Raw genomic sequence first — 68,988 nt, 5'->3', positions numbered from 1 at the left:
GGGCTGCCATCGATCCCTGGTCCACAGCTGCTACTTCCTCTCTTCTGAGCCATGTCCGAAAACCCCAATGCCTTGTGCCCTGGTCTACGCTAGCACTCCTGCTGCCAGCAGAGCTGCACGGGAGTTAGGCAAAGAGGAGAAAACTAGTATAGACCCAGCCTTAGACCGCAAGGATCTGGTATTTTTCACTCAGCTGTAAATCAGCCCCTATTCCCACCCCCTGCCACACCTATAAGTATGAGGCTGTTTCAAATAGAACATCGCTGTGTTGGAGAGAATTCTTCCCCTGCTGCGCGGCTTTGGGAGGTGAGGTCACTAAAACCACATGCCGAAGGAGCTCAGAGCAGGGAACTGACCAGTAATTAAACACACAGGTGAGTCAGAAGGAAAACCCAGTCAGCAGCCCCACAGGATCAAATACTCTGCGCTTGCAGAGGCACCTCCAACTCATCACTCGCCTCTGTTCTTCGGGACCGAGGATGTGTCATGAAACAAGACACACATAATAAACAAGTGCAAAGAAGGGAGAGGGTCCTAAGGGGCAGCGTGAGACTCTCTGAGTGTGCTGGGGAGTCGGTATTCCCAAGTGAGGGGCAGGGGTGATAGAACTGCTCTGTGACTGGCTGTATAGGTTCCCGTCTAGGATACGGGAGAATGGATGGTAGAGAGAAGGCTATTTGGGGACTCCTGTTTATCTCCCCCTCTATCCTATCATACAAGAACAAGGCAGCATGCAAGGAAATTACAAGGCTTCTAATCGAAAATATCTAAAAGGAAATGCTTGTTGTACAGCGTGTGACTAACCCGTGGGGCTTGCTGTTGTAGGATAGTAGTGAGGCAAATAGATTTAGCAGATCTATGTATAGCAATGAGAACCATGGGCTGTATCCTGATCTCACACCAGTGTAACTCCAGAGGGGCTCCATTGACAGCAGTGTGAGGGAGATAAGGGCCAGGCCTTTGGGGACCAGGAGCAGTGATGAGGCCAGTAGGACTCAAAGGGGTCACTAAGTCAAAGGTCACGGTTGGAAATGGCATCAAGAGCTTCCCAGCTGCCCCCACCTATCCCTGAACAGCTCTCATTGGCAGGTAGCACAGGAGCAAAGTTTACAGGCTGGGTAGATAGAACTGCTGCTAATAACTGTTAATTAAGAGTCCATGTAATAGATAAGCCCGAGTATAGATCCCAGCTGCACGGTGAACCCAGGACGGTGCAGCTCCAGCCCATCCCAGAATGGGAACAGTCGATGGGTTTGCTTCTGACTCTGGCCCATGCAATATCTGTGTCTGAACCCTGCTGCTGTGTATTCCTGGCGGCCTCTTGCAACCACTGGCCCCTGTCTGGCCTCCCGCTGACTCAGCCACAACCTACAGGATGGGGACGCTTAAAGGTGACTTGCAAAGGAAATTAATTTAAGGACTAGGTGTTTGCCCTTTTTAGCTTTTTTGTTTGTTTGTTTTAAATGGGGTGAAAGCTGGAAAAGACCCCTTCCTCCAGGTATTTTTCTGCTCATTTTTTACAGTCGGGATATCCGGAATGTCAAGTCTGGCCTCCCTGGGTTCTGGTGGAGGACTTGTTGGAGATCTAACATGTATATCGGGAGCTCTCCCACTCCTGTAAAGAGTTAACACCTCATCCCTTCGATTAAAGACTCCCTTTCTCCCAAGAGTGTACTAGGCATTGCAGATAAAGAGGTGTAAACAAAAATATTGAAGTCTGGCTGAATCGCTCTCCCCTTCTTGGTAGTTTGGCTTCCAGGATTTGAGCTTCCAGGGCAGAGGAGACTTGGCGTTCTCATGTAAAAAACAAACAATCATTATTTATTGTTTTACAAACTCCTTCTGGGCTTTCCCTAGTTGCCCATAAATTAAGAGCTCTGAGGTCCACTGAAAAATATTCAGATATTCCCTCATCCACTTTGTCACTCTAATATCCTGGGACCAAGATGGCTACAACAACGCTGTTTATTTTCTGACCTACCCGCACGTTTATGCTTGTGCTGTAGAGAGTGGGACCTTTCGTTTGGTCCCCGTGGGCGTTGCCATTGCACTGGGGGTCTGAGTTCAATAGTTGCCCTGGGGGGTATTTTTGGTTCTAAAGCCCCATCTAGCTCTGTTCGGAGAGTCCCTGTTGCTCGTTCCCCTGTGGACCTGCATGACCAGCCTGCAGGCAGGAAAAGCCTCGCCCCTGCTCTCAGGGTGGTTCTGCTGGCAGGGCTTCCTTCAGATGCCCCAGGCTGTCTCACAGCTGCTCTGTTGGCGGTGGTGTTTTCACTGGAAGGAATCTCACTCTCCAGGCTGCCAGCACTCTCTGTTCCTGCTCAAATATTTACCTGCAGAATTAATGAGAAACAGTTTTCATTACTCAGCATGTGGAGGCGAATGCCACGGCTGCCCACACAGCAGGAGATTAACTGGTTAATGGCAGGAGGTGGCAAACTGTGGGTCAGGTTGTGTATCCATCCATCAGCCTCAGCAGATGGAGCCCAGTGAACCCCGACTGGGTCCTGCCACTGCTCAGGGGAGACTTCAGAGGATGCCCTCTGCCCTGAGGCTCACACGGCCCCAGCCCAACTCCGGTGGGTCCATCAGCTTCCTCAGAATCTAAATGACACAGCGATGGATTCTATTTTAGCCTCCCTGGTTGGGAAGATCCCATCCCAACTGTGACCTGGATCCAGGCTGCGAACCATGGTCTCCTCTCTCCCGTGAAAAGAAGAACAGGAGTACTTGTGGCACCTTAGAGACTAACAAATTTATTAGAGCATAAGCTTTCGTGGACTACAGCCCACTTCTATATGCATCCGAAGAAGTGGGCTGTAGTCCACGAAAGCTTATGCTCTAATAAATTTGTTAGTCTCTAAGGTGCCACAAGTACTCCTGTTCTTCTTTTTGCGGATACAGACTAACACGGCTGCTACTCTGAAACCTCTCTCCCGTGCTGGTTCTCACAGGTGCGAGTGAGAGGAGAACTGGGGACAGAGTCTACAGACTGACCTATTGGGATGGAAGGTGTTAAGAGCACAGGGAGGCTGCCTGCAGGGGTGGGGTGGGGACTCCACGTGGAGGAGTTTGGTGATGGGGGCAGGGTCCTGTAATGGCCAGTGGTCAGACCTGCCGCTTTGTGGGTCTCCAGGCCTAACCCCTGGCAAAGGGGGCACACGGGGCTCTGGGCTTGTGAAGCCCACAGGTTGTAGCAGTGGCCATGGAAAGCAATGCAAGTTGTCCTGTACTAAGGTATCACGTTTGGGGGAAGGATGGCTTTTCCATCACCTTTTCCTAGGCCAGTTGCTAAGGCTACACACCAGCGGTTCAGCATTTGGAGCTGGGGAGATGAGAACTGCCATGGCCATCTCAGTGAACTGTTAACTCTAGGCCCTAATGATGACCATTCAGGGGAAGATTTTTCCCAAGGCACAAATAGCTGTCAGGCACCTAGCTGCCCTGGAATTTGATTGGGAGGTAGGTGCCTATCTGCCTTCGGGGCCTTAGAAAATCTTATACTCTTAAATGTCGACATTGTTGATTATTTCCCTGCTGATCTTCAGCAGAAATACCCAGCTACTCTGGGGTTGTGAGCAGAGTTTGAGGAGGGTGCCACTACTTCCCCTCCCACAGGCTGATCCCTGATTTGCTGGGGGCTGTGTGCACACTCCCTCCCTGGCCTGTGTCCTTTACATGCTTGCAGAGGGGGGGTTATATGGAAGGCATCCAGTTTTGGTCCCCCGTGATGGGTTGGATCACAGAAACCCTCTTGGGAGCTGCCAGCCGATGTGCCAAGACTACTTCTGCCCCCTGCTTTCCCTGCCAGCTCAGGACTCCAGCACCCTGTCTTGCTGAGCCAGACACTCCCGTCTGCTCCAACACAGACCCAGGGTCTGAATCACTTGTCCCAGAGCTGCAGGTTTACCTGAAAACAGCTCACAGAAGTGCTTGTCTTTAGCACTCAGATGCCCAACTCCCAATTAGGTCTAAACCCAAATAAATCCGTTTTACCCTGTATAAAGCTTCTGCAGGGTAAACTCATAAATTGTTCACCCTCTATAACACTGATAGAGAGATATGCACAGTGGTTTGCTCCCCCAGGTATTAATACATACTCTGAATTAATTAAGAAGTAAAAAGTGATTTTATTAAATACAGACAGTAGGATTGAAGTGGTTCCAAGTAGGAACAGACAGAACAAAGTAAGTTACCAAGCAAAATAAAATAAAATGCGCAAATCTATGTCTAATCCAGGGGTCGGCAACCTTTCAGAAGTGGTGTGCCGAGTCTTCATTTAGTCACTCTGATTTAAGGTTTCACGTGCCAGTCATACATTGTAACGTTTTTAGAAGGTCTCTTTCTCTAAGTCTATAATAAATAACTAAACTATTGTTGTATGTAAAGTAAATAAGGTTTTTAAAATGTTTAAGAAGTTTTATTTAAAATTAAATTAAAATGCAGAGCCCCCCGGACCGGTGGCCAGGACCCGGGCAATGTGAGTGCCACCGAAAATCAGCTTGTGTGCCACCTTCGGCACGCATGCCATAGGTTGCCTATCCCTGGTAATCAAACTAAATACAGATAAGATCCTCACCAGTTCCAGAATGCTCCCTTTTACAGACTAATCTCCTTTTAGCCTGCGTCCAGCAATCACTCACACCCCCTGTAGTTACTGTCCTTTGTTCCAGTTTCCTTCAAGTATCCTGGGGGGTGGAGGGGCTCCTTCTTTAGCCAGCTGAAGACAAAATGGAGGGGTCTCCCAGGGGTTTAAATAGACTTTCTCTTGTGGGTGGAGACCCCCTCCTCACCTTGTGTAGAATCCAGTCACAAAATGGAGATTTGGAATCACATGGGTAAGTCACATGCCCATGCATGACTCAGGACTTGCAGGTAGCAGCCATTACCCACATGCTACCTTGAACATCCTCAGGTAGACTTCTTATGTGGATTGGAGTCTTCCAAGCTCTTTTGTCTGTTAAAAGAACAGGAGTACTTGTGGCACCTTAGAGACTAACACATTTATTAGAGCATAAGCTTTCGTGGGCTACAACCCACTTCTTCGGATGCATAGAATGGAACATATATTGAGGAGATATATATACACACACACATACAGAGAGCAAGAAAAGGTGGGAGTTGTCTTACTTAATTGTCCTCTCAGAGTTGGTAAGAGAAAAAAAACTTTTGAAGTGATCATGAAGATAGCCCAGTACAGACAGTTTGGTAAGAAGTGTGAGAATACTTACATGGGGAGATAGATTCAATGTTTGTAATGGCTCAGCCATTCCCAGTCTCTATTCAAGCCTAAGTTGATTGTATCTAGTTTGCATATCAATTCAAGCTCAGCAGTTTCTCGTTGGAGTCTGTTTTTGAAGCTTTTCTGTTGCAAAATTGCCACCCGCAGGTCTGTCATTGAATGACCAGACAGGTTGAAGTGTTCTCCTACTGGTTTTTGAATGTTATGATTCCTGATGTCAGATTTGTGTCCATTCCTTCTTTTGCGTAGAGACTGTCTGGTTTGGCCAATGTACATGGTAGAGGGGCATTGCTGGCACATGATGGCATCTATCACGTTGGTAGATGTGCAGGACCTAATCACATCAGCTATGCCATCAGGGGCTCGTTCACCTGCACATCTACCAATGTGATAGATTGCGATCCATGTGTGGGCAGGTCACTGCCTCTCTCACGAATGTCTGCAAGCTGCCGACACTGCTGGGATGGGGCCAGAGGACAAGAGAGGCCCAGGGATGCTGAGAGACACTGTTAGAGGAAGCTCTGAGGCCCTGTCTCCTGGAGGCCGGGTGAAAGGGAGTCCAGGGCTGGCACTTTGAGCACTACGTAATCTAAACAATGCACAACAGTGGAAGGGGCTGGATTGGCAGCCCTGGGGCCTGACATCTCCTTATGATGTACAAAACAACTGCAGCATGGACAGCGACAGCGCAAGTGACACCCACACACCAGGGTGCCTCAGTGCTGACCTAGAGGCACCCTCAGGTTCCTCGGCCTCTCTGCAGAGATCACCAGGCAGGGTGGCCGCGGACGGCGCTGTTTGTTTCCAGGGTTTGGGCATCTAGGCCCTAAGCAGCCTGATCCCTGGGTCCCCACCCCTGAGCCAGCCAGGTTGTTTTCCAGGTCCCTGGCTGTTTTCATTTCTCAGTATCATTCTCTCTTCTGAGGGGGAGAAGAGATAAAAAGACCTGGGGCTTTATTTCCTCCCCAGCTCAGCTTTATTGTCCCTTTTATGACCCCTGGCAGGGCCTGACTGCTGGGCCCCAGCCCGGCTGGTGTTTATAAAGAGCAAGAGTCCGGCTGTTGTGAGCAGGGGGTTGTTGGTTTTTCCATCCCCCCGCCCTGTATTTACCTTCGGGTGTTGACAGTGGGGGCAGCAGCATCTGGGCCTGCTTTAATTACTGGAGAATGAAACAGCAACAAACATGCCCTCGTGGGGCCGGGGAGGCGGCAGGCTGGACTTTGCCAGGGCAAATCAGGGCCGCGGGTTGAGCAAAACATTGTGGCAGGAGAGTCGGGGGTTGTTTTTAATTAGAGGATAATTAAAGTTGTCCTGAGGCCTTTAGGGCCCATTTCCTGCTGGCTTCATTGCAGGGAGTCGTCTCCCAAGCAGCAGTGCGCGCACACACACACACACACAGACACACACACACACACACACTTTGCCTTCTCCCAACTGTGCTGTGCCATGCCAGCTACCTAGGTCGGATCCCTGATTTCTGCCGGGAGGGGGCCGTGGAGTCTTGCTCCCTCTACTGATGACGGAGGGGACTCAGTCTCTTCGAAGGCCTGGCATGCACAGTAGGTTTTCCAGTTGCTCCTTATGAGAGATGCCTGCTCTGTCTGGCTCTATCCCCAGTCCCATTCCCATCCCAGGGGGGGAAGAAGGAAAATGTTCCAACTCTTTCTGTAGCCGTTACACCCCTTTCCCACTGAGGGGAATCTGCCAAACATCCCCGCCTGAACTCTCTGCTGCTGTCCTCTTGGGGGCCTGTGGGGACAGAGGCCAGGACCTGCAGAGCTGAAGGCTGTACAGCCCTAGGGTAGTTAACGCACCGAGTCCCTGGGCTGGGAGCAGTCCTAGAGTCGTGCCCTGTGTGGCTGGGGCACAGAGCGGGAGCTGTCACACACACTGCGGAGTGGAGAAAGCTGAACTCTTGCCTAGCGCTTCCCATCCATCCAGCTCAAAGCGTCTAAAGGGGTCAAATGTCGCTATCCTCTGCGTACAGATGGGAAACTGAGGCATGGGGTGAGTCAGGCTCCCAGCCCTGTAATGCACCATAGGCCACTGGGGTGTCTGAGCCTAGGGCCTGTGGAACGTGCAGAGGGCTGTTCTGGCAGATCCTGCAGGTACAGATAATCCCCTGTACCTGGGGCTGCTGGCGGCACCTATCCATATTGATTCCCCTCGGCCTGGAACGAGGGCTCAGGTTTCGCCTCTCACGGCTGGTCCCTTCCCCCTCCATGGAGTTGGAGAGATGGTTTTAAAGCCTCACGCTTGGGAGGTGGGGACTGTGACGGTGCAGCCTTTGCTACATGCCCCCCGTTCCCCAGCCCCTCCATAGGCATCCACTTGCCTCCTGAACCCAGATTGTCACAGCCCCGACTCCCTGCAGCACCAACCGCCTGGTTTTCAGAGGTTCCGAGCACTCGCAGCTCCCATTCATTCGGCTGCAGTTGTGGACACCGAGCACCTCCGCACCTTGGGGCCTGTAACGGGGCCAGTCATCTCCTGAGTGCCCCCCACCGGGGAGAGCTCACTCTGCACCACCTTGCCTCTGTCTTCACTCTTGGGCTGTTCAAAAAAAATCAGTCACCCAGGCTTTATCTTGACCGACAATGCCCTCCCTGGGGACTGGTTTAGTAATATAAAAACCTCCAACCCCAGCACAAAGTCCACACACAACAAAGGTTTCTCTTCCTGGTCCTTTGGCGGGTTACTTCTAGTCCCCACCTGACTGTAGTCTCAGTCCTGACGTGTAGAACTCTTTGCTAGAGCCTGCGCACTCCTAGCTGTCTCTGGTCCCTGAGCATCTGCCCCCTTCTCATGTGCTGCTGAGCTTTGTGGGGAGGAAATGGCCTAATCTCTCCCAGGTGTGGCTCCTTCGTAATCAGGGCTGGCTGGCCCCAGGCCTTCTAGCCCATGGGGGCAAGCCAGCTTGTTCCAGGGCCCCGGTGCGTTGGGCTGGAAGCCCCGTGCACAGTGGTGCAGAAACCAGGCAGTGCTGTAGCAGTGTGCGAAGGGGGTGTGCTCTCGGGAGGGATTGAAGGAGAGAATTGGGAGAAACGGGGAACTTCAGGGGAGAGAGGTCTGAGATGGACTGAACTGGGGGTGCCTCCTGCCCCATAGGAACCCCCAGTCCAGCCCCTCTCAGGCATAACTCCCATGAGGTTCCCCCCTTCTGCCCCATTTCTCAGCACATGCCAAGAGACAGTGCTCAGGAGACGGTAAATGCGCCTGCCTGCCTGCAGCATGTCCCCCCCCACGTTTGTGCAGCCGGATGAGTTGCTTTGCCCGTAAGTAAGATCCTGAATTTGAACTGGCCCCTTGGTCATGGCCTCTGCCTGTTGGCTGAGGAGGATAATGACCCCGGCAGCACTGGATGGTGTCACAGTTCTGGTCCCTTCACGCCCATTGCTCCTGTGCACTCCAAGGAGAGGGCCCACACTTTGGCTCTGGTTTAAAGGACACGGAAAAGCTGCCAGTTACAAATCAGATTTCAGGGAGGACCATTCCAAGGCCCGGGTGGGTACCAGGCACCTGCTCCCATCTCCACTGAGTGGGAAGTGGGTGCCCGAATTCCCTCTTTCATTAGCCAAAGCCCCCTGACTGCGGCACCGGGGGGAGGTGCTGGGACCCACGGGCTCAAATCGCCTCCTGGCTGAGTTGCTCTGGGCTGCTCGCTGGCACGGTTGCATGTTGTTTCCAGCGCGTGTGGGTGGATGCTTGGTAAAGGCTACAGATGCATGTTAATCTCTCCCCTCCGCTCGTTCCGTGTGGCAGGGGCGTCTCATCTGCTGTGGAACAGCCTGCGTGGCCTGAGGAGACCTCTTGGCTTTGGCTTTCCGGGCAGCGTTTAAAAGCATGCTGTTGGGAAGCAAGCTGGCCCCCGGCGGTGTGAAACCAGGGAGCGAGGACCCATCTGACCTCTCCTGGAGGAGAGGAGAGCGAGAGCATGGCAGTGCAGGGAGACCACTCCTGGGCCACATGAACTTTCCTTAAGGAAGCGCTTTGAGGTCCCCTGATGACAGAGACTCCTTGTGCAAAGATTTGTTTAACTCTTTCAGAGCCCTGGGTGGTGTGTAACCTGCCTCCGTGTCTTTATCTCTCTCTAAGCACTTACACCAGGGCCTGTGAGTGCCAGGGCATGCCTGAGCTGGGTGGTGGTGGTGGGGGCATTGCCCTTGGAGAGCCCTCAGCTTTGCACAACGGGGTGGAGCTGGCTTCTTGTGACTCTGCTTACTAGGAGCTTGAATGAATGCGCTAAGAGTGACTATGGACCTTTCATTGAGCGGCTCAGCTGCCCAGCACTAGCCACAACTCCCAGCATGCATCGAGCCTAAACCCTGGGCGGCACTTAGTGCCACAGTCCTGGTCCGGAACTGAGACAGGATCTTCCCAGGGCATTTCGCAGACTGGGGGGAGTTCAGGCAGCCAGGAGGAAATGGAGCAGATCTCTGCCAACCCAGGCTAGGACATGCAGGCTAGTGAATACTGACTGCCCAGCAAATGTCTTCTTAGCTAAACCCAGAGTGGGCAGAATGCCCCAGCAGCCAGGAAAGCGAGCAGGTTGCCCATGCGCAGGAGGTTAAAATGCACCAAATGCTCCATTTCAATCACTAAAATCCAACGGCCGTATAACGTCAGCTTGGGGGGCGGGTGTCTGGGGGGAGTGTCAGTGGGGGGTGAACCCAGTGCCTTCAGCACTAAAAACACAAACCACTACACATGAGCTAAAGGATTAATTCCCCTCGCTGGTAGCAGTAGTAGATAGTTCTCCCAAGTGGCTGTGTCACATAGGAGAACAAAGACCCACACTGTGCTCCATATGCAAACTGCAGGAAGGCACAATGTTCCCAGGCCCAGAAAACTAACCTGTTCTGATTGGAAACACAACTTGATTTTGCTGCAAACAATGTCCCTTTCTGCCTCGTCACAAACAAATGCAGAAAAGCGTGAGTAAAGCAAATACACGAGTCAGACAGGGTTTTATTTAAGCATTTACTATCTAGCCAGTGTTGACACACTGAATAATTGGGGCAGAGGTTATCGTGCTGGGTATTTTTAGGTACCTTATCAAGCCTTGTATGGAAGTTAGAAATAAATGTTTCTCTCTGAGCAGGTACAAGCTCTGCAGGCAGCGCGGTCATTACTGGATCACACAGAAATTCCATATTCTGGCAGCGGGAACTGACCCCGAAGCTGGGCGTCTTACCTAAGCCAGTTTCCAATGACCACTGGGGTTGCAGTAAGTGAGGGTAATGCTGCTTGCCAGCAGCCACTGCAGTGTCATTGCAGCCCAATGACCTGGGCTGACTGGGGGGCATGAGGCAACATCTGTCCAGAGAGGACGAGCAGGGCAGAGAAACCCCTTGAAAGAACTTCATCTTTGGAAAACAAGCGCAGGGGAACGCTTCTATCTCCTGTGGGGGGGCTGGGCTAATAACAGGCCAAGGAATCCTCACAACAGCCTTGCAAACTAGGGAAGAAGGCGGATGGGGAAATTGACGCCGACTGGTTAAAGGACTTGCCCCTGGCCACACACCTGGTACATGGCAGACGTGTTGGAAGTGCCTGGCTCCCAGGCCCATGTTTGTTCCACTACCCCACATGCTGCTCAGAGCGCTGGTGCTGGAAGGGAGCGTGTGTGAGTGCTGATACTGCGAGCCTGGTGACTCCGGTTAGGGGTGTTTGTCCGAGCAGGCTCAGAGGATGGGGGGGGTTGCAGGGAGTCGCGGATTGGAGATCACGCAGGGTTTTGTGCCCTGGAAAAACAGTTCAGAGGTCGTGTGATGTAAAGATGGGAACCCCAGAGCACTTGTTTCAATCCAGCCACAAATTCTGGGGACTGGCCAGCTCTGGGATTGGGAATAGGGTGTGTAATCTTTCATGTGGAGTTCAAAAGGTCGAGTCCTGCCCAGAGCCAGACATTGGATGCCCCAGGTGGCTGTGTCATAGGACTAGACATGGTCAAGGTCAGAGGTGACCCACATCTCTCTCTGTCTTCCTACCTCTGGCTCCCCCTTTGAAGGGGCATGTATGATAAGTGGTACCCTGGCTCGAAAGCATCAGCGGTGCCAATTAAATCAGTTTGTAATTGGCCACTCAAGTCAATTCATGGGAAATGCCTGAAGTGGTGGGTCCCCATGGATTACTAATTAGACGTGTCTCCTGGGTTTGTGTCTTTGGCAGGGATGCACCCAGAGACATTTTTTAAAGGTTGATATTTGCTAGTTGTAAGTAAATTAAACCCTCCAATCAGGCCTCTGGCATGGGCTGAGGGCAGCCTCCGAGGAGGTGCTGGCTAGTTAGTGTGTTTCTGCTAAGCCAGCAGAGATGGAATGCAGCCATCTAGGACTGACTGGGGGTGGGGGGCATTGGTAAACAAAGGGCAGGCTCCCACTGAACTGACTATGCCCTTCCCCTCCCCACAGGTGGGCCTTGGGAGCAGGGTAAGCCTGTCACTTCAAAGGGGCTCTGATTACAAGCCCCCTCCTGGGGAGAGAGGGAGGAGAAGGGGGTCTGGGGACCCATTTTCCTGCCACTCTGTGTGGTGCCCCTGCCAACCACACCCAATATCTGGGTGGCACTTCTTAGGCACAGCTCCAGGGTAACTCCCGGTTTCTCTGCAGCTGCTGCTTACAAGAGGTCATCTTCCCTCCAAGGACGTTACCTCAACCCTGGCTGAGGCTCTGGGGGCCCGAGAGAAACCAGGCCTGTTTGGGCTAGGGAGAGAAATGGAGCTAGTGTGATCCAGGGCCGCCCGGGGGTGGGGGGGGCAAGTGGGGCAATTTGCCCCGGGCCCCGGAGGGGCCCCCACGAGTTTTCTCGGCGGGTCTTCGGCGGCAGGTCCTTCAGTGCCGCCGAACACACTCGGAGCAAGTGAAAGACCCGCTGGCGAAGACCTGGAGCTTCTTCCGCTCTGGGTCTTCGTCAGCAATTCAGAGGCAGGTCCTTCATTCGCTCTGGGACCCGCCGCCGAAGTGCCCCGAAAACCCGGAGCGGAAGGACCCCTGCCGCCGAAGACCCCAGGCCCCCTGAATCCTCTGGGCGGCCCTGGTGTGATCCGCCACAGAGCCCAGCTGGGCAGGTCCCTTGTGCACAAGCAGGAAGGGGACAGCCTCACTGCTAGAGAGCACTTTCCCCTTCCCTCCTCGTGCCCACACCACCTGTCAGGCACCTCCCCGTTGGGCTCCCCATTACCTGGCTCAGACCTGCCAGGCTGGTATGGTTCCTCTGGGTGTGCCTGGATACTGCCCCCTGCCCCACAACAGGGGCGGCCCTGGAGCCTGTCTCTGCGTCCATTCTGGATTCTGTTCGGTGCAGGGGATGGCCAGTTTCTCTCTGGTTACCTCTTCCACCTGTGTGTCTTGGCCCCTGCCCCTCCAAGGCTGTCTCTATCTTCTGTGCTGCCCCAAGAGATCTAGGTTCAGTGTCTAGGTTGGAGGGACCGCCTCACCAGCTCTCCCCCTTCTCAAGATGCAGGGCCGTTATGCTGCTGTGATTTGCTGTTATCGTGAAATCAAGTACGAATCCTGGGCTGTCACAGTGACTTGTGCTTGCGCTTCCCTGGGAGAGGGGCCTGGCGGTTCACCCTGCAGGGCAGTGCCAGGGTTCTTTTCTGCTAAGAGGACCCCAGGGGGGCTGGGTTGTGGCAGAGTCTGAAATCTGCATTTCACACCTCTGTCTCTCCTGCCTTTCCAGTGACAGTGCCCAGGATATGGCAGTGTCCTGGGAGCAGGCTGCCCGCTGTCCTGTCTGCTTCGCTTGAGTGCCCCATGGATGGAATGACCGGGGCGGTGCTGGTTCTGTTTGCGGTGTGATCTCTGCTCAGTCATTTCAAGTGGAGAAAAGAAAACGATTAGTTGATGTCACCCGCGCTGGAGGTGAGATATCGGTTTGCCCTGATTGCACTGTGACTGGCAGGTGCCTTTTCATCCTGAGCTGAGTGACAGATATAGGCCACGTCCTCTCTTGTGGTGCCTTGGGGCCAGAAGCAGCTGCCGGTTCCCTAGTCAGATCCCCTGCCACAAGAGATGGGGGCCTGAACCTTGCGCCCGGCACTCACAGAACAAGCCTGGCCTTGGACCCTGTCAGCAGCAGTAGGGTGCACACTGGGGACACAGGGTCGTCTTTACTGCCCCGGCCCCCTTCCCTTGGCTGTGTGATTGGAAAGCGCTTGGAGCTCCTTTGGTGGCAGGTGAGAGCCAGCCGAGAATTGTCAGCCTCCCTTCTCCCCGAGCACGGCAGTGCAGGAGAGTAGAGGTGTGAGGACCCCTCATGCTGGTTGGACAGCGGATTCTGGATCCCTGCATCTTGAGCAGGAGTCTCTTGTCCCATGGACTGGCAGCTCCTTGGGGCAGGCCTGTGTCTCGCCCTGTGCCCATGCAGCGCCCGGCTCAGTGGGGCCCAATCTCAGCGGGGGATCCAGGTGCTGCTGGAATACCAATAACCATGAACTCTGGCTGCACTACCGGCATAGGTGTATTACTCTGCAGGCATGAGTGGGCCCAGCAGCCTTCCACGTGGTCTAGCCCCTGGAGGGGGGCAAGGCCCATTTGGGTTGACGTGGGTCATGCGGGTTTCTGAGATGGGTCTCGGAAATGCAAGAGTCATTCATGAATGTCATGCGGCAGCGGCTAAGAGCCAGGTGCTGAGGGATTTCCTGGTGTCGCCGTGTGACAATGTGATAATCCGAGGGAGAGAACCTGACAAGCTAGTCCCAGACTCCTGGCCCTGAACGCCAAAGCCCTTCTGGAGCATACCCCGGCCCCTGCTCCAGGCTCTTCCCTTGGGTCCGGCAGCTGCTCTGGTTCCGGGGGAGGCTCTGGGCCCAGCATCCAGGCCAGGTTTCCATGTTGCTTCCCCTCAGACAGCGGCTGAGATGTAATGGAAATCTTTCTGCACCAGTGGAGCCTGTGTACATAGAGATAAGGTGGCCAGCCGGCTCCACTGCCGGACACAGCAGGCGCTGGAGTGTCTCTGGGGCAGACTGACCTGTGCATCTGGCCAAAGCATTGTTCTCAGCAGAAATGTCTCGCGTTCAGTCAGTTATTTCTGCTCTTCCAGGAAGAGCGATCTGGGCTCCCCGCCTCCAGATCTGACTGCGACCTCACCTGCCTCCTCCCTCTGTGGCCAAGGAAACGGAGGAGTGTGTTAGACGAGTGTCAGGGTAGGAACCGTCCGCCTGGCATCCTTGGTGGTTGTGACTCAGTTTCCAGAGGTAGCAGAGTAGAAATGCTGCTGGGCCCAGGGGGACAGCAGAGGGGAGGGACGGGGCTCTGCTGCAGGCCAGAACCTGGGTGTCTCCGGGACCGGCAGCACTGCTCCAGTGGTGTCACTGGGGACATTCACAGACCACTCAGGTGTGATCCCGGTGAGAGCTACTTTGCTTTAATGTTAGTGTGTGGGTGTTGTGAGTTTGTCATTCTGCCCCGCTCCCAGCAGTGTTCAGCCCTTTGAACAGGGACTCTCGCATACCGAGATAGTTCGTCCCACCTCACCCCCCTCCCTGGTACTAGCCCTTATCACCAGAGCTCACTGGCCCTTGACGTGACCTCTGTAATGCTGCATCTGTGACGGGTCAGACCAGGACAGGAAGGGGTTAATGGTCCATCCCGGAGGTGGGCTGACGCTGGCCCCATTCCCCGGGACCTGCCAGCAGTGTTAAGCCTGGAGGGAGTAAGGAAGAAGAAACAGACCTGGGTCTGGGGCAGGGCAGGGAACCGTAGGAGCAGCCGTGCCTGGGTGGGCCCGGCTCAGGCTGGCCTCTGTCGTCATATTGTTCATGTGTTTAACAAAGTCCAGCCCCAGGAAGGGCGAGTTTGGGGCCTGTCCAGGCCCCACCCCTCGTAACGGGGTGTACGGGGCAGCAGGCCCAGCCAGTCACACAGCCGCTGCGCCCCGAGCTGCTCCGCAGCATCCTTCGTCCTGTGCCTCAGGCCGGCGTGACCAGCCATGACGGAGCCCTGGGGCCATCCGGCACGGAGCTCCCTGGAGACCTGCCTGGGGCCCTGGCTTCCCTTCCTGCTCTGCCGGGACTCCTCCAGCCTCTGGCCTCCGCCCGTGGGCCGAGCTCTTTGCAGTCAGGTGTGCCGGGTGCCTCTCCGAGGCGAGCATGCGGCACTGACCGTCGCAGGGATGGGCGGGGCCATGGCCAGGTCTGGTTCAGCTGTTCCCTTGCTCTTGTGGACTGTTTCCCTGCGAGCGTGGCAGCATTCCCCTGCTGGGCACTGGGGGCCCATACTGAGACGGAGGGACCATACATCAGCCTGAACCAGGAGAGCTGCAAGGGGCTTCCTATGGGCCACACCTGGCAGCTCATGTTCTTATTTGTTTGTACTGTGGTAGCTCCTGGAGGCCCCGGCAGGCGTCGGTGCCCTGATGTGCTGGCGCTACACAAAGACGCAGCACAGAGACGCCCGCCCTAGGCTGACAGTCCTACAGGCGACGGCTCCGCACTGCCAGTGACCTGGGCTGAGACGCTGCACTTTGGGGGAGATGGCAGCGGGGCTGGGACGGGTCAGTGAGGGACTCGCAACAACCTCAGAGCTTCTCCCCTCCTGGTGCCTAGGGCCTGCCAGCTCTCGGGCTAGCCGTGAGGCACATGGGTCGCCCTGAGCTAGGTTTGAGTCAGGCAGGGATTCAAACCCGCAGCTTGTAGTGCAAGCCGAGGTGCTGATTTAATAGCTCACGTGAAGAGGTGGAAAGTGGCTCTAATTCCTTTACAGAGAACAAAGGGCATCAGCCAGGAGCCAAGCGCAGGGGATGCAGCCAATGCCACGGCGGGCATGGTGGAGGGGCGGGGCAGCGCAAGCCAAGGTCTGTCCCAGGCAAACGTAACCCGGTACATTCTCACCCCCAAAGGACCCTGTGCGAGTGGCAGGGGCAGGGGCAGGCATCCTCCCAAAGGGCACAGGCAGGTTAAAACCAGGCGCTTTGGTTTCTACCTCCCTCCCTTTGTTGCTGAGACCCCCTGAGAATGGGAAAGTTCTGATTTGGGTTTTGCCGTTTACTCTGTTTTACTCTCCGCGTTTCCCCCAGCTTGGCCCACGCTGGTTCTCACCGCTTTCCCCCTCGAGGGGTTGTGCTTTAGCAGAGGGTTCCCAGGGCTGCAGAGCGCATTAACCCCGACAGGGAAATCCAGCCCCAGCCTCCTCTCGCTCAAATGTAAATCAGACACTCTGCTCATATCAGGGATAGTGAAACGAAGGTATAAAGCCGAGCCCTGGACTCTGGGAGCCCTGTCACCTGAAACACAGAGCGTGGCAGCACCAAAGGGAAGATACTTGACCAAAGGCCAAGTCCTGTGGTCTGGACTCAGGCAGATTTCCCTGACTTCACTGGGGCTGTGCCCGTGAGGACGGCAGGTCTTGGCCCCTGGGCAGCTGTGCTGTGCCCATCTGGTGCTGCTCCCATCGGGGTGTGCGCCCTGGGGAGCTGGGCTCACACCTCCCTGTGAAGGGCTGTGAGGCTTTTACTGCACAGCTGCCTCGGCTCAGATTACAGGACACTGTGTTCTTGGGGAAGGAAGAACAGACCTGTTTTCTGCCCAGAATAATATTGCAGGGGCTGGGGAGAAGCTCTGTGGAGGCAACTTGACAAGGACAACACCCTCCCGGGATGTCTTGCAAAAAAGCCAAATGCCCCTGGCCACATAAGCCTGTTGCTTGGTCTCTACAGTTATTTTCTTGGCAAACTGTTTCCTGGTGCTGCTGCCAGCCCCGGGGCGGGGCGGGGCGAGGTGGGGGGCGCTAGGCTACAGATTGCCGTGGACCCGAATACTGGCGGGGTTGTTACATTTAACTGCAAGGCTCTCGGCAGCATTCGCTCTCAGGCTGAGAGCTCATTCCACCTGCTGCTGTGCTCCACTCGGGGGCGGGGGGGGGGGCACTTACAGCTCCCTGATTCTGGACTAGCCCAGTTCTGGGGTGAGTCACAGCAGCCATGGGGGTGCTCTAACTTACTGCACTAGTGCATGGCCCCTAAGGGAGCCCACTTCCCAGGCAGGCCTGCTCACCGGGAGGCTGCTGGTGCAGGAGCGAGATCAGCTGGCTTTATGCTAGCAAGTTACAGCCTTTGCACTGCCAGAGTGACCCCAGGATCAGGCCCCTGTGAAGGGGGTGATTATGATGCAAGGGTGGTGGCTCCCAAAGCAGCCAGGGGGCTGGAGGCAAAGGGCGCTGGACCCAGGTTCCTGACACTAACACTGATCCCTGCCTTTGTTTCAGCCAGGGCCCTGTGCCCTGTGCAGCATTTTTGAGCCCAGGCCCTGGGGACGCTGACCCTCCCCACTGCCAGAGCTGACCGGGAGGCAGGGGAGGCAGGGGACAGTTCAGCTGGGCAGATGGAGCCCTTACAATTCAAACCAATTTCTCTCTGTGTGAAGCACAGAGGGCTGCTCAGGTTGGGTAGCCATTGTTTGCTTTGATCTGTACTGAGTCGGGGCTCCCCTGGCATGCAGAAGCAGAGGGGATTGGGAGTCCAGGAGCAGGGCCTGAGGAGCGGACAGAGAAAGCTCCTGCCACAGTAATTCCTAGTCAGGGGTTAGGGGAGCCTTTGCCTTGGGCTGCATCAGAGCAATGTGTCCAACCTGGCACGGTCTAGTTTGAAATCCCTGCCATCCCCACGGCAGACATAGGAGAAACAGAAGAGAAAAAGCCGGGCGGGAGATGCCACCTCCTAAGGAGGGGTCAGACCGATGGTCCATCTAGCCCAGTGTCCTGTCTTCTCACCGTGGCCAATGCCTCACAGGGAATGAACAGAACAGGGAATCATCCAGTGATCCATCCCGTCGCCCGAAGTGTAGGGTTGCATCCCTGACCATCCTGCCTAATAGCCATTGATAGACGTTTTCTCCGTGAACTTACCTAAAACTTGTCACCTCTGTCACTTTGCTCTTTAGCCGTGGTGGCATTTTATTGGTCCTCTTGCTGTTTTCTTTAATTTGTGGTACACGTTTAGTCTGCGCCTCTATTATGGTGTTTTTAAATAGTTTCCGAGCAGCCTGCAGGCTTTTCACTCATGACTGTTCCTTCTAATTTCCATTTAAACTAGACACCTCATTTTTGTGTTGTTCCCTTTTTTGAAGTTAAATGCTACTGCAGTGGGTTTCTTTGATATTCCTCCCCCCCCCCCCCCCCGGCTGTTAAGTTTAATTACATTACGGTCACTATTACCAAGCGGTTGAGCTATATTCACCTCTTGGACCAGATCCTGTGCACCACTTAGGACTAAATCAAGAATTGCTTCTTCCCTTGTGGGTTCCAGGACTGGCTGCTCCAAGAAGCAGCCATTAATGGTGTCTAGAAGCCCGGCCTGAGGTGACATGTCCCAGTCAATATGGGGATAGTTGAATTCCTCCGTTGCTACTGGCAAAGAACAAAACGACTCTGGCCTAATGTGGAGCTCCCAGCCCTTCTCAGGACACAGCAATGGAGTTGGGGCCTTGGGGGACGTCTCTTAGTAGCTCTCCTCTTCCTTGAATTTTAATCCAATAGAAACATGCAGCTTCCACTGCTCTGAGCTTTGATCCTACTGCTTCTCCTTCCCCTTATGCCCGCATTGTGCTCCCTCCCTCCCCAGTATCACGGAAACGTCAGCTATGACCCCACAGCTCAGGCTGCTGAGAGTCGCACTGGGATCCCTCTGTTGGTTGGTCAGGAGCTGGAGAAGTGGCTGGGTATTAGGGTGGATAGGAGCCAAGGCAAGGGAATTGTGGCTTAGCTGTCAATTTCCTGGGCTTTCAATGACTGCACTGGTAGGAAATGCATGTGAGGAGCCTTGCGTGCAAGTTAACCAAGATGTTCGTGTGGGATAGAGACAGATCCCAGCACTGAAGGGCTAACAATTCAGCTCGGACCGGTGCGATATGATGGACAGAGGCTCAGACAGAAAGCTGCGGCGCACTTGTAGCTAATGAGATGGGTGAAGGAGACCTTGGCTCACCCTGGGCCTGGAGATAACCAGGCTGGAATTCCTGTCTGCCTGCCAGCTGGTCTGGTCTCATTTAGCTGCCGGGCTACTCAGGGCGGAAGGGTGTGTTATCTGGGTGCACAGCACTATAGTCTTTGCGCCACCGTATCTGTGTTCTAGATTAAAGCGATACCAATATTAATACATAATCTGCACCAGGTGCAGCGGCAGCGCTTGGGCACTGACTGGCTGCTGCAGGACAAAAAACAAAGGGAAGGTTGCATAAAACCAAAGGAAAGAAGGATCCCAGTACAGGGTCAAAGGCATTATTATCGGAGCCCTGATGATTCATCTGGGCCAGCAGTCCTGCCCACAGACAGTGCCCTGGATGTCTAATCGCTCTCCCTGCAGTGGTGGGGGGTGCAGATCCAGGACTAAGCTTGGGGTGGAGCCCTGTGGCATTTCCACAGAGAACAGTGTTCTAAAGGGGTCACTTGTTGGGACAGGCAAGTGATTCTTTCTGCTCTCGCCCCTCTCCCCAGGACTCAAAATGCTCCTGTTTTCAGGTGGAGAACCCAGTTCTCCGCATGCAGAAACCTCCAGACGAGACCAGAATTGCTCAGTTTGCCAACTCGCAGCCAGCCCTGGAAGCCACCTGGTGTTGGGTAGAACTATCATGATAAGGCCATTGCGGTGTTCTCTCACATGTGGATTGTGCTGCCTCTGCCTGATTCCTGCTTTGTGTGTGCAGTGCAGCTGGGGAACATCTGGTGCTCCTGCTCAGTGGCATACAGGGCAGCAACCCATCGAAACGTGCTCGCTGGCCTCAGGAACAGACTAGTGGCATTGGGCCCGATTTGGGGAGGGTCCAGAAGCCAGTGACATTAAAAGGGGTTCTAGAGAAATAACACGCTCTCAATTTCCCTCTCAGGGAGATGCTGCTATTTTCCCCTCCCGCAGACTATGAAGGACCCACTTCTGCTGAGTCAGAAAGGCTCAGGGCACCTGCTATCGGGCGGGAGATGGAGGCTTTCCATTGCCTAAGTGACGTACACAACGCAGTATAACTTTCATTTGGTTTTGGGGGTTTTGCAATAGTTTATTTTGCCCTGTTTGATAATGGCTCTTATCGGCCTGAGCGTAGCAGATTTACACTGATATCGTTAGTAACAAGGGCACTGGGGGGGGGTTCTGATTTGGCACCCCAGCCAGCCCTTCAGAAGAAGGGTTTGTGTTTCACAGGGCAGTGTTTCCCAGCCGGGTGCTGCCAGGCCCGAACAGGCGTGCCGCGGAGCTTTTTTAAAAACAACATGTGCAAACAAACCAACCTTCCTTTGCATTTGAATTAGTGTGGGAGCCGGATGGCACTCTGTCCTTTGGCTCCGCTCACTGCTAACAGCTCGCATGAACTGTAAACAGGGCTCAGGTCAGGGTTTTATATGTTAATTTACAAATATCCCTGCCCTGGCTTCCCCTCCCCATTAACCGAACCAGCTTCATTTAACCCCAGGAGTGTGAGGATGACTCAAAATACAGCCCCAGCTGGTACAAGGCACCTTTGTAAGCAGTTAGCCAGCCCCTCCCAGGAGACGCTGCTGCCAAGTTTAAATAAATACTGGCTAATTGGTACCTCAAGCTAGAGGCATTACGATCTTTTCTAGAAGGGACTTGAGAGTTCATGGCTCAGCCGAAACTGGAGTGCTGGACACATGTTAGGAGCCAACACTAAGCCCTGCAGGGTCACTAACATTGCAGCCAATGGCTCACCTAGTTCCAAGAAATCCCCAGCCTGGGCTGGGCTCCTGTCTTTGTAGAGCTGGTCTGACCTCCAGCAATGCTCCTGGGGCCCATTCCGTCTCGTGGCAGGGCCCCATGATAACCAGCAGTTACACAGTGCTCGTGAGGCTTGGCCTGATAGTGAAATCTCTTTTGTGGCTGACCCCAGCTATCCTGGAAGCACAGGCTGGGAGAAGGCAGCTTCCTAGAGCTCTGATTTTGTTACGTTTCTGAGCACTGTTTATATTTCAAACAAAGCACGCGAGCATGGGGTAATGCTGCCAGCAGCCCGGTCCCGTCAAGGGCAGGGCATTCATGGCTCACAAAGCAGGATGGTGGCAGAATGCAGGGTTGGTTTATTGTTTCAGCAAGTGAGAATGTTTTTAAAAGGTTCCTGATCAGAGGAATCCAGTAGCAGAGTCTCCATTGCCCCCAAAGCCAACTAGCTCCACTGTGGCCGTTTGCTCCAGCTCGGTGCAGCAAAGCCTCCTCTTGGAAGTTGTGGTTCGTTCTCCTGTATCAGGCTAATGGTAGACATCAGGAAACGACAACTCCCAGGAGGCAGTGGTGGCAGGCACCAACCTAGGGACACTTCATCATTCCAGCCAGTGCAGCTAGCCAGCAGGCAGAGGTTCAGAGACGAGCCCGGACAGAGCGATGCTCCAGAGGACGGAGGTTAAAAGGGCCAGATCTAGGGGATTTTAACAGGGCTGCGTTTGTGAGGTCTTCGCTGGTGACTTGGTCTTTAGGCCCTGGCAGAGGCCACCTTAACAAAGACAACAAAACAGATGGTCATTGAAGCAGCAGTGTGGCAGCTCAGTGTGGTAAAAGGGATTCTACGCGGACACGTGCCTGGAACTGCAGGCCCCAAGCTGGACAGCTGTGCTCACACACCACAGCACCAGGCAGCTCCATTCAGGTGTGTGGGGAAGCATGGCAGGTCCATAGCTCATCCAAATGGCTTTTGACTACACCCCCTTAATTCCACCCCCCAAAAGTAGCTCCCATCTTCCAAAGGGGTTTTCCCCTTTATTTAGTCTTCCTTCCCTAACTTCACGATGCCCAGGGGTGGTCACCAATCAAGAAATCCTTGTGAAATGCCCTGTGTGGTGTTGAAACTCTGAAGTGGACATCATGGTAACACGCATAGAGCTGGACCCTTCTTGCCAAGCACAGAGCTGCCTTGGTCAGTCCGCAAAGCGATGGTTGGTAGCCTGGGTGCCACTCTGCAATGTGACTTAACATGTTACTGCAACTACTCAATGTCTAACCTCCAGGTGATCATGCAAGAAGCTCAGTAGTTTAAGTGTGTCTGGGCATGTGATCTTCCAGGCGTCAATCTATGTGCCTGTATCATGGCAGCTGCAGAGTACATAGCTCTTGCTTCTCGATGGAGAGGCCATGAGGGGAATAGACTGGAGGATCAAATCCTTTCAGCGGTTAAGCTCACTTAGCAACAGGACACAATGTCCTCCCATGCAAAGAACATCTGACTTAATACTTGCTCTGCTCAGGTGAAAAGGCAGCAGGCCCTAGCCCACTGTCACCTTTTCATCACACTAAACCCAGGCAAGGTGACTCAAAGGAGAAATGTACAGTAAAGCTCTTTAAGCCTCCAGCGACATCTGGCTCCAGGCCCAGTTTCACAGGGTTTCTTAAACCAGTGGGTCTCACACTTTTTTACTGGTGACCCCTTTCACATTGCAAGCCTCTGAGTGCGGCCCCCCTAATAAATTAAACACCCTTTTAAATAGATTTAACACCATTATAAATGCTGGAGGCAAGCGGGGTTTGAAGTGGAGGTTGACAGCTCGCGACCCCCCATGTAATAACCTTGCGACCCCCCTGATGGGTCCCGACCCCCAGTTTGAGAACCCCTGTCTTAAACTCTACTTAAATACAGTTGCACCCACTGAATGGATCTGGTTTGCCAATACAGAACCAAGTATTAAGATACCCCTGGAATGAGTTTAAACCAAAAGCATTCTCTTTTTGAAGCCCAGTGTAGACAGGGCTTAATAGGACCACAGCACTGGAGGATCAGCGGAGGGCAACAAAAATGATTAGGGGGCTGGGGCACATGACTTATGAGGAGAGGCTGAGGGAACTGGGATTGTTTAGTCTGCAGAAGAGAAGAATGAGGTGGGATTTAATAGCTGCTTTCAACTACCTGAAAGGGGGTTCCAAAGAGGATGGATCTAGACTGTTCTCAGTGATACCAGATGACAGAACAAGGAGTAATGGTCTCAAGTTGCAGTGGGGAAGGTTTAGGTTGGATATTAGGAAAAACTTTTTCACTAGGAGGGTGGTGAAGCACTGGAATGGGTTACCTAGGGAGGTGGTGGAATCTCCTTCCTTAGAGGTTTTTAAGGTCAGGCTTGACAAAGCCCTGGCTGGGATGATTTGGTTGGGGATTGGTCCTGCTTTGAGCAGGGGGTTGGACTAGATGACCTCCTGAGGTCCCTTCCAACCCTGATATTCTATGATTCTATGACCCAACAGCCACTACACCAACCCTGTGTTATTTTAGCTCTCATGTAAAATCAGATCTCAGGGGGCCTGCCAGCGTTGGTTGGGCTGAGGAGCTGATGGAAAAGGAATCCCACCCTCCTAGAAAATTATAGTGTCAGAAGAAAACAGGGGCATTTCCAAGTGCTTGAGGCAGCAACAATAGAACTATTGCAGAGCGTTGGGGATGCTTACACTTCAGGGCTGGAGAGAGGAACTGGCTGGATTTTAAAATGGGCTGGGTGCCCTCAGGACTCTCATTTCTAGTAATGATAATCAGGGTAAGAAAGTCTCGTGCTGCAGGGCCATTGCAGATAGCTGTAGATATCGTTTCACCTGTCGCTGAATACCATCAGCTCAGGGTGGGGGCAGGTGGAACATGGCCGTTTAACAGTGCACCTCAGTATGACAGGAACCAAAGGATGCTGTATCCAACTAACATTACAGGGATAATTGATGTAGGCAGAATGCAATTACCAAATTGGAATTAGGATAACACATGAGGATAGACACCCCAGCTCTTAAGAGACGGGACTACCACAGTTCCGGCTGGAATACGGCAAGCTGGGAGATGGAGTCTCCATAACCTACACCTCCCTATTAAGGATAACTGGGGGCTACAGTTGTGGCTGGCTGGCTGCCTGTTTCAGAAACAATCTCTCCACTCCCCTTCTATGAGCAGGGCTCTTCTTTATTTCCCTACTCTTTAAGGGTGGGAGGAATTAAAGCTAAAGTGGGCAATTTGCATCACCTCTTCAGACTTGAAACTCACTGAGGTCAGTGGGACTCATTTTGTGGCAAGGCTTCCCACTGCACTTGGTTTTCTTAAGAGTGTGACTTTTCAATTAACTCCAAGGGATTAAGAATATAAAAACAGCCATATTGCATCAGACCAATGGGTCCATCTAGCCCAGTATCCTGTCTGCTGACAGTGGCCAGTGCCAGGGGCTTTAGAGGGCATGAACAGAACAGGGCAATTTATCAACTGATCCATACCCTGTCATCCAGTCCCAGTTTGGAGGTTTATGGACACCTAGAGCACAGGGTTGCATCCCTGACCATCTTGGCTACAGCCGTTGATGGACCTAACCTCCATGGACTTCTCTAATTCTTTTTTGAACCCAGTTATACTTTTGGCCTTCTCAACATCCCCTGGCAATGAGTTCCACAGGTTGACTGTGTGTTCTGTGAAGTAGTACTTCCTTATGTTTGTTTTAAACCTGCTGCTATTAATTTTAGTGGGTGACCCCTTGTTCTTGTGTTGTGTGAAGGGGTAAATAACACTTCCCTATTCACTTTCTCCACACCATTTAGGATTTATAGACCTCTATGATATCCCTCCCTCAGTCATCTTATTTTCTTTAAGATGAAGTCTTGTCTTCTTTAATCTCTCCGCCCATGGAAGTTGGTCCATACCCCTAATCATTTTTGTTGACCCTTTCTGTACATTTTTCTAATTTTAATACATCATTTTTGAAATGGGTTGACTAGAACTGCATACAGTACTCAAGGTGTGGACATACTATGGATTTATGTAGTGGGATTATATAATTTCTGTTTTATCTCTTTCCTAATGGTTCCTAGCATTCTGTTAGTTTTTTTTGACTGCTGCTGCAAATGTTTACAGAGAACTAACCCTGAGGACTCCACAATTTTTCTTGAGTGGTAACAGATAATTTAGTCCCCATCATTTTGTATGTCTAGCTGGCATTATTTTTTTCCAATGTGCATTACTTTGCACTGAAAACTGAATTTCACCTGCCATTTTGTTGCCCAATAACCCAATTTTCAGAGATCCCTTTGTAACTCTTAACAGCTTTGGATTTAATTATCTTGAGTAATTTTGTATCATCTACAAACTTTGCCACCTCGCTGTGTTCCCCTTCTGCTGATACAGACTAACACAACTACCACTCTGAAACCCTTCTGCCAGATTATTTATGAATATGTTGAACAGCACAGGTCCCAGTACAGATCCTTAGGGGACCCTGCTATTTACCTCTCTCCATTCTGAAAACTCCATTTATTCTACCCTTTGTTTCCTATTTTGTAACCAGTTACTGATCCATGAGACGACTTTCCCCTCTTATCCCATGACTGCTCATTTTGCTTAAGAGCTTTTGGTGAAGGACCTTGTCAAAGGCTTTCTGACAATCCATGTACACTGTATCACTCTTATTCACATGTGTGTTGACAACCTCAAAGAATTCTAGTAGATTGGTGAGGTGTGATTTCTCTTTACAAAAGCTGTGTTGACTTTCCCCTCAACACATCATGTCTATCCATGTGTTTGATAATTCTGTTCTTTACCAGAGTTTCAACCAATTTGCCTGGTACTGAAGTCAGGTTTCCCAGCCTGCAATTGTCAGGATTATCTCGGAAGCCTTTTTTAAAAATCAGAGTCACATTAGTTCTCCTCTAGTCACCTGGTACAGAGGCTGATTGAAGCAATAGGTTACATGCCACAGTTAGTAGTTTTGCAATTTCACATACGAGTTCCTTCAGAACTCGTGGGTGAAAACCATCTGATACTGGTGACCTATTACTGTTTAATCAATTTGTTCCAAAAACCCAGCTACTGTCACCTCAATCAGGGAAAATTTCTCAGATTTGTCACCTAAAAAGGAATGGCTCAAGTGTGGGAATCTCCCTCACATCCTCTGCAGTGAAGACCGATTCAAAGAATTCATTTAGCTTCTCCGCACTGGCCTTGTCTTCCCCGAGTGCTCCTTTAGCACTTCAATCTTCCAGTGGCCCCACTGATTGTTTGACAGGCCTCCTGCTTCTGATATAGTTAAAAAAATTTGCTGTTAGTCTTTTGCTAGTTGCTTTTCAAATTCTTTTTTGACCTGCCTAATTATACTTGATTTGCCAGAGTTTATGTTCCTTTTTAGTTTCCTCATTAGGGCTGGAATTCCAGTTTTTAGAGGATGCCTTTGCCTCTATCTGCCTCTTAATTGTACTTGGCAAAATTGGAGAGTTCTTACCTTCATGCAACTGTTTATACCCACCTTCCGTTCTCTACCTGGCTGGAGCTAGTAGTATTTTTTGGCTGGGGCCTGTTATCACAGTTATTAAAGCTGAGCGGACAGTTTTGTGCAAGGTCGGTAAGTGTTTATTAGAGTTTTTCAGGACAGTTTCCCCATCAATGGCCCTAGAATTTTATTTTTCTGTTTCTAGGTATACAGGTGAAACAGACAGCAACAGCACAAGTTACTCTGTTTCTGGTGATGCAAGAGGCTCTTTAATGCCTGGTAATAGCTCCGGTGCCTCTCTCTGAACAATAGAATGTGGCATGAGTCCATCAACACCGCAGGAACTCGGTGCCCTTGGCAGAACGCTTACTCTGCTTTCAGAGCAATTTGATTTGGAAAGTTACAACTTTCAAGTCACTTGACCCATATAAGAGGCTTTTAATTTATGTACAGTAAAAAACACAAACATCCCAGACAGTGGTGTTACATTTGATTAACCGTAGTTACAACACAGGCAGTATTTATATAGCTGCTAGTTAGTTAATGTGTATCAGAGCCCTACGTGATACAAAACAGCTAAAGGCCATTTGCTGCTATTCTCACCACCACATGCCTACAACATTATTGCCATACACCCTGGCTCCCCAGTCAGTGCAGGAGACCGCACAGAGGCCCCCACGGTCAGCAGGGAAGGGGTAATGTTAAGTTTGAATACAATCTAACAAAAGGAAACTCTGTTCATCCTTGGCAGGGCCCACCCTACAGGAGTCAGGTGTGTGGAGTTTGTAGCCTCATGTGAGTTAGGCACACAGGCTACCTCCATAAGAACTATGCCCAGCATCTGAACAGTGCCCAAAATGCCACTCCCTACTTTTTCTAGGGATTTTTGATTTTGTCATGTTACAGTTTTACACCGCAAGTAAGAGCTGCCAACAGGCTGTGCCCCATGCAGCACTGCAACCCTGGACAAATGCCACACTCCCCCACTTTTGGTTCCAGATAATTCAGTGCCGCAGAGGGCATCCTCTTTCCATAATCCCAGCTAACTCTGAGCTGCATGATGCTCAGAAGAAAAACGGGCATCAGCCATGAAAACTAACCCTGCAAGGCATTTGGGATTAGTGGAGGTAAATGTCTCTACTGCTAGAAGTAACCAGATGGTGACACGTTTCCCTTCAGACAGGGCAGAGAAAGCCCAGACTCTGCCCATAGGCCTGTGGGGTAGGTAGGCTACTGAAAGCTTTGAAGCGAGCTAAGGGAGGCAGAAGATGTTCTGTTCTTAGTGTGGGAGAGAAGCTTGGTCCATGGGCTAGAGGGGAGATGAAGGACAATCCTGGCTCTTAGTAAGGATTTACGGTAGTCACTCTTAATGAGGATGTTGGCCACACAGCCTCTCTGTTCAAGAGCGAAGGTTATTTCTAACAGTCAGACGCCCTGTCAGGCTGAACAGAACAGATGTGTGCAATTCACTTTGGCTAGGAAGTATTTACAGTGGGGTCCTGCCTCATTTCTCAACAGCAGCAGGATGCATTAGTCTAGCGGGAATTGTAACTGCACTCCAACCCCAAAACATTTACTGGCGCACCTCACAGACAGTATGGAACGAAATACATCTGAGTAAATATACAAAGTTTAAACAAGACACAGCAACTTTTCACAAGGTTCTGCTTGCTGGAGCTGTAGTGTTAATAGCACAGAGCGAGGACATGCCACTCCAAACAGCAGAGCTCACTAAACATCCCTCCCCTCCCCAAAGCTCCCTGTAGTGCCTTTACTTCTCTGAAACACAGTAAATAGGCTACTAGACCTGAGTAAGTGGCAAGAACTTCTGGTAATAGCTCTTTGTAACATCCATCATCAGCTCTTGGGTGCACTCTGGGAGTTCTCCAGAGAAGAGCCCTGAAAAACCAAGAAGAGCATGAGTGCACGTGTTCTCTTGGGAAGCAATGAGCCTGGGAGAGTTTTATTCAGCTTCTCCTCTAGTATTTATGCTCTATATACTGCAGGTTAAACAGCAACCGATGGGCTTGTGTAGGGACACTGCTCTCATGTAGATCAACACAATAGTGTGGCTTCCCCATGAGATGTAGTAAGGCAGTCTGTCTCCAGCTAGATCCCTTCATGGCTTACACCCACCCTCGATAAACAAGGGTCATGAAAGCTCTTTCCTAAAGAAAGGCTAGTAACCAAGGGAACAAAGGTTACATTGACCTTTCCACCACGGCTGTTTCCAAATGACTGGAACATTTACACCTCCGGTCTGGTCAGCAGTGCTGTTGGGGTGGGCTCTGTAACCGCACAGAGGAGTAGTCTAACAGGAGCATTCACCGGCTTTAGTTTGGAGCATCTGCCCATGTATGTAGTACATGCACAGTGGTCTAACAGAATTCTCTCCAGCTGTGTTTATGGAGGCAGCTACAAATCCAGAGCATATGGGAGAGAAGAGGAGACTCTTTCTTGATGCCAAAGCAGACCTGCCTGTGGAATGCTGGATGCTTGATAGGCCACCTTGCTGATTCTGAGCTCTGATGGATAGTGATTCTGTAACTAAGAATGGTCCAAGCTGGCAATCAGACTGACAGGCCCTAGCTGTATTAGCCTTGCTACTGAATGTGCAGATGCTATGCTTACTCACACTAAGCTCCTGTCCCAATAATATCCTGAGACAGTGAGTTCCACTGGTTAGAATTGTTACTTTTCATTTAGCTGAGCACTTCCCTCCCCTCTCTTACTATAAGACAGTGCAATCAAGGAGCCTACCTGGCCTTCTCCACATCAATGTGTTGTATTTATTTTAAATATCAGGATATAAGTTAGCTGAATTTATACTGGAAGTAAAATTAAATGGACTTTACCTGGGCAGCCTGAAAAGACTGTAAAAGGCGGGACCACGGTTTCAGGGGGTAGAACTGTGTTGGCTAGAATTTTGCAGCAGTCTTTCAAAACACACCTACGACCCTAAAACAAAGACCGGATTCCGTTTGATTGTATAACAACAAGAACAACACACTTTGTCTTATTCCTACTCATGTCTCGAATATTCAGAAGTGAGTCTGACTGCTCTTGATTAGTCAAAGCCGTTGCAAGGGCTGTTTGTAAGAAGCAAGATGTCTGCCTGCAGCCCAGGGTTCTCCTCCTCTCAGCTCGGATTGCTGATTTCACTATTAGGCCTGGTCTATACTAGAAGTTACACCAGCATAACTATGTTGGTTAGGGGTGTGATTTTTTACCAGTAGTTGTCCTGGTATAGCCCTAGTATGGATGCAGTTATACTGGATAAAGCTACCTTATACTGGTATAGCTTATTTCTGCTTTGGGAAGCAAAATCAGCTATCCTGATATGTTGCCCTTATACTCCATCCACACAAAACAGCAAATGCCCTTTAAATTATATCAGCATAATTAAAGCAGCAAAAATGTTCTAGTATAGATAAGCCCTTAGTGCCATGCTGGCTGTCTAGAAATCATTAGTGCACTCACTACAGTTACTAGTCTCTCTCTTTGCTTCCATACACTCCGAGCAGGTATAAAAATGTTTTATGTAACTTTGGCCAACAATAACTTTTTGTGCATTAACATACATTGCAAACTTTAATGTTTTACAGATCAACACATACTAGCAGAGATTGTCTTCTGTGTGGAAAAATCTGTGTGTTCCTCATAAATGCACAGTAGGGATTTGCATATTAAAACAAGTCACTTCTGGTAAGTAGATATTCAAGTCGGAATTGGTAGTCCTAACCATGTAGTAACCGGGTAAAATATTCCCCATTGCAGTAGTCAATAACCTTGACTGTATGGCATTATCTATACCTGTGCTGAGCTCCACTTGTACCTCTGAAAAGCACTCTCTCCTCTGGATACCCTGACATCAGCAATTCCTAACGCATGCCAATAACCCAACTGCTTTTATTTGGCTTAAAGAGGCAGACAAAGCCCAGAAACAAATAGCAATTAATAGGACCGTCCACTTGTCTAGCTTTGTGTAAACACAATGCTTGAAAAGAACAAGCGTGTCTTTGAAACAGGTAACAGCGATTAGACTGAAATTGCTGCAATATTTAATGCAACTCAGGACATTAACCTTTTTGAAAGAGTCACCCTGTTCAAAGACGCTTGGCAGCCTGTCTGAAACCATTAGCAATTAATGCTCCATACGTTCATTTAGCTGAATGATGATACAGCAAACTACACATTAATCTTGATGATAAACTGCCAACTGATACAGAAAGCCATTTCTAATGGGAGTCATTTGTTGGCCATTCATTATAGGCAGATAGGAGCTATAGAGGCCTCACAATGCCATTGTATGTAAGTTCCTTCATGAGGCTTTTCTAATGTCTTCCAGCCTGGTTTGCCTTGTGGGAGGGAGAGAGATACCCCTGGACACGGGCTCTGAAAAAGGAGCCCTTGGGGCCTCTCCTGCCTCCACCAGCTACTCTTGGAGAGAAGAAACTGAAGGTGTCTCAGGTAATAAGGTTACAGGCCTCAGAAAGGGCCTTTCACCTCATTTAATTACACCCACCCCCATTTTTGCCGGCTGTCAACATCAAGCCATTATTGCATTCTTCCCTCTTTGTGCCACTGGCTCATTCCTGCCTTCCCAGCTAGCTTTGATCACTTCCAGGCAGTACATGCTGGCACCTCCCCCAGCCCCACATTTCGTATGGAGCAGAAGGCAATGTGGCTTTGCGGCGTTTGATGTCTGTGATGAGAAAGACCTCGTGTTAATCGGAACTCCTAGCAGCTGGCTGCCTTTCTTCCTCTGAAGCGGCTGAGGAGGCTGCAGGACCTAGCATTATCAGTGGGTATAAATGTAGAATTCAGAGGTTGTTCTCAACTAAAACAAGGCAGTGTCCCTAACCGCATAATCCATTACACCAGTGACCCCCTTGGGCGTGGTCAGGCAAACCCCACACTTGCCTTAGGCCTGTTATTCAAGGCCTCCCAGACCTAACTGGGCCAGTTTCAGAACCCCGCTAGCACCTGCTGTTTCCCAGTCGGCTGGGTGTGTTCTGCCCTTCGCCAAAGCCCAATCTCCAGCTCCATCACAGAGCAGAGCGCATACACACCTGAGTGGGATCCAGCAGACTCCACCTTTATATTTGGCCCAGAAGCCTGAGGGACCGGGACCAGTTACGGATTTGGCAGCACCTTCACTTTAGAAGCAGTCTCAATACAAAAGAGCACAGTCTCTGCCCCCAAAGAGTTTTCACGCTCCAAGCTGAGGGAGGGGGTGTGACATGAGGAGAGCAATCAAAGTGGGAACCATCCAAGGCAATACAGACCACCCCTGGCTAGCATCTGTTCCAGGGTATGGGAACCTCTGGTCCAATCCAAAGTTAGTCCATCTCTCTTAACCCAAGGATGGGAATTTCCCTGACGCTCTGAGCCAGCAAAAGGACGTGCAAGTTCTTAACTGTATTTGAGGGGTTTAAAGAAAGAAGACCGACCACGCGTACTTACAATGACACAGTTCTTGCCTATGTGAACGTAGGAGCCGATCTGGGCTGCATTGACAACGCAGTCTTCTTCTATAAAGACATGATCACCAATGTGGAGAGGGAAGAAAGCAACTCTGGAGAAGGAGAAGGGGTTATTTGTTCAGGCTCTGCAGCACTGGTGAATCCACAATAGCATTAAACCCAAAATCATGTAAGTGTCCCCACCCTCACCAGCTTGCCAAAGGCAGGGCCTGGAGCCAAGACAGATGTGGCCAGTAATGGTGCATTTCATATTAATTCCTCAGGATGATCAAGCAACTTTTCAAACCAGGCCAGCTGATAGCCAATAACTTTTTGCAATAGGAGTTAGTGCAGGGAGAGAGGGGGAAGGGGACACAAGGAGAAGCCAAACCAGCCTGCAGGGATATAAGTAGGTCCTGCCAGCCAAGACTTCATGGACATTCTGCCTGAGGTGCTCATCTGGCCCTCGTCTCCACAGTATCTAATTGCACAGATGGGGAACTGAGGCACAGAGAGCCTGTGTGGCTTGCCGGAGGTCACACAGGAAGCCTATGGCGTATCAAGGAATTGAACCTGGGTGTCAAGTACTAGGCTAGGGCCCTAACCACTGGACCATCCTTCCAGCTCGCTTGTTACAAACTTGGAGAAGTTCAAGTATTGCTGCCTTCTAACTCTAGCAGCTCTTTAATGGGTCTGTGTTACTAGTGCACCAGACACTTTACTGCTCAGGAAGTGCCCTAGAATTGGAGTATTAGAGGATATTCGAGCAGGACATCCCTAGGGGCACAGCCAGGGACTGTATTCATTCATTTGCTCATGAATTAAATTGTCTCCTGCAACTGTTCGCAAACCAGGCACCTTGTAACAGTCACAGTAGAAGATTCTGTGGTCATATGAAAATATCACCAAGATGGTGTTTTTAAAAACAATTTAAGGTCTGAATCCCTGGGTTTGTCCAAGCTCCACTTAGAGGAAGGAAGGTGGAAAAAAGTGTCTATAAACCTCCGTTTTGCTCCTGGGACTGGATGGGGCCTGAAACAGCAGCCCAAGAGCTGCTCTAAATTATGCCATCTGAGCTGCTGGCCAGAGATTGTCACCACCTGGTTCACTCCAGCTTTGTTTCCTGCGTGTCTCTTGTGCCTGAGGGACAGGGAGAGGTTGACAGCTGGCTATGGCCGAATAAAGCATTAACATTAACTGGTTTGTGATTCTGCCCCAACAGACCATAAGCTTTTCAGGGCAGAGGTACCTCTCCGGCTGTCACAAATGGGCTCAAATAATGAAGCAACTGTCTGTATTTAAAACTCCACCGGAGAGAAAAACATTAAATCTGTTCTCTTTGGAATACTGAATTTTAACTCTTCAATTCCAAGCAGTCAGCTAGGACACTGAACACACGAAGTCTGACATTTTCTGGGCTTAACATGCTGTTTAGGAGCTTTAGGCCAGCTGCCTGTTAAAGCATTTTGAATTAGGGTCCCCAATGGGAAGCAGGAATGAGAAGAATAAAGCAGTGAAGTCTGAAAGCTCAGAACGATTAAGTGATTTTAATCCTTTTAGGGCCATCTACTGATAAACATTGATAAGGCCATAATAGCCCACGACTGGGTATGAAGGTTAATGCAAAATATCTATAGCCGATACATGGTCCCAAAGGACAGCTCGAGGTTCAGATCAGATTTAAATAAAGGCCAGTGGGTTGAGTGTGCATTTAGACATGGGAATCTATAAGGGATTTCTTGTGCCAATGCTTCAGCCAAGATATTAGATACTAGTGGGTCATCAGAGGTAAACTGCAAAGGGGAAAAAAAGGGTTGTGCCATTTTGCTTCTTTTGATGCAGAAAGTAAGTCTGACAGGGTATTTTAAAGTTAAATTAATTTCAGGCATGTAGTTTATATTAGAAATTCCTCAACCCTTGGAGACTATGGCTGGAATATAGTATCTAAAGCCCTGGACCGAGCAATACTGCAGTCAGATGGGCCCAGCTGACTCCAGTGGGGCTTCAGGTGAGTGCAGGGATCCCTGGTCCACCTCTCAGTGCAGGATTGGGCCACACATGACAAGTAACATACGAACATACACGTCTTCTGTTACAAATAAGCAACCACTTGGTATCCTCAACTGCTCTACAACCTAGCCACCGTTAACTGGCTGATTTCCTATAGGCATCTTACAGATATTTCTTACAGACTGCATCCAGGGCAGAGGCTGGTCTTGAAAGAAGGAAGTATAGTAGCCTGATGGATTAGTTTGGGGATGTTTTTCCATGCATGTTAAATAACCACAGACACCAAGGGACAAATAAACAGACCCTACAAATAATAATATTCCAGCCCAGTTATCTCCAGTACCAGAGACATCTATTGTACAATGCAAGACTCTCCCTTTATAGACATTATTAAAATATGGTAGTAATATAGTTAGATCTGGCTGAGGTGCATTGGAAGAGTATGTGCTAGTCCCAGGCTGCATTCAGGACTTAGAAAAGGAGTAAGTATTTCCCATTGCGCAAGTATTTTTAAAAGGTGAACTGAAGAGTTTAAACAGAATTGTTTAAGAATCCTAACCACTAGCAAAATATATTTAGACTTAAAGATTGCAAATATGTACATTTAAAATAAATAGGTCAGCCTCTCCTTCACTTACGTCTCTGAGTTCAGTCTAGTGACTTCCATGCTGCAATTTGATAGGATACTGACCCACAAAGCAGAGCAGGGAATAGGAGAAAATGCTGGATTTAGGAGGATTTATGCAAAACTGTAGCAACAGAAACAGTCCCCTGAGTTCAACTCTTAGCAAATCCAAAGCTTCTAAGTTCACCTTTCAGTTTAACAAGCCTCACAGCATAGCACAGAAGAAATAGAAACTCCTACCCCTTGCTGAATTTCTTGAAAGGCGGCCTGATGACACTGCGGCTTTTCACAACACAGTGGCGTCCAACTCTTACGTTTGCCAGATCACCACGAATAATACAATCATTCATAACTATCGTCTAGGTAACAAGAGAAAGAGAGCCAAACGAGTTCAAGTTCTGCCAATGTTTTCAATAAGCTTTATTATACTATGTAGGGCCACACGGATCACTAGCGTAACTTCAATGAAATTATATTTACAGCAGGGCTCAGTTGGGCCCAAGGATCACCAACTTTTGTCACTAGCACATATTAGTATATGAATTGTGGCCCTACAGAGCAAACCACATGAACGAGAACAGAAAATGCAGATTCACTGCTAAAGTCCCTTTCATGAGAGCATCCCAAGCCAAATTAGTGACGCCTCAAGACACCATACAAAGGGGTCAGTTCTTATCTCCACTCCCCCAGTAGTCAGGTTGAGGCACAGAAAGGTTAGGCAGCTTGCCCAAAGGCTACACAGCGGTGCAGAGATTTTGGATCCCAATACTGCAATTGATCCAACAGCTAGAAGTTGAAGCTAGATAAATTCAGACTGAAATAAGGTGTACATTTTTAACGGTGAGAACTATTGGAACAATTTACCCAGGGTCGTGGTGGATTCTCCATCAGCCACATTTTTCAAATCATGATTGAATATTATTCTAAAATCTTTGCTCTAGGGATTATTTTGGGGAAGTTCTCTGGCCTGTGCCATGCAGGAGGTCAGACTAGATGATCACAGTGGTCCCTTCTGGTCTTGGAATCTATGAATCCTGTTCTAAGCATTAGTTAACACTTCCTCCCAGCTGACAGAAAAAAATATTAGAGGATGACAATTGTGATCAATAAAATAAGTGAGAGAGATGAATCAGGAGAACTGCACTAGAAGAACACAGTACTAGGAACTAAATCTGGGAGCGAAAAATAATGTGAAAGGCAAAGGGTTAGAAATATAAAGCTCATTTGCAAGGAAGCTACATGTGCCATGTGTTGACTAATATATGCTGGCTAACAAATATATTTCATATTAATAATATCTATTATCCACACACATCTATAGATACATTTGTTGTATGTCTTAGTACTAGTTAGGGAAGTACCTTCACGGACCAGTACCTTGAATGCTAGTATCCAAAGCAAAGATAAGGAAGGAACAGGACAACAAACTAGGGAACTGGGACAAAAAAGAACTAGATAAGTTCATGGAATATAGGCCCATCAACAGCTATTATCCAGGATGGGCAGGGATGGAAAACCAGGAGATGGATCTGATGGGTTAGACTTTAGTGACATGTAAAGATATATATAACTTGTAAAATCATCATATAAATAATACCAGCTACAATGTATCATTTGGGGAGCACACCAGTTGCATAAGATGAATGTAACATCACCATGGCATGGCTTCTCAGAGACTATATTGTATAGAACCTTATTCCTGTACCATATTAATCCGACTGACATTGGTTATTTGGCCTTCAGTATATTTCATAACAAACCGAAGTGTGGTCAAGCAGTTGATTATACAATTTATCACACGAGAGTTTGACTATAAACCACAGAAATGGTCAATTTTACAAGAAGTACACCCGTGACTTAGTATTACCCACCTTTCCATTCAGAACTATGTTCTGGCTTCCGCAGAGCACAGACTGTCTGCTGACTTTGTTGCCAGATGCCTGAGGGAAACCAAGAGACAGAGAGACTATCAGTGACAGAAATACATCCTTGTGATACAAAAGTCTTCTTATATCTGTGGATTGTGTGGGGTCCTTTATTATAATGAACCTTCATTATAGAATTTTATAACACAGAGTTTGCAAACAGAATGCTTTAACGCTGCCTCCAGGAGTCCTGGACGTTAGTCCTTAGGCAAGATCCAACGTCGTATCAGCGGAATAGTCCACTGTCCTCCATTGACTCTCTTCTTCTGGCAGTAAATCTTCCATTGGGACTCTGCTCGAAGACTGTAATATTGTAATGTAACGAATACAAGGAAGACGTGACAGATGTGCTAGGCCATCACCCTCGTCATTCTCCTCTCTCCTAAGGCCCCCTAATTTGGAGGCCTGAAAGTAGGAAAAACAACAATGCAACTAAGACGAAAAAGAGACTTTTAAAATCTCAGATAACTCCTTCCTTTGGGCCTCCCAGTGCAGCCTGCTCTTCTGGAGTGGGAGCTCTCACAGGCAAGGGTTGCCTGGATGCCTTGTACACCAAAACCTGTGTGCACCTAGTTCAGATGCAGAGACCAGGACCCACATTCTCCTGTCCACTCTGCAATCATCCCTTACCTATCTGTCAAGACCAGACCTTGGACTGGATGCTCCTTAAGACAGGGCCATGTCTCCTGTGGGAGTTGTGGGAAATGAAGCAAACTAAGCATTCATGGAATACGAGGGAAAGTTCTCTCATGGATCAGTAACTGGTTAAACGATAGGAAAAAGGGGTAGGAATAAATGATCAGTTTTCACAATGGAAATAGGCAAATAGCAGGATCGCCCAAGGAACTATACTGAGCCCTGTGCTGTCAACATATTCATAAGTGATGCGGAAAGGGGGGTGAACAGTGAGGTGGCAAAATTTGGAAATGATATTAAGTTACTCAAGATAGGTAAATCCAAAGTTGACTGCAAAGAGTTACAAAGGAATCTTAAAAAAAAAAAAAAAAGAGTGACTTGGCAACCAAATGGCAGATGAAATTCATGTTGATAAGTGCCAAGTAATGCACATTGGAAAAAAGAATGGGTTCTAAATTAGCTGTTACCACTCAAGAAAGAGATCTTGGGAGTCATCATGGATAGTTCTCTGTAAACATTCGTTCAACGTGTAGCGGCAGTCAAAAAAGTGAACACAATGTTAGGAATCATTAGAAAAGGGACAACTAATAAAACAGAAAATATCATAATGCCCCTATATTAATCAATGGTATGCTCACACCTTGAGTACTGCATGCAGTCCTGGTCGCCCCATCGCAGATAGAGAAAGAAAGTGTGTATATAAAAATTGGAAAAGGTACAGAAAAGGACAACAGAAATTACGAGGGGATACAGGTTCCATACAAGGAGAGATTAAAATGAGTAGGACTGTTCAGCTTCAAAAGAGAGAACTAAGGAAGGCTATGCTAGAGCTGTTGAGAAAGTGACTAGGCAAGTGTTATTTACCCCTTCCCATAAGGGGTTGCTAGCTGAAATTAAAAGGCAAACCAAAAGAAGTACTTCTTCACACAACGCACAGTCAACCTGTGGACTTGTTACCAGGGGATGTTGTGGAGGCCAAAAGTATAAGTAGGTTAAAAAAATAGGTCCATCAATGGCTATTAGCCAAGATGGTCAGGGACGCAACCCCGTGCCCTGGGTGTCCCTAACCCTCTGGCTGCCGGAAGCTGGGGTGTAGGACAAGGGACGGGGCACTTGATAACTGGCCTGTTCATTATCTGCCGCTGTCAGAGCCGGGCTACGGGGACCACAGGCCGGACCCCCCCGGGCGCTGTCACCGTACGGTGTAGCCCCCAGCACCTGCTGCCAAACGGCCAGGGGCTGCCCCGGCCGCGCCGCCCTGAGCGCGCCGCTGGATGACACCCGCCCCCGGCTGGGGCGCAGGGGCAGAGCCGGCCCCTCCCTACCCCCCGCCCGGCAGGGTCCCGGCGCTCCCCCGGCTCCCCCCGCCCGGGCAGCGCTAAGCCCCGCACCGTCTCGATGTACTCGGACTTGTTATACAGCATCTCGCTCAGCTCCATCGCGCCGCCGCTTCCGGCCTCCCCGCCGCCGCTTCCGCTTCCGCCTCCTCCCAGCCAATCCCCGCTCGGCCTCCGTACCGCCGCTTCCGGCCTCCTCGCAAACACAGCCAATCTTCGCCCAGCTTGCCGCGGCGTCACATCCGCCCACAACGGACTGGCCAATCTCTCCTCAGAATCGGCGCCGCGCCTTCCACGCCGACCAACCCGAGCTCGGCCGCCTGCTGTCGTCACTCCCCACTGGCGCGCGCTCCGGCCCCGGCCTGTCGTAGCGCAGCCGGGGATGGGGGGCTGAGGCGCTTGGCGGGGGCCGGGAGCGAGCGGAGCCAGGCCCGGTCCGGCGTCTGAGGCCCGTTTGCTCCCCGCACTCGGGGCCCCTCGGGACGTGCCCGGGCAGGGAAGCGGGCGGGCGGAGGGGGCCCGCTGGCCGCGGTCGCTACGAGGAGCCCTTCGCTCCCGCCAGCGCAGCGAGCACCCGGCCCGTGAACGTCCCTGGGCAGCCCCGGCTCCTGCCCAGAACAGCGCGCCCGGCCTGGGGCGCTTGGCGCCCCCCCCCCCGCCCTTGCCTGCAGCCGGGTCCGGGAGGGGCCGGAGATGCGCGCCATGGACGACCCCCCCGTGGGAAAGGCGCTTACCTGGCAAGAGAAGGAAAAGGTGCCGGCGCTGCTCTGGCTGCGGTGGTTTCTGTGGCGGGGCCCATGAGCGATAACGCCCCGTCCAGGCTTTCTGATCCGGTTGTGTGCCCATAGGGGCGGATGCTGCCCCCCATCCCCAGGAGAACTAGATAAGTTCATGGAGGATAGGTCCATCAATGGCTGTTAGCCAGGCTGGGCAGGGATGGTGTCCCCCCTAGACTCTGTTTGCTAGAAGCTGGGAATGGGCGATGGGATGGATCACTTGATGATGCCCTGTTCTGTTCATTCCCTCTGGGGCACCTGGCACTGGCCACTGTCAGAAGACAGGATACTGGGCTAGATGGATCATTGGTCCGACCCAGCCTGGCTGTTCTTATAACCTTATGGTGTATGGACCAATCCCACTTGCCTCACTCACCTGGGCAGACCCATTGACTTAAAGGGGAGCATGGTTTGGCCCTGAATCACAGACCGCATGGTATAGATATGGATGGTATCCAGGTTGATGGCCCTGACTGTTAAAACTGTACTTCCTGTAAATTGATCTTCGATTCTCAAGCAAATATAAAAATTCCTCTAAGCTGAAGTTGTTGTTAATAATGATCAGTAATTAAGTAAGAGAGTCTTGCTAATTTTTCAGAAAACACATGTACAGGAAAGGCTGATGATTCCAGGATATTTTTACGCTGAAAGAGGAATAAAATATCCAATTATTAGAAAGCAGGAAACTTCATTTAAGGGCCTACAAAAATCTTCTGCCCAAAGAACATCTAAAAAGACATCATTTGGTGCTCAAAAAAGTGCTCATACAATTATCCAGGAAATACTGTATCATTCTAAAACTGGTATTTGACATGGTTGAAAATGGGGGAAATTGCCCCACACTGTTCCTCAAAGGTACACGTGCCTGTAACTGTAAGAATACTGTACCATATTTACAGATGTTTACTGGCTAAATGCTCAATTAACAGATGAGGGTAATGAGGTAAAGGATCATTCAGCTTTAGAGAAATGTATGAATAAAACTAATACACTGTAAAAAAATATATTTTCTGTGTTCTTAGTACTGTACTAACTATACATGTTACTTGTAAGAGAGACATTTTGATGAGCTCTTTAGTAAATCTTAAATATGCTTTATGTATATTTGCCTGTGGAGTCAAGGAACTGGAGTGCGTGGCTTCAGATTTGTACATATATGGCAGATAGATAGATATGATTCCATGTCCTCTTACTTCCCTGTAAACTACTTAACTTTGGTTCTAGACCTTGAGGTCCATAGCCCCAGATATGTTAGGCAGGTGTCTGTGATAAGTGTCATAATATGACAACACACGTTTGGCTCCCACTGTATTGTTGGAGTCCAATTAGCCCATCAACACAAATAAGCTAATTTAGTCAGATCACTTCTCAGTTTTTAGAGTCAATGTAGATCCTGGCTCTTTGAGCTCTGGTCCATGTGTTATGGGAGGAGAGGATTGCCTCTTGGTTTTACTGTGGGCTGTATTAAGGTTATTTAGTTGACCTAATTTGTGCATCATTGTATATTTGAATGATTGATCAAGTGTAACTGTAACTCTGACTCCCCAGACTTTCTCCCACTTGTGTTATTGTGAGAAAACTACACTATTAAGCCCCCCCCCCCCCCAAGTAATTCATACTCACTATTTCCTACCTTAACTGCTGGTTACAATTTTTTTTTCTGTATGATTTCCTTAATTTTAAAATGTATCAAAATGCCAGAGATGCTTTCATAGAGAGACAAGGTGAGGAAAGTAATATCTTTTATTGGACCAACTTCTGTTGGTCAGAGCTCATCCACCTTGAGAGATTACCTCATCCACCTTGTGTCTCGTATACTGGGACTGACAAGGCTACAACACTGCATGTAACCATGAGATGCTTTGATACCCATTACGATTTCTAAAGGGTATGTGGATTATTCTGGACATCTGTGAACTACTAATGTGGTAGTTTTCAATGACTGATTGAAGCAAAGCACAGCAGAATTATGATAGAATTGTAGGACTGGAAGGGACCTTGAGAGGTCATCTAGTCCAGCCCCTGGCACTCATGGCAGGACTAAGGGTATGTCTTCACTACCTGCCGTATCGGCGGGTAGCAATCGATTTATCCGGGATCGATATATCGCGTCTTGTTAAGACGCGATATATCGATCCCCAAACGCACTCACCGTCGACTCCGGAACTCCACCAGAGCGAGTGGCGGTAGCGCAGTTGACAGGGGAGCCGCGGCCGTCGATCCCGCGCCGTCTGGACCCCAGGTAATTCGATCCAAGATACTTCGACTTCAGCTACGCTATTCACGTAGCTGAAGTTGCGTATCTTGGATCGATCACACACACACACCCCCCAGTGTAGACCAGCCCTAAGTATTATCTAGACCATCCCTGACAGGTGTTTGTCTAACCTGCTCTTAAAAATCTCCAGTGATGGAGATTCCACAACCTCCCTGGGCAATTTATTCCAGTGCTTAACCCCCCTGATAGGAAGTTGTTCCTAATGTCCAACCTAAACTGCCCTTGCTGCAGTTTAAGCCCATTGGCAATTTAAGCCCATTATGGCTTAACATGGGAAAATATTTATGTGAAATTTGCTTGCAGCCTGGGCTAAGGACATCCTAAGATGCACATGATGTGGCAGTTCTAACATGAGCCTTCGGGTGTTTGGAACTACATGTGACAGTTTCAGAGGCTGCCATTCTGGCTGGTTCAGAGTTTGAAAACTCTGGAGCCCAAGCCTTTGTATTGTGTGGGCAGTGGGACTAAGCAGGTCCTCCCCTTTAATCATGAAGAAACCTTCTGTCCTTCTCAAAGAGACCAGCTCAACAAATCAAATTTGGCACTTCTAGCTCAAGCTGGTTTTGAGCTGTGAAGGGGCAAAACAGTATTAGGAAATATTTCAGAAAGTTGGCCCACCTCATTTTCGGATCTCCGTTATCTTGTGAATACCTCAGTCAGTCCTCCTCAAGCTTCCCAGGAAGCTTCTACCATTCCATTGGATCTTGCAGGGCAATTTTCAGATGGATTTGTTAATTCTGGTAAAGTTGAGCAATTGGATGTGTAAAAATCAGCCTTATAATGGAACAATTCAGATCTCAATTGTGAGTTACTACAGTTTCTCTACAGTACACAATGGCTTATTGCTGAAATACCTCCCAGAAGCAGTTGCTTGTAAAGGGGAATTTTAATAGAGAAGGATGCCCTTTGGCACTCAGAATGGGAGAGAGTTCCAAGTAGAAGGTGTGGGATGGAGAAAGACCTGAAGGCAAGAAGAGGCAAAGGTCACAGATGAGTTGGGGTGTTGAGGAAGAAGGTGTACACGCAGAAATGGCATTGTACAGGGCCTTGTAGGTGAGGATAAAAAGATATGGCTTGGTATGGGAGGCTAGTAGAGGGATTTGAAGATGGTCTGACGTGGTCAGAGTAGTGAATAAGAAGATTGGGACAGAGGCCTGAGAACTAAGCACTGGTCTTGGGCAATGAAGCTTTAATATTTCTCAGGATGCTTGAGTGTCTGGGTGTATGAATTTTCTAGGTTTAAAATGTCACTGCACAATTCTAGGCCCTGGTTCAGTTTTTACTTACTGTTGGCATCGTGTAATGTCTGTGATGTGTCATCTTTGTTTTCTAGCTGAAAGAAAAGTTAGCCTTCCTGAAAAGAGAATACAGCAAAACATTCAACAGGTTACAGGTAGGTAAGCACCATTGTTTAATCCTGAATTATTAGGTTTGCCTGACTCTTGTGTTTCTGAATGATAAATTTGGTGAAAGGTGCTGAGATTTTGGGAGATGACGTTTATTCTTAAAAAAAAAAAAAATAGTGCAGACAATGAAATGCTGAGTCATTGATTTGTTGTTTTAACAGCGTGCACAAAGAGCTGAGAGGGTTAAAAATCATGTTAAGAAAACGGTTGCAGAACAAAATCGATTGCTTAGGCAAGAGGAAACGGAGAATAATACCACAGGTAACAGTTCAAAATATAACCTGATGAGACGTGATTCTTTCTTTCTTTAACTTTTTGGCCTTATGAATAGAGCTGTGTGATCCCACACTGCAGTTCAGTATAGTATAGAAGTAGTATAATATAGTCTAGTATGTGTTGCATGTCAAGACTTAGGTGCCAACTCTGATTTACCGCCTACTTCTCCCTATGCACCTCAGTCCTGACCTATGGCACAATGTGATACCACAGTCCTAGGGTGCTTCCCAGCTCTGCTGACACTCATGAAAATTCTGACTTGAATTGTCCCTTTATTCAATTGTTGCCTTACCCCTAGGCACACAATATGTGGCTCTGACAATACCCCTAAATCATGACCCACACTATCATCCCTAATTACAGTCCTACCCCCATTTGCCAGTGCTTCTTGAGCCTGGTGTTACCACCTCTGTTCTAGTGTTGGGCAGAGTCTTCCATTTGTGCTGATATGTTTGTGCTTGCCTGATAGTGATAAGGATGAAACTATCCATCTCAGTTCCTTTTCAGGCTCAAGAAAGGTCTTCAGAGATGAAAGACCAGTAGATTAACACATTGTACCACCTAGTTTCTAGAAGCATCATTTCTTATTAAGCATGTATTCATTTGGTGTATGCTTAGTAAACTGAGCATCATATGGTGTGTCTGCTTTATTTTCTTGGCTGAAATATAAAATGTCGTGGAATTATTTTTGCAGAACCCTTAGTTTGCCATTTTTGCTAAAATTGTCTCTGGTTTTGCTTTGTTGCCTCCTGTCTTAGTGGGATTTTTCTGCGGGAATGCTCTTCACAAATCGCATTTGTCTCCACAGAACTGATGGATAAACAGTCTCCCAATGGTGGCAATAAACCTGGAACATGTCGGTTACAGACCAATACCTGTTCTGACTCAGGCACTGAGAAAAAAATGTCTGTCACGTTTAAACTTGAGCCTGAATTCTTCAACAATGAAGTTAACTTGCAGGAAAATTCATTGGCAGAAAGCACAAATAGTGACCCAGAAAATATCCCCTCTGACCTCATGAGATCTGTTATTGAGGAGAACCAAAACCAACTGCCAAGGAGTAGAATGACTTTGGTCTCAGAGGGGAGAGAATCAGCTTGTGAAGTGCCACCAATCAGTGCTGGGGAAACGTTGGAAAATCAAATGGCCAGTACAGAGGAGCCTGGGTCACCAGTATTCAAGGGGAGGAACACCATCTCAAACACCAAGAATAAAATTCAGAAGCCCCCCAGGCCGGTCATTGTGAGGGAAGAAAAAGGTTTAACGCCTCAAGAGCCACAGGTAGGAGATTTGCAGGAAATGCCTGAAGAGAATGTATTTCTGAGTGTCCCCAAACCACTTTCATACATGTCGATGGATGGCAATAACGTTCAGCAGCCTGTCTCTCCATGTGCTGAGGACATCTGTGATAGCTATGAGCCACTGCCCCAGTGTTTAGTGAGTGATATCCCTGTTTCACTGGAAAACATTGAGAATACAGGAAAAGAACTTGCCTGTATAGAAAACCAGATGGATCGGGAAGAGTTGTGTAGGGCCTTGGATTTAACCGCAGATAATCAATCATCCCCGGCAGGCAGAAGCAACCCTAGCATTAGTGAAAGCAGACCCCATAACGAAAGAAACCACAATGAGGCCAATAGCTCAAGTCCTCTGAACACTGAGTCTCTTCTGGATAATGTTGAAGAAGCTTTGGGGAATCAAGAGGCTCAGACTGAAGCAGGGTCTCCTGTCCTAGAGAAGACTCCTCCTGCAGCAGAAAGCGCACTGAGCTCTTGCACAATGATTGAAGGACTTCTCTTTCCTGTAGAATATTATGTTAGGACAACTCGGCGTATGTCTAATTGCCAGAGGAAAGTAGACCTGGAGGCTGTCATTCTCAGCCAGTTGGGCAGGAGCAGGAAAGGGCTGCGAAGTAAACAAAAGCAGATAAATTCAGATCAGCTCTACCAAGAAACCACCAGAAGTGATGTGCAGGCAAGAGGCACTCCCTTCCCTTTTCTAGGTGCAGAGAGTGACCCAGTGAGTTCAAGTAGTTCTCAGAAATCTCTCCCTCCATCAGATGAGAGCAGCACCTCCAATGGTTCTCTTTCTCAGAAGACTGTTATTAGTACGAAACAAGCTAAGGGAAAATCCTGGAGGAGAGGAAGGGGCAGATGGGGTTCTACCTGCAGACCTGCACTGAATGGGTCACAAGCACGTCCTGAGACTTCAGATCTCAAAGTGCTAAAGGAAAACAGTCATCTCTTGTCAAATGATTCTCAATGTGAAAAGGAAAACTGTGAGGGTGACCCTGAGAGGTCACCTATATGCAAAACAAGGGTGATTGTCCCTGCAGCTGGTGAGGCTCCAGAAGCGGAAATGATAGACGTTATGTGGCCAACTGAGGCTGATCTTCCTGATGGAAGCCAAACATTCAGCAAATGCCATCAGCCTCCATTAGAACATATTCAAAATCCACTCCAAGGAAATAGTTTCTTAAATCCATGGGATGAAGCTTTCCCCAGCCCCACACGAGATCTGGAAGCCAATGTAAACGTGAGTCAGGCTGATAAACAGCCAGTGGGACACATTAGGAATCAGTGTGTGCAGAAAGTCTGCAGGGCTGAGCAGCTGCCAACAGTTAAAGAATCTCTACCTCAGCACGATCTCCCAACTTCTTCTGTGAAACGTAAAGTGAGGCAAGGATCTAAAGGTACCTGACTGAATTGTTGCTTGGAAAAATCAGAGAGTTCCCTAAAGCTAGAACTTAAGTACTGGGGAGAGGGAAAGACCATACAGGGCTAGTACCTTGCTCCTGTATGTCCTTAGCCTAGCCTTGGTTCTTTTTTTCCTTAAACTTACCTTCCTGCTTTTTTTGCTACCTAGATGTCCTGTTATCTTGCTGGCTGAAGTACCTTTTTCTAAAGTACCTTTTTGTGGTTGATCCTCCTGCAGATATGGCCTCTCTTGTTTTCCATATTTTAGAGTCAGAAAAATTGAGGAGAGCGTTTCCGGCAAATAAACACCTCAAAAGCTCATTTTCTGGGCCTTCTATGATCCTTAAGCTTCTCCTCCCATGCTTGGCCTTGGTTGCTCACTGTTGTGAAACAGATAAGAAGAAATGGCTGGGGAACTGTGTGGAAAATACTTGGGCCAGGAGCAAGGTGTGCACGAGTCACGTGCTTACGGTACTCAGTGCATGCGTGCAAGGATGGGATTTGCACAGACGTGCCCCTCTCTTAGTTTTTTAGGACATCAGTCACCATAGTATCCAGGCATCAGCAGTGCTTAAAGTGCTTACAAAGTGCTTGGCACTGTCCAAGGCACAGATAAAGATAGCCCTTGCCCTGGGAGCTTACAATCAAAAGTCTGGAAACAAAAATCATTGGGGGGAGGGAGCATTTTCTGGGAAAATCTTACTTCTATTGTGAAATAGACAGAGGTTTTGTTCTAATACATTAAATGAGAGAAGAGAATTGCATGTTTTCTGGGTATTTGTGCAACAATGTGACCGTCTCTCTTCTAAGTTCTCAGTTCTGTATTCTCATGCTTTCCTATTTCTAGGTAAAAGAGGGCGCAGTCAACAGATGGACTTGGAAGGTCCAACTCCTCTAGGCCATCTTGGTCTGGATCCTATGGCCTTCGATCCTCCCTTTCACTTCCAGAATGAGATGCTCAGTGTCAAGTGGCTGCCCTCGAAGCTGGACATCAAAGACTTTCAGTTACCTGATGAGGAGTTTGGTCTCCTTAAATTTGAGAAACTACAATCCGGCACAGTGAAACAGCTGGAGCCCTTTGTTTCTTCAGGGTCTGAACACTGGCTCCAGAGTGCTGGAGACACTGTGACTTTAGGGGACACGAGACTTAAACAAGTGAATACAGAAGGGAAGAGTCTAGAAAATAGCTTTATTTCTCCTTCAAAGACGATGTCACCTAAACAGCCTCACTTAGAAGGGCAGTTGCACAAGAAGGGGCTTTCTCCAAGAGAATTGCTGCTAACTCCGGCAAGTACTGTCTCAGCTGGTGCAATCAACCAGCTTGAATCACAGATTCACACACCTGCTTTCCCTGTCCTGGGTGCAACCCCAGCTATCCTGTCACTGGTACACAATGAGACCTTACCTGACACACTTTCTGTACTTCCTTTGCAAGTGAAAACGAATCTCTTCAAAGAACCAGCCAGTCATGTCGTGGATGGGAGGGAGTGTAATAACTCCACAGGTGCATTGCACTCAGATAGCTGCAGACCAGGATTTGACTGTAGGTCTGATGAAGTTGTCACCCTCAAAGAGTATCAGCAACCAGGGAACGGTTCCAAGGAGTGCTGCAGTGCAGAGGTAAAAGCAGAGACTTCCTGCCAGGAAGCACCAGGGCAGTGGTTCTATCTGTGAGCCATCTTTCCCAAAATCTGTTCAGGTTCAGGGACAAGGCCTTCCTGCATGCTAGCTCTGTGTGCAGCCAGAGGCAGTGGTTTCCCTTAGCTGCCTGTTTGTAAATGTTTGAGTTTGTCCAGGCCATCCCAGCCTTGCAGCAGAGCAAATCCTTCAAAATCCCCCTTGCTTAAACTTGAACTGTGGACTTTGCTACTAGTTATGGGAGGTAAATTCTAACCATGCCAGTGAGCTGAATGTTTCTTGGGCCCCTGGTCAAAGCCGACCTGCCTTAGGAAAGGCTCTCGGCCGGAACTCTGTAAGGACAGCAATAGAGAACAAAACAGTCAAAGTAATAGATGGGAGTGGGGAAAGGAAGGAGTAACTGTACCCAGAGTGGTGGTCAACAAAACACGGTTACTCTTTATACCCACCTCCAACAACCAGGAGGTTGGAGGTTTGAAGTGGGTATAAAGAAAATTCAGAGAATAAAGAATAAAGAGAATTTTGTTTTCCAAAATGTACTAGTACAAAAGTGATGTTTTTAAAGCTGCTGTCCAGCAATCTGACGTCGAGTGAGCGCACTCTTTTGCACATGCACTGGTACATGCGGAGCATAATTTGTTGAAATTGTATTTAATCAGTCCATGCTTTTTGTTTGTCCAGAACAAACTGACAGCAGAGCAGTTGGCCGTGGCACTGAGTGACAACCTGAGAGACAGGAGCTTGCAACTGGCCTCAAAGCTAAAGGTTGGGGAATAATATTTTGAGTTACATCCACAAATGGAGTTTTTAAATACAAAGTATTTCTTTATTTACTGAGACTTTTAAAATGTGTTTATCTGAAGTCTAAATAAAAGCACAATTAAACGAATATAAATGATGTAAAACAAAATAGACTAGTAAAAATAATAGACCCTGCCCATAATCACTCAATCCCCACGTGGTCTTTCACAAAAAGCAACTAAAGAGCTTGAGTCAAACTCCAGTGCATCTGTGTATAACTGAAGAGCAAACGCACACAAAAATCCCAAACACGGAAGTGTCTCAACAACTGCAAATGTATCAACAGACAGAACACAGACACTGCTGTTCAGCCTCAGGGAAAATGGTTGCCTGATTCTTGCTTCTCTACTGCTTCCCCAAGCGTTGCAGACTGTGTGGCGGCAGTGCTTCATTGTTCTCCTGTCTCCTCCCTCCATCTCTGAAGGTTATTTGAGGTTGCTCCTTACTGAGTCAATGATGTTAGGTCTAGAGCATGCTGACATTCACGCCTGCTTGGAGCTGAATTTGGCGTTTGATGCATTTGTGTGCCACAAGTGAGGTTGTTTGCACAGCTGAGCTATCCGATCTCCCTCTCACATGGTCTCTCCTCACTGTCCCCGTGCCTTTTATGTCTTGTAGGGGGTAGAGAACAGTTGGGGGGCAGGGCAGTGACAGCTGTGGAGAAGTCCACTGAACTCTAAAGCTGCAATGGAACTTGCAGAAGTTGGGTCATCTCTAGGCCTTGGAACCAAACCCTGCACCGCCAACCAAAAATAATACAGTTTGGATCCAAATGTTTCATTACAAGGATGAAGAAAAATGCTGCCGCCTGTTTAAAATTAAACCTTGTCTACAGTGATCCTACGAGATCTGTGTTATCTGCAGCCTCTCCCCTGCTGCCTGTGACCATGAGGCAAATAGCAGTACTGGGTACAAGCAGGTGGTGTGCAAGCTTCATCATACAGCTTGGCTACTGTACCTCAGCCCTGATGCCCCTTGTGTTTCAGGTCTTGGATCCACCTTTGCAGGCTCTCTGTTGTGTACAAATGGCAGGTGGTTTTGTGCTGTGGGTGGATGGATAGATATCCATTACTTCTAGGACGAAACCACCAAACTCTTTTTCCTTATGGCCTAACTGGCATTGGGAGCCAGGACTCCGAAGTCAAAATCTAAGGCACTAACCCCCAACTCCAAATCTCTATCACACTGGCACTCTGGAAGTGATTTCATGCAAGAGTTAACCTGAATCTCCAGGCTGAATATCCGTAGTTGTTGGAATAACTTCAACACTGTTTTGTTTTGAGCAGAACCCCTCAAGTTCTTGTGCTGTGGACGTGAGCACTGTCTGGTGGGAATCAGCTGGCTGCACAGAGCTGTGTATCGTAACTGCTTGTGAGACTTCCATTTCCCTGTGGAAACCTCTGGCTTCCAACCAGTGGAGCAAGGTGTACACCTGGCACCTTACAGAGGTAGAGTACACAGAAGTTTCTTCTTCACTTCGAGGCAGTTTTCTAGCAGTATTGGGCCACTTCTGAAGACACACACACCCTGTAGACTCACAAGGGGGAATGTACATTTTCTTACACATAGTGGGCCAGATCCTTAGTTGGCACATGTTGGTGTAGCTCCACTGAAGTCAGCTAAGCAACTGGATTTGCACCAGCTAAGAATTTGGCACAAATATTTTGAACAATTCAATTTCATATTAAATTTTAGTTCTTTACGATTGTATAGATCTCCACATACTGGATGTTGATTGTACAGCAGCATGACTTCTTGGTGTCCTCTTTATGTCCTTAAACTCCTCAACTTCTTTTGACGTCTCCTCTTATCTCCCCAAAGATCATTGGCTCTTTGTTTAGATTAAGGACAGATTTGATGATTGTTGATTCTCTGCTGCATCTAACTATTTCTTTTGAAGACTGAGAAAATAAGTCATGGTCCTGCAAACAATGCAGTCTTTTCTTGATAATGGGGAGAAAGTCAAACTGAGAAGGAGCTTATGGGTGTCCCTAACTAAATCCCTGTCCTTTGCCTTCACAGATTCCAGTAATACAAATTGTTCCCTTGCCAGATGTCTGTAATCTTGTGTGTGTTGCCTTGGGAGATCTGGAGATTGGAGAAATAAGGTGAATGTTTCTGGGTGTGTGCTTTTTATTGCATACTGAACATTTCCAACCTGATTTCTCCAGCTTGACTGCAGATAATTTTGTGTTACTTGACCTCTTCTCTTGCCCAGAGGCTGAAGTAGTCTTTTGCTGATATGTCAGTTTTAAGTGGTCTTGCAAATATTAAAGCATTTTTGAAAATATCTGAGTAAAGGCAAAAAATCAACTATCTACAAGAATTCTCTTACTCCTTATTTCCTCACATTGGTGCAGGTATGACCACTTCGAAACACAGTCGTTTCTATGTGCTACAGAAGGCCAGATTTGGGTTCCATTTCCTTCGCCTTCATTATGATGTAGCTTTCTGTTCTGATTTGGTTTAGGCTCTTGCTTTGTTCTTCTGAAGACGGCTCCTTAAAGCAGTCCCTAGTGAAAACCGGGAACATAAAAGCTGTTCTTGGTCTGACAAACAGGAGGCTGGTCAGTAGTAGTGGGACACTTCAAGACCAGCAAATCGAGATAATCTCAGTTTCGGAGGCAGGAAGGTAAGCAGTCTGATATTTGTGGTGTTTTCAGTATGGGGATGGGAGAGCCCTCAGGAGATGTCACAAAGGCTGGGCAGTGGTATCTGTGGTGCCAAGGGGATCGTATGCTGTCCTTTCTGGAATATTGCTGCGTGTGAACGATTCTCTTGTGTATTGAATTCTGAGAGTTTTTTCCCATCTACTGTTTATGTTCATGTTCTCCCCAGAAGCAATGAGAGGCAGACTTTGATGCCCCCAGAAGAAACCATTCTGGCTTTTGCTGAGGTAGAAGGGATTAGAGACGCTTTGGTTGGCACAACTGCAGTGAACAGCCTTGTTGTTTGGTAAGTGCTTCCTCTGAGATTACACTATATCACTAGGGTTTTTGGGGAGGGACTGTTGCTTGTGGGATGATACAGAGGGAAGAGAGGATGTATAGTGATTTTGGCTGTATTAGCTAGTTACAGATCCTATGTGGTGGAGTTTGCTGCTGGTTTGTCCTTAAGTTGTTAATTATTTTAAATCCATTGTCAAGGGGCCCTAGAGCCTGGAACAGAACTTTTTTTCTGATTTATTTTTATAAATCTAGATAAACATATAGCTAACGGGCCGTGCTGCTATCCCAGCGCTGCTCACGGCACTTGTATGTTGCATCCCTTTCCCTCACCCGTTGTCTACCACCTTTTTGGAGTAGTCATTTGTTTGGACAGTGCCTTGCTCACTGGTGCTACTGCAGTCTAAAGAATAAATACAAATAAGAGGATTATAAAACAGTCAAATTATCTGTTTCCATTTTCTGCAGGAACTTGAAAACTGGCCAGATTCTGAAAAAGATGCACTTTGGTTATTCCTATCCTGCTTCAATCTGCCATCGCGTCTATTCTGACTCTGTATGTATGTGAGATGGTGTCATTCTATTTGTGCCAGGAGTGCCTGTGACTGGGGTTCAAAGGTGCAGTTGTCTAAAAGAGGCTCCTGGATTTAAGGACCTGTTGTGTTCAGGTCCACTAAGAAAATTAAAGGAAAACGGAGTTAGATTGTGAGGAAGAGGTTGAATCACTTTTCTGAATTTCTTGTTCTTTTCACAGATATATTGGTAAGCAAAAGAGTAACACACCACAGTAGGTTCAAAAACAGCTGCCAAAACATTTTGTGTGTGTGTTTTAGAACTATCATTGATTGATGTGATTGCACAGTTAATCTTTCCCAATTTACTAATGGCTAGCTCCAGCCACGCTGATGGCACAGCCTCATCCTTGTAACACTACAATTATTTAATAATTACACATACCCCAAACACTCAGAACTTGATCTAAACACACAAATTTGTGTACAAAGTCTTAGTTCTAATTCTGATGGATTTTCCCATTCATTAGCACCTCTGCCATGATTCCTTTGCCCACTTGCATTCTTAGGATTCTTGACTGGGGTTCATCTCAGTGAACCTTTAATCCTGTGGGTGTGTAAATTTAGTGCTTATGAATGTGTGGATTAATAGTACTGGCTTGAGCCAGACCAGTGGGGGATTCTTCAAGATCTGACTCTCAGCCTGGCCTTGCCTTAAGCAGAAGCTCCCAGTCATGTCTAATTGTGCAGTAGTTTTGTTATGTGAATAAATGACTAGATTGAGACCAACAAACTTATTTTCTGTGTGAGTTAATCCTGATTTGATGTTAGCTATTCTGAGCTGAAAAAGAAGTGCATAAATTCATTGTGTCACTGACCTGTCATTCCACTGCACCAAATAAATCCTAATCAACCAGCCTCCCAGCAGCTCCTGCATTTGTTTGTATTTAATTTGATAAATACCAGGAGTGGTAAATTCTTACTGCTTACAGCATCAGCTGACATGGGGTTCTGATTACAGGAGAGAATTTACCAATGATTGATTGGAAAAAAACAGCTTGTTATTGTTTTTCTCTTAACATTCACTCTAGTGACCTATTTTTCCTTTGTAAATCAGGGCCTCCTGTTTGTTGTTTTAAGTCACCCACATGCCAAAGAGAATGAGTCCTGTGGAAACCCTGCATTCCGGATGAGAGTGTTCAATCCCAAAACAGCCAGAAGTACTGGGGTAATGTTCTTCTCCCTCCCCCCTGGACACAGCGGAAGGCAAGTACCCCAGGAATAATGCACATGTATTTCTTAGACTATTTTTTTAAGCAGAGACCTGGAATCGTTAAATGATAAAAGGAGTCCGTGGGAGAGCCAAAAAGCTGGCAAGCTGTGAGGGGCCATTTGCTAGCTGATGATAGTGAGGTTGTGATAAGTCACTTCAACTTTTGTATATACAGATCACAGTGAGGGTGTTGTCCATTTCCTGTCTGCTTCCCGCACATGTCTGTGAGCTAACCTCTGAGCTCCCTGTGTCCTGGTGCACCAGGGAGCTCTGTGTAAGAAAGCCCTGTGTTCAAGCCAGGGAATTGCTCCCTTGCAGACTTCACACTCTATTTACTTTCACAAAATGTTTGTGGGAGGAGAGATTCTGTAACTGAAGCTGTAATTTCTGAATCCAAAGGCAAAACCTCTGGGAAAATTTAGGCAAATTAACACTGTAAATGCTTAAAATGGTTTGAGAGTCTTATCTCTAGATGTAAGTACATTTACTTAGTATTAGATTGCCATATGGAGCTAGGTGATCTTTCCAAGATCTTAAATCTGGAGAATAAGACATTGTCTCCAATCCTCCAAACAGTTATATGCATAAGAAAAGTTACACAGTTGTGTGTTTGCAGATTGAGGCTTTAGAACGTGGTAACACTTAACAATTGTCTCCTAATGGGAAGAGACTGTCTAGGAAGGAGTACGGCAGAAAGGGATCTAGGGGTTATAGTGGACCACAAGCTAAATATGAGTCAACAGTGTGATGCTGTTGCAAAAAAAGCAAACATGATTCTGGGATGTATTAACAAGTGTGTTGTGAGCAAGACACGAGAAGTCATTCTTCCGCTCTACTCTGCTCTGGTTAGGCCTCAGTTGAAGTATTGTGTCCAGTTCTGGGCACCGCATTTCAAGAAAGATTTGGAGAAATTGGAAAGGATCCAGAGAAGAGCAACAAGAATGATTAAAGGTCTTGAGAACATGACCTATGAAGGAAGGCTGAAGGAATTGGGTTTGTTTAGTTTGGAAAAGAGAAGACTGAGAGGGGACATGATAGCAGTTTTCAGGTATCTAAAAGGGTGTCATAAGGAGGAGGGAGAAAACTTGTTCACCTTAGCCTCTAAGGATAGAACAAGAAGCAACGGGCTTAAACTGCAGCAAGGGAGGTCTAGGTTGGACATTAGGAAAAAGTTCCTAACTGTCAGGGTGGTTAAACACTGGAATAAATTGCCTAGGGAGGTTGTGGAATCTCCATGTCTGGAGATATTTAAGAGTAGGTTAGATAAATGTCTATCAGGGATGGTCTAGACAGTATTTGGTCCTGCCAGTCCTGCCAGGGATTCGAGGTCCCTTCCAGTCCTAGAATCTATGAATCTACCTCTCCTGGTCAAATGCAATGAAAGCAACTTATAACTTCAGTATATTTTAGTTTCCTACAATTGGCTTACGCTCTAATAGGTTTCTTTCTCCTTAAGAGGCTCCTCCATGTGGAGGACTTTTATTTCTTTTACACTCAACAAATCTGAAATAAAACCTTTAAAATCTTGTGTAATGACTTTTTATATGAAGAAACTCTGCAGAGTACTAACTGTTCGGTGCATGGTTTTAGGTACCTGGAAGGCGAAGTGAAGGGTGTCTCTGCAGCAGCTGTGCTAACATCTGGAGCAATTGCAGTGTGGGACTTATTTTCAGGCCAATGTACTGCTCTACTTCCACCAAACACGGATGGGAATTGGTCTTTGGTCAGGTGGTCAGTCACAGATTCCTGTCTCCTGGCTGGACAGAAAGACGGAAGCGTGTATGTGTACCATTATTCACAAGCCAAGGCAGTAGGGAAGTCAATGGGTAATACGATGGATTCTGAAACGAACAGGAGAATTTGCACTGATAATCTAAAGTAAATTGAGCTGGATAGGATCTTGTGTTGAAGAAAGATTCCTCAGGTTCATCTGTTCACTTTCCCACAAGTAAACTGTTTTTTTCCCACTTTAAGTCAGGTTCACAAGGTCTGTGAGATGATGCTGGTCAACCTGGCTGACTTTGAATGTGTCTTGTCTTGCTCACTAGATCTGTGAAGCCAATGGCACTGTTTAACAGTGATTAGCTAGATCTACCCGTTTGCATTCAGGGTTTGTATATTTCATTGTGAAAAGCACTTTCAGTGGATTATCTAGATGTAAGATGCTATTAAACTTTATTTTTGTAAACTCTGCCGTGCTTCTAGCTGAAGTGATTTTTGTGTCGCTAATTTCCTTAGTAAAAAATTTTATTTCAGCAATTGTGGACAGTGATATATTCCGTGATCTCAACATAGCTAGCGCTAGGTCATTCTGCATTGATGAGAACAGCAGGAGAGAACCTCTGCCATCCAGCCATAGTCCAATCCTGCCCAGTCAAGCCACTGTGAAAGAACACCTCCATCCTGCTGCCTTCAGGTGTAGGAATAGTCTTTTGCTTCTCGTGCATTGGGTTCAGCTGCAGCTCAGATTTTGGTGATGGCTTTCTCGCTATCTCTAGCAACTGTTTGGTGGCTGTAGGACATTGGTTGGTGCCCAAGTGCAGTCTCCATTGGGCAGGTGTCCACGTCACAACTAATCGGCCCTCTTGTGGTAATTTAGAGACACCTCCCCCCCCCCCCCCCCCGGTGTCACAATTCCTGAATTAACTGCTTCTCTGACCCCCTCGTGGCCTCCTTCTGGGCACCTCACTTAGGTCTCAGGCCTATAACTATCACCATTCTCAGGGTGGAATTTTGTGATTCACTCCCTCCAGACCCTGGCATCTTAGACTGCAGACTTCTGTGATTCACTGATCCTCTCAGCAGGTCTGACTTCAGCTCAGCTCTTGCAGTTAATGACAAGGTTATTCAGTGACCAGCCAGGTCTCATAAAGCAAAGTACTATATTTATCCAGAACAAAAGTGTTTCAGAGGAACCATATCTTAAAAGCAATAAACTATGTATACACACCACTGGTGTAACAGGTAACCATCTTCCACTGAGAGACCCTGGCAGGTTTGAAAGAACTTCAGGTCCTCCAACAGGGCCTGTTTCTGGTCACCATCTCATGTCTGTCAGTCCTCGGATGCAGTGCCCCTGGAGCCCTCCTCAGGTCAAGGCTGATATTTTATGCAGTTTTAAGTCCTTTGTCTTTTGAAACCTCTTGAACTAGGTCAAACCTGCCTATGCTATTTCCCCGGGGGGCAAAGCTTGCTACCTGCATTGGTTTGGTATTGGGGATTTGCACTGATTACTCCCCTCCCTCAGTGTCTTTAGTTCTTGAAGGAAACAATCTTTAGTTCACCCATTAAGCCAGGAATACAATCACTAACAAGCCCATAAATAGATATAGAACATTCATAAAGTTAATACAATCAGTAGTCTTTGAGTAGTGAATGATTCCACCAGGCTCTTGCCTCTCTGGGCAAGCTCTGAGTAGTAGCAGGGCCCTGGCTGTTTTGTGCAGACCCAATCCAGCAGGTGTTCTCAGAGGCTGCCCACGGATTGGACCCTGCAGGTGAGATAAGTGGAGGATTGCCTAGTTTGAGGCGCCTGTGTCAAGGATTTAGTGGCATTAGGGGTATGCTGCAGTTATGCCACTGTAGTATAGACACTTCCTCTTATCAAAAAATGGGGTTTTTCCATCAGTGTAGCTAATCCACATCTCTGAGAGGCAGTAGGTTAGAAGAATTCTTCCATTGACCTAGCCACATCTACAGTGGGGGTTAGGGTGACCTGACTATGGTGCACAACAGGGCATGAAATTTTTTACAGCCCTGGATGACGTAGCTCAACTGACCTAAGTCAGTGGCGCTCAAACTTTCCAGACGACTGATTTGTGTTGCGTATCCGCAAGTTTCACCTCACTTAAAAACTACGTGCTTACAAAATCAGACATTTTAACATATAAAAGTGTCACTACACACTATTACTGAAAAATTGATTACTTTCTCATTTTTACTTTATAATTACAAAATAAATCAATTGGAATATAAATATTTTACTTACATTTCAGTGTATCGTATAAAGAGCAGTTAAGTTGTATGAAATTTTAGTTTGTACTGACTTTGCTAGGCTTTTTATGAAGCCTGTTGTAAAACTAGGCAAAGATCTAGATGAGTTGATGTACCCCCTGGCTGACTTCTGCGTACCCCCAGGGGTACATGTATTCCTGTTTGAGAACCACTGCCCCAGGAGTGGATTTACCATGAAACAAACCATGCGGTGGCACGGGGGCCCCCAAAATGCAGGACAAATATCTGACAACCTGCCCCTGAGTCCTGGCTGGTGGTGCAGCAGGGCTCAGCTAGACAGGCTACCTGCATGCCGTGGTCAGTAGCCCCACACCGCTCCCAGAAGTGGATGGCTGCTGGCACGTCTCTGTGCCCCTGGTGGGGGGGGGGGGGGGGAGGGATGGGGAGGCGACTCCGTGTGCTGCCCCACCCCGGGCAGCGCATGGAGACCCGCTGTCCCCCTCACCCCAAGGGGCATGCAGAGATGTGTCAGCAGCAGGGCTAAAACAGATCCCTGCCCGCTCTGCCTCACTCCTGGAAGCGGCCAGCATGTCCCTGCGGCCCCTGGGGTGTGTGTGGGGAGGGTGTGTCTCTACACTGCCCCTGCCCCGAGCGCTGACTGCAGCTCCCATTGCCCCCCCTCCCCTGCCCGCCTAGGAGCCACTGCCGGAGGTGTGTGTGTGCTGGTCGCTTTGGGAGCCGCGCTGCTTGAGATAAGTGCCACTCACTGTCCCCATCCTGCACTCCAACCCCCGACCCAGAGCCTGCACCCCGCACCCGAACTTCCTCCCAGAGCTCTCACCCCTCCCAATCCACTGCCCCAGCCCAGAGTCCACACCCAGCACCCTAATTTCCTCCCAGATCCTGGCCCCCGCATCCCCTCCTGCACCCCAACCCCCTGCCCCAATCAAGGTACCTCACTTTATTTTCATTTACTTCCCATTATTTATAATATAGGAGGAGGATGAAGAAAAAAAATGAAAAGGTGTGTGTGGGGGGGAGATAAGAGATGTTCTTGGCTGGGTCATGTGCTATAATATATATTCTTCTTACTCTATTTTTCACTCCATGCATCTGATGAAGTGGGCTGTAGCCCACGAAAGCTTATGCCCAAATAAATGTTAGTCTCTAAGGTGCCACAAGGACTCTTTGTTGTTTTTGCAGATACAGACTAACACAGCTACCACTCTGAAACCTAATCTCTTTGTGGATCTAACACTGTAGCTGATTCTGATGATGCTTTTAACTGGTGGCCAAACTGTGCCCCACTCCTCACTCCAGAGGTGCATGGGGCAGAGGCTACGGGTGCTCTTAGAAACACTTATCTGGGCTGGGGCTTGTCGCACCAACGCAAACCCCTGCAGTAGCTGGGCAGTGCTAGGGGGGCCGGTGTGAAACTCCCCAGTGTGGGCAGGATGCAGTGTATGTAACCTGTGCTCCTCTCACCCTTGGTCTCCCCCCACAGGCTCTAGGTTCCTGAGGCAGGGCCTGGCCCCAGGGGTGGAGGGTCCCTGCAGGGTGTGTGTGTAGGGCAGTCCCTGGCCTTGGGGAGCAGGATCCCTGCGGGGGGTGGGGGTGGCCCCAGGGGAGCAGGATCCCTGCGGGGGGGGGGGGGTGGCCCCAGGGGAGGAGGGTCCCTGCGGGGGGGAGTGGCCCCAGGGGAGCAGGATCCCTGCGGAGGGGGCGTGGCCCCAGGGGAGGAGGGTCCCTGCGGGTGGGGGTGTGTAGGGCAGCCCCTGGCCTGGGGGAGGAGGGTCCCTGCGGGGGGGTGGCCCCAGGGGAGGAGGGTCCCTGCGGGGGGGTGGGGTGTAGGGCAGTCCCTGGCCTGGGGGAGCAGGATCCCTGCGGGGGGGGGGGGTGGCCCCAGGGGAGGAGGGTCCCTGCAGGGTGTGCGCGGCGCAGTTTCCCCGCCCGCCCGCCAGGGGGCGCTGCCGGCCGCTCGCTGCGACGCCCTCCCCTTCCCTCCGCGCGCGGGGCTTGCCGGGATATGTGCGGCCCCGCGCGGCGCACGCTGGGTAGCAGGACGCCATGGCGGCCCGTGTCCTGTCCGCCTGTGTCCGCCGCCTCCTGCCCCGGCTGACCCCGCTCGCGGCCCGTAGCGCCGGCCCCAGCCCCGCCGGGCTCAGCGCCCTCTGCAGCCGCCGGCCGCCCGCCCGCGCAGCGCCGGGCCCCCAGGTGAGGCTCGGCCCGCGCTCGGGGCTGGCGGGGGGAGCCCGGGGGAGCCCCCCCGAGGCCGGGCCCCGCCGCCGCGCTCCTCCCCCAGGGACCCGCCCAGCGGCGGGCGGGGCTGGGGAAGCGGGGAGCTCCCCGCCCTGTCCCGGCCAGAGGTGACCCTGGGCCCGGCCCCGGGCTCCGCGGCCCGGTCAGGTCGGTGTGGCCCGGGCCCGGGCGAGGCGGTTGCCAGCCAGAGGCCGGTACAGCCGGGAGAGCCCCGCACATCTGCGGGCCTTGTTTGCCGATCCCGTGAATAAACATGGTGTGTCCGCGCGGGGTTCGAGCGGGGCTCGCCGGAGTTCCCACGGGTCGAGCTGGCCCGTCAGAGCAGGGACCTGAACCCGAACCCTTCGGGGCTAAGCCAGGCTCGCCAGTACCCGCCAGTACCCGCCATGGCTGGCGTGAAGGTGGATTATCCCCCCGTTCCCAGCTGCCGCGTTTCTAGCCCAGTTCTCTGAGGCTGCCCACCCTGGGAGACAGGATATTTCTGCAGCTGGGTCTCAGGCCTGGGCCGCTGCGCTGAGGGAGAGCCGAGCCTGCTCCACTCTCCAGCGGTGGGCGGTATGGCTTCTCCATCCCTACCTCCCATGTGCAGGCCACCATGTCATGGTTGTCATCTTTTGTGGCTGACAGGAGCAGCGGCTCTGTCGAAGAGGAGCTTGCTAGCACATGCTGCTATTTCCCTTTCTCTTATGTGGGATTGAGCCTGCTGCCTATGCGTGGCTTGGCTGATTATGGAGTTCTCTTATCACAGAGAATGCATTGTCTGCCACCTTCAGGGATTGCCTGGAGAGGGTTTTGTCCACTATACAAAAGGGAAGGTGTAAAAGAGAGAATCCTGTCTCAGAGTCAGACTGGGGTAAGTGCTGTGCAGGCCCCTTCATTCGGAGTGACTCTGTGAAGGATCGGTTCATACATGTATTTATGTGCAGATTGTCCTGGTGGTTTTGTAAGGAATTCCTGTGCTTTTCTTGTAGGTCTCTGGTACGTTACAGTTGTGTCGCCATTATTCAGATATGCCACCTCTTACTTTGGAGGGTATCGAGGACCGTGTGCTGTATGTCTTGAAGTTGTATGATAAAGTAGATCCAGAAAAGGTAAGCTATAGACACTGTTTCAATTCAGGGTGCCCATTTTTCAGTAGATGAAAGAAAACAGTTATGGTAACAAATGGAGTTGCTCCTCCAGGCCACCATAAAAGAAGGGAGACCCAAACCTGTCAGTGTGTGCCTTGCAGAAGGATACAGTCTGTAATTCTGCAGCATGGGGGGTAATTCTATAGCATGTACACACACAAACTGATATGCTATAACAGATGAGTGGTGACAAGGTCCAGGAAGTTAAGGCCTTTGGATTAATAAACCAAGTCAGCATCCAGGGGCAGTCAGGAAACAGGAAATTCTGTTTCTCTGAACAGTTACTGTTAATGGAGCAGTTTTTCATCTCAGGAAAGATGTTAAGAGACTGCTCAGTAGTCAAATTGCCCCTTCATATGTTAACTTTTTTTTACTACAGACATTTGTTATTTTTAAGTCTCGAGAAGGCTTAGTTATGTGGATAATGATATGTATTGACTAGATAGTGGAGAAACTCATATCTTTTCAGTTAAAAACATGTTTGGCAGAGGGACGGTAAAGGCCAAAACCACTGGGTAGGCTGTAAACTCCAAGTGGGGGCACATCCTGATATTCTAACTTTTCCTACCCTAGCGAAATGACTGCAATCAATTTTATTGTATTTTTCTTTGGCTTTTCTCCCAGCTTACAGTAAATTCCCACTTCATGAAAGACCTGGGCTTGGACAGTTTAGACCAAGTGGAGATCATCATGGCCATGGAAGATGAATTTGGTAATTGAAGTTTATGTGATGTCTGTTCTCCCTATCCTTCCCTATGGAGAGGAAGGATTGTCCAGTGGTTAGAGGGCTAGCCTAGGACGTGGGAGAACTAGCTTCAAGACCTGCTGTACCACCAGCTTCTGTGTAACCTTGGCAAGTCGCTTAGCTCTGCCTCAGTTCTAATCTGTACAGTGTGGCTAATATTTCCGTATCTCCTGGTGGTGGTGTGAGGATAAATATACTAAGGACTGTGAGATGCTCAGCTGCTTTGGTAATGGGGCCATGTAGGTACTTAAGAGAGAGAGATCTGCTGTTGTCTTGATTGACCCCCGAAATGTGCTTACTGCAAACAAAATCTTAGTTCTTTTATTTCCATAAGCTCAATATGAATATTGAACGTTGACTTAACTTCCACAACCTAAAGAAAGCTGTTTTGCTCTCTGAGCAATGTAAGTATCTCTAACTCTCAGGGATTTATTTTATTCTTGTGGCTTCTGCACCTCCTGTCTGAAGTGGAAATTAAGGTTTCCATAGCTTCAGTTTGGTGCATCTTCAAGTCCCTGCCTCAAAACCTTCCTAGGGAATTAGCTGTAGTGTAGCATGGCTAGGAGCCAACAGAGCATTCAGGGTAATGAAATGCAAATGAGCACACTAGACACAAGACTGCTGTCCAATACATCCACATTCTCTTGTGTGCTCTGGAGGTGAGAATTGTATTAGACTTCTCCAACCTTAGCTTCTAACAATTCTTTAATCTCTTCATCTGGCCCTGCTAAAACCACCTTTTGTTTCCTTCATTTTATTGTATTCCAGACTCCTTTGTACTTCATATCTCGGAGTCCTTTTCATTGCTTCAGATAAAAAGCAAAATGCTGAAATATAGACATAATTTAACAAAAAATTGTGCCATATGAGGCCAAATATGGCATTTATATTCACTGCATATAAATCCCAATAGTGTAAAAAATAAAGGGTAGTAGAACATCTACACTTTAATTGGAGGCATTCTGCCTTGCACATTGCCCAGATATATTTAATCACTGCACTTGTTTACATTTGGGGGTGGGATTAACTTGCAGCTAGCAGGACTTAGAAATAGAAATGCCAGAATTTTCTAGAAAATGTTGTAGCGCCCAGTTCTACTGCTTCAAGCCCCAGCGGGCCCTAACCTGGTGAACTTTATGGCTACTTGCTATAATGACACTTGATAGAAGACTGTGAAACAAACTGTGATGCTTTGGGTTCTCCCTTGCATGTAACTAGCCCACTGCCTTGCCAGCTCACAGCTGTTGCACATCAGAGTTGGTTTCAGAGCTCTGGGAGTCCAATAGAAGCTTGAACTGTGCTTGGAAGGGTATCAAGTATCAGAGGGGTAGCTGTGTTAGTCTGGATCTGTAAAAAGCAACAGAGAGTCCTGTGGCACCTTTAAGACTAACGGATGTATTGGAGCATAAGCTTTCGTGGGTGAATGCCCACTTCATCAGACGGAGGTCTTGCGTCTGAAGTGGACATTCACCCACGAAAGCTTATGCTCCAATACATCCGTTAGCCTTAAAGGTGCCACAGGACTCTCTGTTGCTTCTTGGAAGGGTGCTGACTCTGTTAGTGAGGCTTCGCAATCTGCAGGAACTGCTAGTTCTGCCTAATGTTCTGCTGCTGGGGACGGCACAGCAGGCTTGGAAACACAGCTTTAGTAATAAGAGGTGCCAAATCTGCCTGCACTGCTGAACAGCGACCCCTGCCCGTGGGTTGCCCACAGAGCCAAGGCACAGGCGTCTGAGTTTGTATTCGGATTTCTCTCTCTTTGCTGCTGTTTCCACTATTCCAAGCTAAGCATGTACTCTCTCTTCCAGGGTTTGAAATTCCTGACGTGGAAGCAGAAAAGCTAATGTGTCCACAAGAGATTGTAGATTACATTGCAGATAAGAAAGATGTATATGAATAAAGACATTTCTTTGAAGTGGAGTAAGTAGAAACTTACGTTTATGTAAGTAGCCGTAATGGCCAGGCAGTGTAAAATCACCCTGGAGTCAGCGGAGATGAGAAATACCTTCTTCCTATACTGTATAATGTAGTCAGCGCTATGACATAGGCAAGGCATTGAGATGGGATCTAGCCCAGATTTTGGTGGCAGACGGCAAGTCTGCTGTCATGGTGAAATGAGCTTGTTGCCTCAGCCCAGTTCCCAGCTGTATACATCAGGGGAAAATACCAGCACAAACTGCAGTCCCACCAGAGTGCCAAGGACTGAATGCTGCCTAAGCCCCCCTCTCTCCCCACGGCAGGGCTGAGGAGCACGGCAGGGCAGCGTGGAGGAAGCATGCACAGCTGCTCCTGCTGCTTGAACTGTGCCGTGATTGGAGAATGGCAATCTCCCCAGAGCTAAGCCTTGCCACGGACTCTCCAGATTCCTTTGGCAGTGCTGTTCCATGCTGGTCATGTGTCCTTGTCAGGTCCCTTTTCTTGCACGTTTTATTATACAAGGTAACTTTTGAGCTCTGAAACACCAAATCTGTGTGGCTTTTTTAACAGGAAATTCTCTTCTACCGTGCAGACTGGGATGATCTCAGCGGTCGGTGACTGTAAGCGCACATTACGGTACCAGTGCTGCAGTAGTTCTGTTGGACATTGTATTTAACGTCGTCTAAATATGTATTGGCCTTTAAAACAATAAATATAGAAGACCATTGTTGTCTTGGTGATTTTGTTCTACAATCCCTTTGTCAGTGGTCCAGAATAATTTGTTTAATGTATAAAAGTCTCCAGCACTGGCTTTGGCCATTTTTAAAGTGCTAAATCTGCCCCTTTGGGACAATGTTCTGGCTCCTCAATGGTGAGTGGTAGGCCAGGCTCCAACTGTTCTAGGCCTTCAGCATCTCGGTTCAAGGTAGCTCCTCCGAAGTCTTGGAAAAGCTCTTGGGGCATATCTTCAGAAAGTGTACAAGTGTAGTGACACCATGCATTTGACTGCTAGTCCCATGGCTCTGGGTTTATTCTGCTGCTTGGGATTGCCTGTGGATCCCTGTCCCGAGCCTCTGTGACTGAGTGATCTTAGCTGATATTAAAACAGCCACGGTACTAGACAAGGTGTTTAAAGTAGTTGGTCTTGCACAGAAAGCGCCCATCTTCACAGGGCCCCCGTGCAGTGTTAAATAAGATGCTTTACTAAGCACAGTTAGGATGCAGTAGTTTACGGTCAACATCCTGTGCCTGGCAGTGAAATTCAAATCATATCCCCTTGTTTTGTAGAACTATATGTATAAACACTTCATTATTTCTAACCCGTCCTAGAGGGCTTCAACGTGTGCTTGTAACAACTTTGTACAGGGTCTCGTCCAAATCTAAGCCTGCTGCCTGCCTCTATGTGACAAAAGCATCTCCTAAGTCTGGCCACATAGACTATAAAGAATACAATGGCTCAATGAATGGGGGCTGCGGTTGGCACTAAGACCACTGTAGGTAACCGTGTAATGAGCCCACCATTCCTTGCAGTTTCAGAATGCCCAGAGATGGGTCTTATATCTTTGTACAACTTGTATTAAAATTGGCTTATTAAAAGAACTTGTACTCTCTACTGCCTGAGTGATCACTTTCCCTTTTCATGGCTCGGTAAGCTCAGTGTCTGCTTTCTTTCCAATAAACTTGATTCTTTCCCACTGTTTAATGTGTTTATTAAATAAACTTGTGTTGAAACAGTGGTTCTCAAACTTTTGTACTGGTGACCCCTTTCCCATAGCAAGCCTCTGGGTGCAACCCCTCCTTATAAATTAAAAACACATTTTTATATATTTAACACCATTATAAATGCTGGAGGCAAAGCGGGGTTTGGGGTGGAGATTGACAGCTTGTGACCCCCCCTCCCTATGTAATCTTGTGATCCCCTGAGGGCTCCTGACTCCCAGTTTGAGAACCCCTGTGTTAAAAGTAAATGTTAGTTTCAAACTGATTGTACTTACCTGATAGAAAATAAAGGGAATGATTTTCTTGCTGCTGACATGCAGAATCGGATCAGTGCTATTGTAAACAGACTCATCTCAGCCTGAGGGGCTTGTTTGAAATCTCTCCCAAGACAGAGCTGAAAGTTGTTGCCGGATACTACACAGCTTTTTCCTCTGAGCCAAGAACCACTTTCATCTGTCCCAGGGGCACCACGCGGCTGAGAGCCAAGAAAGTGTCACCTGATTATTTATTTTCCTCTGACATTCAGGATGGTAGGCGGCTGGGAAATAAACTGGAGCCTACGCCTGCCCCACAAGGGTTCCTTAACGGGGTAGGTGTTTGTTTTCACAGCTTGCTATCTCAAACTGTATTTCAGCTTCACAATTCTGCGTCGGACTGAACTCAGCCCGCTGGGAGTCGCTCTGCCTGAAGCTGGTTATGGCTCAAATGGCATCTGTCCTCTCAAAGGGTTGTTAAAGAGACGACGTGATTTTAGTTACCGAGGGCCTTTCATTCCAAGCGCTTCCCTCACTAGACTGTGCAGGCAAAGACCTGGCTTTACTGAAATGCAGCCACTTGGAGGGCAGCAGCTGTTTAACAAACCGTCCTATGCATGGGGTTTAGGACGAGGTGAAGGAAGCAGGCTTCCTGCAACTTCCGGGGGAATGTAGAGAAGTGGAATAGCGTGAGCCCTAAGGGATGTTACCTAAGGCATGTATGCCAGCATTCCTACCCCAAGGCCTGAAACTAAAAAGATTGGCAGCAGCTGTCCTACTCTGACACGTTTTGTTTGTAGCAGTCTGCCTTGCTGCACGTGGGATTAAATCTTTAGCTCATGCATAGCTGGATCAGCACAATCTATAACAACTGTTCCCTAGTAGCAGGGAAGCTGCACGTGCTGTCAGGGCTGGCTCTAGGTTTTTTGCCGCCCCAAGCAACAAATAAATAAATAAACCTCTGAGAGTGCAACTGCCGAAGTGCCTCCTGGAATGCGCCCCTGGAATTGTGCCACCCCAAACACGTGCTTGGTTTGCTGGTGCCTAGAGCCTGTTCTGCGTGCTGCACCTAAAATGGTCCTCGTAAGTCAGTGCCTGCTTAAAAGCCCCTGTTATCAGGACCAGTGCTGGGTATATGGCATAGTTACTTCAAGGGTCCCACCGTGCATTGGTACAACCACTGTTTGCGGTGGCTCCAACATGATGCCACTGCCTCACCACTCTTGCTTCCTTTAGATTTGGTGTTTTCCTTGGAAGTTTCCTGTCCAGCTACTGCCTCCGCTTAGCATCTGAGATTACATCCGAGGGAAATACGGGGGTTTGATCAACTCATTGTGTAACTGCCATTGACTTCAGTGAAGGGGTAATCAGGTTCTAGGAGTGTTTTAGGTTTGGCTCTGTCAGGGTCTGCAAGGAGGAAGCTATCTGATACCATCCCCCCAGGCCTGCTGCTCCCTGCTCCACTATCCTAGTCCAACACCCCCCTGCGCTCCACCTCAATATACTCCCAACAGCCCCCTCACCTCTCTGCCCTTGGCCTCAGGATGCTATCGAGCTGATGGCAGCCTTCAATTTAGTTCTAATATGACCAGAAAATGTATTTTCAACACCAGCATGTTGTGTGAATCTGTATTACAGACACATTTGAGGGTCTGGATGGCTCTGGTAATGGTTGAGAGTGGACATTATGTATTTTGTATGTACTGGTCTGTGTATGTTCTCTCATAATACAAGAGTGAGGGGATTTCAGATTGAAAGGCAACCAATCTCAAATGGATAGAAATAAATACTTTTGACACACCACAAAATTAACCTGTGGAATCCATTTCCACAAGCTAGAGGAGGTGAATAATGCAAGGGGATTTTAAAGAATGAGTGGGTGTGTACATGGATAGCTAATCTCAACCACCGTTCCGTTAGACACGATACACTTCAGGACTTCAACGCCTCACACTTTGTGGGATAAATTAACCCGAAGTTTGGAAATAAACTTCCCCCTGGGCAGGTTATTCTGTAGCTGTCCGCTAGGGGGTTTCTTGCACCTTCCTTGGAAGCATCTATGGACTGGTGACCCCTTTCATATAGCAAGCCTCTGAGTGCGACCCCCCTAATAAATTAAAAACGCTTCTTTATATATTTAACACCATTATAAATGCTGGCGGCAAAGTGGGCTTTGGGGTGCAGGCTGACAGCTCGCAACCCCCCAGATAACCTTGCGACCCCCTGAGGGGTCCTGACCCCCAGTTTGAGAACCCCTGATCTAGTGCTAGCCAGTGTTGGGCACTGGAAGCTCGACCCAGGGGCGACTTGGTAGAGTGATGCCTACATTCCAGGGGAGAGCAGACAACCTTGTCTGTAGTTGGTTTCACCACCTTAACTAAAGGGGTGATTTTTAAAGTGATTGAATTAAACTGAAACAAAACCTTGTGTGGACACTTTAAATTTGATTTAAACGTTGGTGTATAGCAATTTAACTCAACTCAGTGCCCACACAGGGTTTTGCACCAGTTTCATACAATTGGATTTTAAACAGATTTGGAGTTGAACTAGTGCAATTCTGAACAGAGCCAAAGCCTACCCTACCAGTGGCATGAAACGTCTACCACCGTCACAGCTGAGACTGCCAGCAGGCTCTGGGTGCTAATTGTGATGTGCACGCTTGGTGCTGCACTGAGATCCCCACCGAACAGCCATCAGACAATAGCAATTTTCAGTCTCCTGGACCCTGGTCCACTTTTGGATTGGCAACACCTGTAGGTGGAAGAGTTCACAGCCCGCTGTCAAACCCCTGAGTTGTTCCATGTTAGTTGAAGCTTCCGTTTGCAAAACCTAATGTCTGTTCCTGTTGGCATTAGTTCTTTAGGGAGAGGCCTTTGCTGTAGCAGAATGTGAGGTAAATGCTAAGCTCCCCACCAAGATACTAGATTGCTAGTGTGTGTCTCGTGTTGCATTGAAGAGGGTTTTCTGCTGTGGACAGTGTGTGTAGCTCCCAGAATCAAGTGACTATCTCCTTTTTGAACAGGTAAGTTTCTAGTCCTTTGGATTGTAAATAACATCTTGAAAAATGTGACCTGTGACCTGAACACACCCTAATGCCGCACACTAGAAGGCAAATAAAAATCTCCACACTTACATTTCAAATCATGATGTTGGGAGCCTGATTTATGATTTTCAAATGGCTGCATTTGCCATTTCTGTGCATCTGAACCTGCCTTTGGAGTCTGCTCTTTGCCTGTATTGGGGCCATCTAACGGGGTTTTGTATCTAGGCGTTTCTACAGAGTGGCAGAGACCTTGACCCACACCGTGTGATTTCTGTGGGGGGACGTTTGCACAACGTGTATGCGGCTTGCCTGTGTTTGTGTGTTTTTGCACAGTGCAAAAGCCTGGTTTTTATGGGCTAGGGGTGTGGTTCCCTCGCATGGTATTTGTTTGGGTTGTGGAGTGTCTGTCTAATGGGCAGTGGTCTCTTTGCCTAGTGTGTTGTGTGGCTCTGCCTGGTTGAGGATGGCACCGTACGTGTTCTGTAGAATGTGTGTGTTGTGGTGTGTGTGGTGAGATTCATTCTGGGGCAGTGGGGGGTGCATTTGAGGGGATTGTGGATGGGGGGCTTAGGGGTGCATTGGGGTGGGGCTGTTTATGGAAGGGAGTTCGGAGGGGCTGTGGGGGGGTTGGGGAGGGGCGGGACAGTGCGGGGTTTGTGGGGCCTGGGGGCGAGGTTTGGGGTGCACCGGGGCGGGTCTGGGGGGCGGGGTTTGGGGTGCCCCGGGGCGGGTCTGGGGGGCGGGGCAGTGCGGGTCTGGGGGCGGGGTTTGGGGTGCCCCGGGGCGGGGCAGTGCGGGTCTGGGGTCTGGGTTTGGGGTGCCCCGGGGCGGGTCTGGGGGGCGGGGCAGTGCGGGTCTGGGGTCTGGGGTCTGGGTTTGGGGTGCCCCGGGGCGGGTCTGGGGGGCGGGGCAGTGAGGGTCTGGGGGCCTGGGGGCGGGGTTTGGGGTGCCCCGGGGCGGGGCTTGGGGGCGGG

At 48.9% G+C, this 68,988-nt stretch overlaps 3 protein-coding genes and 1 long non-coding RNA gene across 17 annotated transcripts; 3 read left to right on the top strand and 1 right to left on the bottom strand.

The window, feature by feature from the left end:
* Positions 1-12,969: 12,969 nt before the first annotated feature.
* On the top strand, positions 12,970-30,864 carry LOC135974085 (uncharacterized). The gene is made up of 3 exons (XR_010591236.1): positions 12,970-13,107; positions 30,000-30,099; positions 30,743-30,864. It is a non-coding gene; the product is annotated as an uncharacterized LOC135974085 (long non-coding RNA).
* Positions 21,245-39,395, bottom strand: DCTN5 (dynactin subunit 5). 4 transcript variants are annotated; one of them, XM_042853027.2, is made up of 7 exons: positions 39,127-39,357; positions 36,366-36,434; positions 34,735-34,853; positions 31,861-31,972; positions 29,250-29,352; positions 28,202-28,293; positions 21,245-21,677 (listed from the first exon to the last, which is right to left on the bottom strand). In XM_042853027.2, the coding sequence occupies exons 1-7, from the start codon at positions 39,298-39,300 to the stop codon at positions 21,657-21,659; spliced, it is 690 nt and encodes a 229-aa protein (XP_042708961.2). In that variant the 5' UTR covers positions 39,301-39,357; the 3' UTR covers positions 21,245-21,656. The 4 variants fall into 4 exon arrangements, with proteins under 4 accessions (XP_042708961.2, XP_005288964.1, XP_023958183.2 ...); XM_005288907.3 differs by lacking the exon at positions 39,127-39,357 and adding an exon at positions 38,447-38,603; XM_024102415.3 differs by lacking the exon at positions 39,127-39,357 and adding an exon at positions 37,696-38,246.
* Positions 38,943-55,184, top strand: PALB2 (partner and localizer of BRCA2). Of its 10 annotated transcripts, none has more exons than XR_010591235.1 (13): positions 38,943-39,145; positions 42,780-42,839; positions 43,014-43,113; positions 43,937-45,820; positions 46,672-47,444; positions 48,144-48,227; positions 49,550-49,711; positions 50,286-50,371; positions 50,734-50,895; positions 51,105-51,218; positions 51,677-51,970; positions 52,838-52,986; positions 54,584-55,184. XR_010591235.1 is itself a non-coding variant. In XM_008164815.4 (13 exons), exons 1-13 carry the CDS (start codon positions 39,086-39,088, stop codon positions 54,873-54,875), a joined length of 4,014 nt encoding a protein of 1,337 aa, XP_008163037.2. In that variant the 5' UTR covers positions 38,943-39,085; the 3' UTR covers positions 54,876-55,184. The 10 variants fall into 10 exon arrangements, 8 of the variants coding, with proteins under 8 accessions (XP_008163037.2, XP_008163036.2, XP_042708952.2 ...); XR_006175107.2 differs by having other exon boundaries at positions 51,102-51,218; XM_008164815.4 differs by having other exon boundaries at positions 51,677-51,764.
* Positions 55,185-58,966: 3,782 nt separating this feature from the next.
* Positions 58,967-63,723, top strand: NDUFAB1 (NADH:ubiquinone oxidoreductase subunit AB1). Of its 2 annotated transcripts, none has more exons than XM_005288912.4 (5): positions 58,967-59,161; positions 60,178-60,297; positions 60,961-61,048; positions 62,890-63,001; positions 63,569-63,723. In XM_005288912.4, the coding sequence occupies exons 1-4, from the start codon at positions 59,015-59,017 to the stop codon at positions 62,979-62,981; spliced, it is 447 nt and encodes a 148-aa protein (XP_005288969.1). In that variant the 5' UTR covers positions 58,967-59,014; the 3' UTR covers positions 62,982-63,001; positions 63,569-63,723. The 2 variants fall into 2 exon arrangements, with proteins under 2 accessions (XP_005288969.1, XP_005288968.2); XM_005288911.5 differs by lacking the exon at positions 58,967-59,161 and adding an exon at positions 59,266-60,059.
* Positions 63,724-68,988: the final 5,265 nt, after the last annotated feature.

Source organism: Chrysemys picta, chromosome 10, assembly GCF_011386835.1.
Source record: "Chrysemys picta bellii isolate R12L10 chromosome 10, ASM1138683v2, whole genome shotgun sequence".
In the NCBI taxonomy this organism is placed as follows: domain Eukaryota; kingdom Metazoa; phylum Chordata; order Testudines; family Emydidae; genus Chrysemys; species Chrysemys picta.
This window is presented reverse-complemented; position numbering and strand designations above follow the sequence as displayed.

What these genes read in the sequence shown, in the direction of transcription:
- DCTN5 (XM_042853027.2), bottom strand. Translation starts at nt 39,300, where the DNA reads ATGGACCTATCCTCCATGAACTTATCTAGTTCTCCTGGGGATGGGGGG. An exon ending in TAGGCAAGAACTGTGTCATT is followed by an intron (nt 29,353 to 31,860) that starts GTAAGTACGCGT and finishes TCTTTGTTTTAG; the next exon opens with GGTCGTAGGTGTGTTTTGAA. An exon ending in AGTCTTTTCAGGCTGCCCAG is followed by an intron (nt 28,294 to 29,249) that starts GTAAAGTCCATT and finishes TTGGTTTTTCAG; the next exon opens with GGCTCTTCTCTGGAGAACTC.
- PALB2 (XM_065560352.1), top strand. Translation starts at nt 42,169, where the DNA reads ATGGATTTGTTAATTCTGGTAAAGTTGAGCAATTGGATGTGTAAAAAT. An exon ending in AACGGAGAATAATACCACAG is followed by an intron (nt 43,114 to 43,936) that starts GTAACAGTTCAA and finishes TTGTCTCCACAG; the next exon opens with AACTGATGGATAAACAGTCT. An exon ending in ATCGCGTCTATTCTGACTCT is followed by an intron (nt 51,765 to 52,837) that starts GTATGTATGTGA and finishes TTTGTAAATCAG; the next exon opens with GGCCTCCTGTTTGTTGTTTT.
- NDUFAB1 (XM_005288911.5), top strand. Translation starts at nt 59,802, where the DNA reads ATGTCATGGTTGTCATCTTTTGTGGCTGACAGGAGCAGCGGCTCTGTC. An exon ending in TGTCTCAGAGTCAGACTGGG is followed by an intron (nt 60,060 to 60,177) that starts GTAAGTGCTGTG and finishes CTTTTCTTGTAG; the next exon opens with GTCTCTGGTACGTTACAGTT. An exon ending in ATAAAGTAGATCCAGAAAAG is followed by an intron (nt 60,298 to 60,960) that starts GTAAGCTATAGA and finishes CTTTTCTCCCAG; the next exon opens with CTTACAGTAAATTCCCACTT.